This window comes from Hoplias malabaricus, chromosome 16 (genome assembly GCF_029633855.1).
Source record: "Hoplias malabaricus isolate fHopMal1 chromosome 16, fHopMal1.hap1, whole genome shotgun sequence".
NCBI classification, from domain to species: domain Eukaryota; kingdom Metazoa; phylum Chordata; class Actinopteri; order Characiformes; family Erythrinidae; genus Hoplias; species Hoplias malabaricus.
The window spans coordinates 22,108,676-22,169,623 of record NC_089815.1 but is presented as its reverse complement, the minus strand read 5'-3'; the positions used below and the strand labels follow the sequence as shown (position 1 = coordinate 22,169,623).

The 60,948-nt window shown below is 38.1% G+C and overlaps 2 protein-coding genes across 2 annotated transcripts; both read right to left on the bottom strand.

The window, feature by feature from the left end:
• Positions 1 to 231: 231 nt before the first annotated feature.
• LOC136671418 (complement component receptor 1-like protein) lies at positions 232 to 11,618 on the bottom strand. Its single transcript, XM_066647083.1, has 5 exons — positions 11,517 to 11,618; positions 4,671 to 4,844; positions 715 to 909; positions 449 to 622; positions 232 to 355 (listed from the first exon to the last, which is right to left on the bottom strand). Exons 1-5 carry the CDS (start codon positions 11,578 to 11,580, stop codon positions 258 to 260), a joined length of 705 nt encoding a protein of 234 aa, XP_066503180.1. The 5' UTR covers positions 11,581 to 11,618; the 3' UTR covers positions 232 to 257.
• Positions 11,619 to 14,421: 2,803 nt separating this feature from the next.
• LOC136671414 (complement factor H-like) lies at positions 14,422 to 33,052 on the bottom strand. The gene is made up of 17 exons (XM_066647079.1): positions 32,900 to 33,052; positions 32,328 to 32,498; positions 32,129 to 32,234; positions 31,303 to 31,379; positions 29,092 to 29,274; positions 28,529 to 28,696; positions 27,097 to 27,291; positions 26,830 to 27,003; positions 26,560 to 26,736; positions 23,500 to 23,691; positions 23,138 to 23,314; positions 22,305 to 22,472; positions 21,919 to 22,107; positions 19,136 to 19,183; positions 18,435 to 18,512; positions 16,881 to 17,057; positions 14,422 to 15,032 (listed from the first exon to the last, which is right to left on the bottom strand). The coding sequence occupies exons 1-17, from the start codon at positions 32,961 to 32,963 to the stop codon at positions 14,839 to 14,841; spliced, it is 2,538 nt and encodes an 845-aa protein (XP_066503176.1). The 5' UTR covers positions 32,964 to 33,052; the 3' UTR covers positions 14,422 to 14,838.
• Positions 33,053 to 60,948: the final 27,896 nt, after the last annotated feature.

Sequence of the window (60,948 nt, the reverse complement as noted above, 5' to 3'; positions counted from 1 at the left end):
CTACCTGCTGCACCACCTGCTGCCCCCCTTACATTTTTTATTGGATAATATTAATACATTTTAATATCATGCCATTTTTAAGTACTGCATATTAACCAATTTCCTGAATAGCTGTACATTAACAAGTGACTATGTTGAGTGAAAAGTATTCTTTCCATATGATTAACAAATCAGTACTTACCAGTGCAGTATCTCATTGACTGCCATCGACCGTCCCAACCACAGGTGACGGTGAACCTCTCAGGTTCATATCCAGGCTAACACTGGTATTCAATACGTTCACCTGGTTTATAAGGACGTTCTGATTTCCTCAGGATTCTTGCATTTTCAACTATTGGCTCAGGACACCCAGGCTCTGAAAGACAAAGGCAAGATATATTTCACAATTTTCTTCTTTAAAATAAAAGCAGTGTGAATTATCTGCGTGCTCCAAAAGACAGGGACTTACCCTCACACAGTGGATTTGGAGTCCAGCCATTTTTTGTACATGTGGCATATGTAGCTTTTTGCTTATAACCATCTTCACAATAGTATGACACACGAGTCCCGAGTTTTCTATCCCAACTAAAATAATACCGAGGATTCTGCACATGCTGATACATAGGAACATCACATTGAATTTCTGCAAAGATATTTAAGTTTTCATTAGTGTAAGTTATACCTGAAAAACTTAAAAAATATTTTTTGGATTTGAAATGTCTTAACGTTGTTCACCTTCACACACAGGAGGTGTCTCCCATTCTCCACTGTCCAGGCACTTAATCGTTTGTGTGTTTTGTTTTGTTAAAGTCCCCCAGTAGTTTTCTGAGCAGGTGATTGTTAGAGTCTCTCCAATTCTGAAGACGTTTTTCCCTCTTGGACTTGTGCTTTCAACCCCGTAGCTGACGGACTCAAGCCGACAAACCTTTTCTGTCGCAGACAAAAAGAGATAAAATAGAACGGAGCTGACCTTTTCACCTGTTTCAGAGTACAAGGCTCTAATGTCACCCCAGGTATGTCTTTAGTGGTGCCATGTTCTGCTGCTGCCCTGTGTCAGTTTATTCTGTCATGGGCCTGCACCTATTGATGGTCATGTGATACGGCTCACATTTTTTCCCTCTGCTATTTATGTTTAATAGTCTGTTTTATTCATCTTGTTAGTCATTGTATATTTGTAATGGTGGTTTATTGTTAGTGTTGTTTCTACTTTTATATTTTGTAGTTTTTGTGTTTATGGTAGAGCTGGCGATAAACAAAAAGGTAACGAATTAACCTCATAATTTACTACGATTAATCGCAATTAAAAGCACTGTCCCTTGTTAAGCTTTAAATAATTTAGGTGAGATAAAAAAAAATCTATGTAAGATCAACACAATATACATGTTTTTACAGCAGTAGTGTCTATTGATCAAAAAATGTAGTCACAACAATAAAATTACGCTTCTACACTGAGCTGCATGCACCAAAGTAGATTGTTTAAGACTCGCTGACCAGGAGGAAAGATGCATCCTTTCATTGTGAAATGAAGGAATGGACCCTGATTAGTGTTTTTCTGTGCAGCACTGTATCACAAAATTAGAGTTTTCATTTATTTTTCAAGTTATTTCTATTTGAAAAACACAAAATTAAAAACTTAAACGTATAAGAAAAAACAAACTGATTCCAGATTTCTATGATTATTCATTGACCAGGCACATGGATGTTTATTTTCACTTTAAGCTCAAACGTGAGTCTCTTGCAAACATGGGGGCTCCAAAGAGACTGAGACGAATGCTGACAAAATGAGTTTAATATTCCCATGATTCTCATTTTAACAGCCTTCATACCGAAATGAACATACAAGAATATAAAACTGATGAAGAGCTAATAAGCAGCAAATTCTTCTCATTTACATGAGATTTATGGGTTTCAAGACTTAATTCCGTACACATCCATTAAATCACTATGACAATACACACACATATATACATTCTGAAAATGGATTGCCCCCCTCCCTCCTGGGTGTATTCCTGCATTGTGCCCAGTGATTCTGTGTAGGCTCCAGACCCAACGTGACCTAGAAGTGAATCAAGTGATCTCAGAAGGAATATAGTCAAGATTCAACAACTCCCACAACACATGAGAGTTGGGTTGACTTTGGGTGGCTTGGATGTGTGTGTGTGTGTGTGTGTAGGGCCATGTCTACCCTAGGATTTAAGTGGTATAAATAGAATAGGCACAAGGTAATTGGGGCATTGCCCACATGGTAACTTCACAAAACATACAAATATATGAGTGACAATAATTAGACAAGTTTCCTTTTCTCCCTCAAACACAAATCCCTCAGAACATTCATATTCCACTTTATGTTCTTCTGGGTAGTGGTCCATAACATTGTCTGGTTTTTAAATGAAGCCATTGCTTATGTTCATTATAGGTCTTGGACATGAAGACCATAACACTAGTAAGAAAGGCATTGTTATCATTACAATACAAGCGAATGAAATCAAACTGAAAGAGTAGTATACACCAAAGTTGATGGTATGTCTGTATTATTATATATTTCATGTTATATCACAAAGAGAGAATAGCTTTCCCACCCCAACGCCCCGTGTATTACCAGACATTTTAACATCATACATGCACATATATAAACCAGGTTTTTATGGTATTTCTGGTTTTAATTTAATTTTTTTAAAGTCAGCATGACTTTGAAATGGTCTCATATCTCATTGAGAAACCCCACAAAAATAACTTTACAAACTCTTTCTTTCCTTTAGCTTTCCATGTTTAAAGAATGTGAATTAATGTTTACAGTGTACAAAGTGAACTCATGATATTAATATTTACCAGTTCATATTTTTATGCCAAGATTCTATTCAATGTTCAATTGTTTTATATGATAAAGTATACAATTCAAGAACTCTAGTTATAAAAAAAACAAACAATAATAATAATTATAATAATAATAAGGCGGCACAGTGGGACAGCAGGTTGTGTGGCAGACACACAGCTCTAGGGACGTGGAGGTTGTGGGTTCAATGCTCCGGGAGACTGTCTGTGAGGAGTTTGGTGTGTTCTCCCTGCGTCCACATGGGTTTCCTCCGGGTGCTCCGGTTTCCTCCCACAGTCCAAAAACACACTTTGGTAGGTGGATTGGTGACTCAAAAAGTGTCCGCAGGTGTGAGTGTGTGAGTGAATGTGTGTGTGTGTGTGTGTGTGTTACCCTGTGAAGGACTGGTGCCCCCCCAGGGTGTGTTCCCACCTTGTGCCCAATGATTCCAGGTAGGCTCTGGACCCACCGTGACCCTGAACTGGATAAGCAGTTACAGATAATGAATGAATGAATGAATGAACTGATTCCAGATTTCTATGATTATTCATTGGCCAGGCACATGGATGTTTTATCACATTGAGTGCAAACATGCCGAGTCTCTTACAAACATGGGGTCCCCAATGAGACTGAGATGAATGCTAACAAAATTAATTTAATATTTTCATGATCCCCATTTGAACAGCCTTCATACGGACATTAAAATATAAAACTGGTAAAGAGCTCCTAAGTAGCAAAGTTCTTCTTATACATTATTTGTGTTTTTAAAAACAATACCAACTTCCATGAGATTTATTTTCTCATAAATGTGTGACAGGGACCTGGATAAAGAAGTTTCACATTTTTCATTTCCCAACATTATTCACAAAAGGAAAATGCCATTGCTCAACATTCATGGACTGACGTAAAAGTCACATGAATTCCAGCCCCACTGTTCTGACTGAGTCACATACTTTTTTCAAAGATTCAAAGTGAAAGACCACATTAATTGGTGTGTGTGTGTGTGTGTGTGTTTGTTTGTTTGTTTTAAAAAAAACTTGACACCACACCCCCTCTGTCACGCCCTCGTCCTGTCATGTCTGTTTTGTCAGCCATGTGTTCTCTCAGCACATGGCTCTGTTTTGTTGTTGCTCTAGTCCCGCCTTTGTTCCACCTCCTCGTTTGTGTCTCATTTGTTACCCTGCCCCCTCGTTATCAGTCTCAAGTGAGTCTCATCTGTGTTTTGTATTTAAGTCCCCTTCCTTTTGTCTGTCATTTGTCTCTTACGCGTTTCATTCCCCAAGTCAAGTCGTGTTGTTGTTGTGTGTGTTTCCCTGTCCAAGTCTGCCTGTCTTTGTTTTGTTATATTCTTTTGTAAATAAAGTACTGTGTTTTAGCGAGTGCGTCCGCCTCCGTCAGTCCGCTCCGTGATCCCTGACACCCTCGACTATTCACGTGTCATACACAGGCTTCAGCAGTAAAAGGGTGATACCAGATGGTCATCTGTGATTTTAGTTTTAGTGACAGACGACAAAGAACAGACCCTTTGAAGTTCATGAGGGGAGATAGTAACTGTACAGTTGTAAACATCTTACATTTTTCAATTGGCTAATAGTAATAATTAATACATTTTGTTCATTCATTCATTCATTCATTATCTGTAAACGCTTATCCAGTTCAGGGTTGTGGTGGGTCCAGAGCCTATCTGGAATCATGGGGCACAAGGCGGGAATACACCCTGGAGGGGGCGCCAGTCCTTCACAGAGCAATTAATACATTTTAATATCATGCTATTTTTAAGTACTGCATAATGACCAATTTCCGGAATAGCTGTACATTAACAAGTGACTATGTCGAGTAAAAAATAGTCTTTCCATATGATTAACAAATCAGTACTTACCAGTGCAGTATCTCATTGAATGCCATTGACCGTCCCAACCACAGGTGATGGTGAACCTCTCTGGTTCATATCCAGGCAAACACTGGTATTCAATATGTGCACCTGGTTCATAACGACCTTCTGATTTCCTCAGGATTCTTGCATTTTTAACTACTGGCTCAGGACACCCAGGCTCTGAAAGACAAAGGTAAGACATATTTCACAATTTCAAAGCAGTGTGAATTATCTGCATGCTCCAAAAGACAGGGATTTACCCTCACACAGTGGTTTTCCGCACATGCTGATACATAGGAACATCACATTCAATTTCTGCAAAGATATTTAAGGTTTCATTAGTGTAAGTTATACCTGAAAAACCTTTGCATTTGAAATGTCTTAACTTTGTTCACCTTCACGCACAGGAGGTGTCTCCCATTCTCCACTGTCCAGGCACTTAATCGTTTGTGAGTTTAGTTTTGTGAAAATCCCCCAGTATTTTTCTGAGCAGGTGATTGTTACAGTCTCTCCAATTCTGAAGACGTTTTTCCCTCTTGGATTCGTGCTTTCAACCCTGTAGCTAACAGACTCAAGCCGACAAACCTTTTCTGTCGCAGACAAAACAGAGAGGAGCTGACCTTGTCATCCTGTGTTCAAATTACAAGTTCCTAATGTCACCAGATTTTCTCTTGTGAGTGTTGTGTTGAGTGTAATTTAATACTGTGCAGCTCCCAAACATATATACAAGTCAAATATATACCATCTATAATGAAGCTTATGTTGCCTTCTTTTACTCTGAATTATCAATTCCACTTTAAATGGTTCAACCACTACTGGGCACTTGAACATATCTGCCTTTTTTAAAGATTTAGAATCACACTGTTCATAACAGGAACAAAAGCAGGTAAAAAACATGAAGTTATTATATTGTAGACTTCAGAGAAGCTGTATCTGCTGTTGTTCTGAGGTCTTTGCTGTTTTCAATCATTTAGATTCTCCATCCATCCATTATCTGTAACCGCTTATCCAATTTAGGGTCGCGGGGGGTCCAGAGCCTACCTGGAATCATTGGGCGCAAGGCGGGAATACACCCTGGAGGGGACGCCAGTCCTTCACAGGGCTCATTTAGATTCTCAACATGTCAAAATTCATTTGCATAAAGGAAAATTAAGTAGAATTGTCACTAAATTGTGGCTGCAAATCGACAACTCTCAAAGAAAATGAATGTACTAGCAGTAGTGTAAATCCAGGGTCACACAAATAGATAAATGTTAACTGTTAGTTTAAATTAGGCTCATTATATAGATTCAAAAAGTAATGATTAAGATGATCTGACACAAAAAAAACCCTGCAAAAATGGTAGCATCATGTTTCAACTACAAATAAATACCATTTTTTAATCTATTTTTTAATTTTACTGAATTGGGTTCATCTCACAAGTATTTTTCTTAATGGCTATTTTTATTTATTTATTTATTTATTTATTTATTTATTTATTTTTGGTGGAATGTTTAATATCTGTGGTAATGCATTTTGAAGAATTGCTCAGTATACCGTAATAAAGTTTATATTTTATTAAATTTATACTATATTTTAAAAAGATTTCATTATTGATAACACAAATAACTGTTTCAGCTGAATACACTGGGAGATAAAGGGCTGTTTTCACAGACAGTGAGTAAGCCTCGTTCTAGACTATGCCCTCATTTTAATGGAAAATAAAAACTCAAAATACTGCATAGTCACAGACTAGACTCAATCCCTGTCTGGGAAACCACCTTAAACGGTCTTGTTCCACACATTAAATACTTTAGATAGATTCATATTTGCCTGTGCTCTGTTGGCAGCTTTTGCCTGTGCATAGCCATTATTTTCTTTATTTTTCGAAATTTCTTACTGAAACACTTATTGATTCTTAATGAAGATTTCTGTTTTATATTTGATATTGGATCTCATTCACTCTCTACATTACCCAAGTGACACAAATTTTGACCAATCCTCTGTAGAATACTCAGTACTTAGAGTAGAGTTCTCCACAAAAAATTTGTTGGTGCAAAATGCACTTTGTTAAACTCCTCCTAGTGTGTTATAGCTCACATTAACAGAATGATTAACACTTAACCAGAGATGTTAACACTAAATCTTCTATGTTAAGTCATTAAGACAGAAACAAGCACCACAACATTCAAAATGCATTTTAAAAATCTCTACTGACATGAGTTTATAAAACTAAGAACAGTTCTCTTCCACCTCCTGTTCTAAACCTGTGAAAATATTGCAGGCTGAAAACAAGCTCTAAGTTAATTGGCTGTTTGAAAAAAAAACATTGTTTAATCTAAAAACCCTTTTTCATTGTTCTTTTGCACATTTCTTCTTTAGCGATGGTCTAATATTTCCACCTCATCTGATCATAAAACTCAATATTTGTGTGTTTTTGCGATTTTTGGGCCTTTTCCATTCAGGATTTTCTCATGCACATGTCCATAATTCCCAAAAACTTGGTAGATGGAAAACCTGCTATAGAGATAGCGACTGCTGCTATCACACTCTGCCCAAGTTCAAACTCTTTACCTGCTCAAGCAGATAATTTTCCTGAAGAAATCAAAAGTCTCCCTGTCTTCTTATCTCAGTGATACCCATTATTACTCCAAGCTCAACTCATGTAGCTATTTGTTGAAGCATGTGTTTATTTCATTAACTATTTCATAACCACATACATTAATTTGAACAACTCCAACAGCAGCAGTGCTTAGCACCGTTTTAAGCTCTTCATTTTCTCCCTCTGTATCTAGATAGTATCTGCCTGCAGCACTGAAGGACTCCACCAGAGACGTCTCGTATTCTGTTTTGTGGTTTAAACTGAGGAGTTTCACAAGTTGTGTTGCCACAACATTACAAACTGCATCTTGGCTGTTTGTGGAGCTCCATTTACGCTCTGCCATTGTGTGTGTTTACAGACTGAGTGACTGACTGATGGAGCAGCGTTCTACTGCACTTAAGCATTGTGCACTTACCCAGGCGGAAGAAAAAGTAGTTCCCACCAACCGCGTATCATTCAGACAAGATCTCAATAGTTTAGTTACTTTCCACTGTGTTCCTGTTAATGATATACATTACCTCAAATGACTGAAGTATCAAAAGTTTCAATATATTGATTTGCGAATCAATTTTAGAGCATAAAGTTCTGGTGTCGATATTTCAGTATCGATCCGCACATCACTATTTAACATAATATTTGTTATAAATTACAAACCAGATTCCAAAAAAGTTGGGACACTAAACAAATTGTGAATAAAAACTGAATGCAATGATGTGGAGGTGCCAACATCTAATATTTTATTCAGAATAGAACACAAATCACAGATCAAAAGTTTAAACTGAGAGAATGCATCATTTTAAGGGAAAAATATGTTGTTTCAAAATTTCATGGCGTCAACAAATCCCAAAAACGTTGGGACAAGGCCATTTTGTACCACTGTGTGGCATCCCCCCTTCTTCTTACAACACTCAGCAGACGTCTGGGGACAGAGGAGACCAGTTTCTCAAGTTTAGAAATAGGAATGCTCTCCCATTCATGTCTAATACAGACCTCTAACTGTTCAATCGTCTTGGGCCTTCTTTGTCGCACCTTCCTCTTTCTGATGCGCCAAATGTTCCAAAAGATCTGGACTGCAGGCTGGCCATTTCAGTCCCGGATCCTTCTCCTACGTAGCCATGATGTTGTGATTGCTGCAGAATGTGGTCTGGCATTATCTTGTTGAAAAATGCAGGATCTTCCCTGAAAGAGATGACATCTGGATGGGAGCATATGTTGTTCTAGAACCTGAACATAGTTCTCTGCATTAATGGTGCCTTTCCAGACATGCAAGCTGCCCATGCCACAAGCACTCATGCAACCCCATACCATCAGTGATGCAGGCTTCTGAACGGAGCGTTGATAACAACTTGGGTTATCCTTGTCCTCTCTTGTCCGGATGACATGGCGTCCCAGTGTTCCATAAAGAACTTCAAATCGTGACTCATCTGATCACAGAACAGTCTTCCATTTTGCCACACTCCATTTTAAAAGACCCCTGGCCCAGTGCAAACGTATGAGCTTGTGGAGCTTGCTTAGATATGGCTTCCTCTTTGCACTGTAGAGTTTCAGCTGGCAACGGCGAATGGCACGGTGGATTGTGTTCACTGACAATGCTTTCTGGAAGTATTCTTGAGCTCATTCTGTTATTTCCTTGACAGTGGCATTCCTGTTTGAGGTGCAGTGATGTTTAAGGGCCCGGAGATCACGAGTATCCAGTAGAGTTTTACAGCCTTGACCCTTACGCACAGCAATTGTTCCAGATTCTCTGAATCTTTTGATGATGTTATGCACGGCTGATGATGATAACTTAAAAGTCTTTGCTATTTTACGCTGGGTAACACCATTCTGGTATTGCTGCACTCTTTCTGCGCAACAATGGTGGAATTGGTGATCCTCTTACCATCTTGGCTTCAGAGAGACACTGACACTCTGAGAAGCTCCTTTTATACCCAATCATGTGTCAATTGACCTAATTAGTGTTAATTGGTCTTCCAGCTGTTCGTTATATGCTCAATTTCCTTTTTCCAGCCACTTATTGCTACTTGTCCTAACTTTTTTGGGATTTGTTGACGCTGTGAAATTTTGAATCAACATATTTTTCCTTTAAAATGTTACATTTACTCAGATTAAACTTTTGATCTGTCATTTATGTTCTATTACAAATAAAATATTGACATTTGCCATCTCCACATCATTGCATTCAGTTTTTATTCACAATTTGTTTAGTGTCCCAACTTTTTTGGAATCCGGATTGCATTTGAATTACAGCATCTGTTTACACTTAATGTTTTAGTGCATTTTACACACAAGGTGTTGTCTGTGGCAGAATGTAATGTCTTTAAGCAAATGCACGTTAATGTTTGCCATCTACAGACAGGACATGATTTATTGACATGTAGACACATTATATATTTACCTGTCCAGACATGATATTCTACACGGTTTTGGCCCCAAATGCATTCTATATTCTGTGCTCGGGTTTTGAAATGGGTAGGTTTTGACAGTTTGGTGGCAGGATCAGGGCTGTTTCTCTCACACTCTCAGTGAATGCGACTGACAATGTGTCCTGGTTTTGTGACTGCAAACCTCATAGACTGAATATGGCCTGCCTACTAGGAGAAGCCTTTTCCAGAAAAACAAACATGGACACTGACCATTTGTTTTGAAGTGGGTAAACTACCCTTCATACTTCATCCACAAAAAATCCCAAAGAAAATACAAAAGAAAAATACGCTGCCTGTGAGTTTTCTTAGTCTGTGGTTTGGGCGTCTTGAGGCATGTTTACTTTACTCTCATGGTTCACAAAGCTGCTGTTTTCCCCAGGACAGCATTAGAGCCATATAAGTGGATAGGGTCAGGATAAAGCAATGGGTAGCCCACTGTTTACAGCAGGTTCAGATCATAGCAAGATTGTGGAAATGACACTTGCTGCAAGAAGGAGTTGCAAAGTGAGATTGAGTCAACTCCAAGAGTTTCAACTCTCTGGATCATTGGCCAAGAGTTGATCCCCACTTCCAGATGCTCAAAGATTTGATTCGTTGGGAGGCGGCTCTAAAACTTGGACTTTAGTCCACCTGCTTTCATAGTAAACAAAGATGTTGCTCTGCAGGATGACTTCGGAACATAACTTTTCACAGCAGTATCTGCCTCATGTCATAGGACTGTGAGGAAGAAAGAGGATTTTTTAGATAGAATTAGAGAGTCAGAGAATACATGCTGATGATTTTAAAATATGAGATGTGTATGAGAGATGGAATAACATTGCATTGTCACCTTGGTGGTACCTTTTGCTGTCACCGTGATGTTACTCTCAAAAATACATATAGGTTCCTTCAATGAGGGAACATAATTGTACCTTATTCTATTATAATTGTATATTTTAAAATGGTGTTGATTTCATACGCCTCATTTTATCTTCAGAACTTATATTATGTTCTCTACATTTACACAGATCTATAATGAAAGTTTACAAATGTTCACCTCTCCTGGGGAAGAGAAAGTAATGTGCTTTTAGGGAACACAGCTGGACTTTAAAACGTTCTTGTACCTTTAAAGGTACATTTAAATGGTTCGTACTTTAGTCAACAATAATGTACCTCTACCATACATTTTTTCTTAGAGTGTAATGTCAATACAATCAATAGTAAAAATACATTCAGAAAAGAAACAAATGTATAGGTATTCTTAAGATATATTTGTGACCCAACACCATAATATCCTCGATTAACCATTATGACAATGACAATAACTGTATTCAAAACATGTACACCACTAATAGTATATAAAGCAGGAGTATACATATATATATATATATATACACACACACACACAAATAATTATTTACAGAGCATCTGCAAAGGACTATCCGATATTCAGTTAATGTGAGGCAAAATATTATATATTGGATAAGATCAAGCCGACTTATACTCATACGTTATACAGCACTGCATGAGCTTTGTTTAGCCTAAAAAACATTTGTAGCATAGATCTCATCACATGTAAATTAGCTCATAAATTTGCTAATAAATATGGTCAAGAAAAATGTAGCAACATAGGGTGTTAATACAATCTTGAATGATTTTCTATGGATGCTATGCAAAAATACAAATGTAACATATAAGAAATTGTTTTGCTCCATACAATACAGTTTCAAAAATGAGTAAAAAATGTTGTTCCACAAAGGTGAAATTTAATGTCAGCAAGAGTTTGACAGAGTTAAAGAAGTATTTATAATACATAATCAGACATGAATATGATAAAAGTGTAGAGACGTAATAATAATAACATCTTACCTTGTGCAGAGGTCAAGGAACATACCAAAAACGCAAAAATGAAGCTTACAATGACCCCTTGCATTTTAGATCCCAGCCTTTCACTGTCTCAGCTGATCCTTGTGAATTCTTTTTGAATTAGTAACAGCATAGACCACTGTGGATCAATAGATTTTAGTTAATCATTTATCTGAGTTAAAATCTGTTTGTTATAGGTAGCCTAGCAGGATTACTTGTTTGGTTGAACTCTATTAAAACGCAAGCCTAAAATGGCTGATAAGCTGTTCTAATTACCAGATTAAGCACTAAGCAGTGTCTAAGTCTTTGCAGCGTCTTAAGTCTTATTTGACTTTAAGTAAAATAAACAAACATTACTCACTGCTGCCCTCTAATTGCTATAACACCAGGTAGGTGACTGATGATTTGTCACAATGAGATACATGATGAATTTGCAGTCTGTCTGATGACGACTTGTTGATTTAGCATAAATATATGACCATGAGCGGGATACAACAGTGAATATCTCATTATTAGTAATGATTGTGGCGGGCCTAATACAGGATAAAACAACAACTGTTGTAGTGCCTGCCTTCCACAGTCTATGTACTCCAGCGTTTTATATACATATATATATGTAAATATAATTTGTAAAATATAATATATATTTATTATATATTATATATAATATATAAATATAATATGTAAAATTTCTGATCCGGTTACGAATGTTTTTCCCGAGTTACAAAGAGCTGATCTTCAGGATCCAACCGATAGTTGGCGTGGTGTTTGTTCCCAGATTCCTCTCACATGCAGCCACCATGTTCTTCTCATGTGTGACCGTGTAGTATCAAGTCGTATCTCGTTTGTTATAACGTTATAAGTTATAAGTGTTTTTAGTGTTTTTTGCAAACTTTATTGTGCACCATGGCCTCCAAGAAGACTACAAAAGCCGCAAAAAAGACGCAATCAAAAACAGCTAAAACAGCAAAAGGCACAATTTTGAAAAAGTAAAGTCAGTTGTGCACGAAGAAATGGAGAAGCTGATGTTAATTTATGAAGTAATTTAGAAAATGCAATTGTAGTTTTGTTTAAAGTGTAAGAAAGTTCTGTTATCCAGTATCCCTCCCTCCCTCTCTCCTCAGCCGCTCTCCGTTACCTACGCTCATCTGTCACCAAGGTAAGATTACTGTACTGTATTTTATACATGTTTCTTAATATATTTTGTATATGTTCTTTCATCTATTTATTTTGTTGTGTAATTTTACATTTTGTGTGAGTCTTTCATATTGAAAAACATGCATCTTTTCATAATTTAGGACATTTTGAGGACTTGTCAGAGAGTGGGAACCAATTAATCCAATTTCCAATTTTTTAAATGGGGAAAATTCGTTCCAGTTAAAAACTCGATTCTGGAACAAATTAAATTCGTAACTCGAGGTCCCACTATATATATATATATATATATATATATATATATATATATATATATATATATATAAAATGCAAACAAAAAGTTCTTCAAATATATAAAAAGTTCAGCAAATTTAATCTAAGATGGGACAGACATTACCTAATTTGTCTGCAAAATAAAACATGTTTAGTTCAATTACGTTGATTGGTTTTGTGTAATACACACATCTGACTAGTGTTACTAGATTAACAAGCTAGTTATTTTATAAGTGAGAGTCTGAGTGAAGAGACATTGTATGGTTCACTTCAGGAGGGGTATGAAATTGCATTTCAAAATTTTTTGGAATAGTAGTTAGTAACAGTAATAGTTTGGAGTATTGGGAGTCCTGGGGCAATCGGGAATCGGGGAAGCAGCTATATGTGCATTGCTCCAGTTGTTGTAGAGTTGGGACTGTTTGGGGTGTTAATAGCATAAATGTACACTTTTTGTATGTTGTGTGTTGTGTAATGTGTGGGTTCATTGTCAGTATAAAGTGTGTGCTGGCGTATGGTACCTGATGGGACTTGGCATGTCCTAATCCCAAACTAATCTCATTCCTTGTAAGGGTGTAATAAAGAGCACAATTGTGCAGTAATGGCTGTGTCTCCTGACTCTTTCTACTGATAATCATTACAATAGTATTAATAGTATAATATATTAATTTGCTTTTAATTGCATTAGCACTGGTAACTTTTTCAATAAAGGTCAGTACCCTTTTAGTTGCAGAGTTAAATGATTACCCAAATCCGGTAAATAGACCCATGTCATTGTTTATTTAAAAAATATATATATATAAAAAATAATAGGGTGCCACTTTAGTGTGGGTCCTAATAATAGGAAATAATAATGAAACATATTTTATATTTTACAGTAGAGCTATACCCATGTGAACAGATATTTGCATGCAGAGATAAATACAGAGAGTGAGTATAGTGGGAAGATAGGATCAATTCTGTTGAACAAGATTTACATGAATACTAGCTTGCTAACAAAATTTTCTCCCCACTAAACATCCACAGATTAAGTGCCCGTTATCAAGGCACCTCCAACAACCCCCAGCTGCTCCCTGGGTGCCAAGGTGGCTGTTCAGCACTCCAGGTGCATGTATATTAACTGCCTAGAGTAGAGTGACCTCTATTCTCATGAACTATTCTAAATGAAGAAGCGATTGTGTTTAAATAAAGTTAAAGTAAATGTATCAGTTTAGACCTGCCTCTTGAGGGAGCTTGACTGTGCAAGATGTGTATAAACAAATAATGTAATTTGTACAATAAAGCACACATATTTGAGTCAGTAAAAGTCCTTAGTTTAAGGAAGAAATATACACAAGTTGGAGAACAGGGTGAAATGGGGCTATCTAGAGCAACAGATAGATTACAGTCTGTAATTTTAACACTATTAAGTGCACCTCTAATGTAAAAAAATAAAAATAAAACAAACAATGTTTTAGCAGATAGCTGTATTTTTTAATTGCTTGCAAAATTGGGAACTTTAAATGACCGGTTGTTTAAATGAACAATAAATGAAAGAATGAACAACACTCACCCACAGAAAGTGTAGAAGGCTCTTTTTAAATATTAATTTTAAAGAAAATATTTTAAACTTTGCATTTCATTCAGTGTTTCATGTAAATATACGTTGCTTTGATGTTTTATGTGAATACACAACACACAATTTGTGTTTCATAACAATCATTTATTTGATTCATTTGTCCATAAATGTCTGAATAGAACTTTATCTGAATGTGGTTTTGAATGTTCAATAAAAACCTCTTCAAACTTTGAATCAACAGTTACACAAACATCCACTTTATTCAGACAGTATGTAATGACTTCACTGTTACACGTCTTTAAGCAGTGAACAACTTAACCTCCCACAGATCTGTAATTAAAACTATACACAAGTAGGTAACGGAATCAGTCCATCAGTACAGCGCTGACGTAATTCTACTGCACCTGTGTGTGTATATCCTTGTACACAAACAAATGTAATAAAATCATTATGTGGTGAATAGATTTTTCTTCTTCCTCCAACCTTTAGCTCTATATTATGGGCATCCAAAACATGAACATCCACAGTGCACGGTTCTGAAACAAACCCAACATGTCTTTATCAATATATAAATATCCATAAAACAACTGTGAAAATACATAGTACAGGCAAAGACAAGGAAAACATGTCTTTCTCCCATAACATGTCTGCGGTAACATTATAAATCTCAGTGATGAGCAAATACATTCTGTCATGTTTTTTGCGGTCCAAAGCAGGATAAATCACATCATCTAAGGTAAAATAAAATAAAAAGACACAGGCCAGAGCCAGGTAACATGCAATGAGATTAGGAAAAACACAAAGAAAATAAACAACAAAAAAACATCTATTAACACTGTAAATAAAATAAAAACTTTATGTTTAAAATAGGGGAAAGGAAGCCGAATGCAGTCTATTTTCAGGAAGACTGTTAAAGTTATGCAGTATTGGCACATGTTAATGTTGAGACAGATACTGTTTAGATTAATGAGGTTTGAGGCCTGTACAAAACCAGATGAGAACCGACGTTTTGTTGAACACTGAAATCTGAGCAGAGAAACCTATGCTGGTGTAGTTATATCCATTAGATAAACTACACTTGTATTACTATCCATGCACAAGAGGCTTGTGTAAAGTTAGTGAGATGACCAAAACAGTATCTCACATTGCCAGCAATTCAGAATCATGTTCAGCAGATAAAGACTCAAATTTAGCCAAAGGAAATTAAGGGTTTGAGGTGCAGAAAATCTTTTAATTAAGATTATTAGATTATTATAATCAGCTCCACTGTGTTTGTTGTTAAAAATACAGAAGATGTTCTACAGTTTTTATTTCATTATCTGTTGTTTTTTTAAGGTGCGAGGTGTAGCACAGGCCAAGAGTAAGGGGCCTAGGTGACACACTAAGAGAGAGTACATCAGTTCTCTAAACTCCAATTTCCAGACTCCCAACACTAATCACTGCAATCAGTGCTGACTGAACCAACCTGCTTGATCCCCATATAAAAGACAATCCATACAGAGGTTCAGCATCCCGATTATTGAGGGGAGATTAGTATGCTATTTCCAAAAAAAAAAGCATCAGAAGAGAATAGGAAATAATCAGGAAATAAACAATAGAGAAATAGTAAAAGAACAGATCAGAAGAGAAAAGAAAAAGATCATATGTGCCGCCTGGTGTGAATCTGACTTGTGGGAATGTGAGTTAGTGTGGAACAGTCAGAAAGAAAGTGTCTGTGCACATGCACTCGTACACGGGGAAAAGCTCTGTCTGACTGGGTTGGCCTTGGACCTATTTGGGTAGGCCCAGGCCCACCCGTGACCACGCCCCTGAATTTGTGGAACTGTGGGGCGGGAGCAGCCGTTAATGTCTTAGCTGCAGGCCGGAGTGGGACAGATGTTGCTGATATTTGGCTGGAGCAGGCAGGTGCGGACGAACTCGAGCGAAGCTGGCAGCGGTGGGATTAAAAAATCAGTCCCGCAGACCTCTACCTCCAACCACCCATTTCGGTTACAGAGATATGAATTTAATAAAATTGCTGGTTTATTTTCTGATTGTTACTGTTACACTGGAAGCTAAAAAACTTTTTCTCAACTGTGTATTATGTCTAAACTCACTACAAGCTTACATGATAATTCAATTTAAAATACAGTCATTTGAAGGTGAAAATAACCCTTCATCTCCATTTTGTACTGTGTAGGTAACAGTTTTACAGGGACTGCTTTAAACTTCTCTTATAATTAAATATTCCTTATTATTGGAAGCTGCCATTAAACTGAGTTATCAGCCTAGTCTATTGAGGGCAGTACAGACTCGTTACAGACAACATACTACAACTTTTTGATAATAGCAAACATGGGTTAATGTCAGAGTGTGTCAGATTTCTAAAAATGATCTATACTTACTCAAACATCTCCCGTTTCCTGTCCATCTGCCTTGCTTACAGACCATGTGGGCATCACCATCCTGCACGTAGTATGAAGGACAGTCATAAGTAGCTTTTTCATCTTCCTCATATCGTTCTTTAAAATCCTGTACTGCATGAGGAATCAATGGAGGTCGGCCACATCCAGCTCTTCTTACTGTTATCACACACAAAAGCACATGTACATGTTACATAAAGAATTGTAACCTAGGTGTAATGGTTATAGTTTAGCCACACACTGAATTCAGGTCACCTGGATTTCACTGATGTTTAGCTGTCAATGATATTGAGCTGTCCAGAATGAAATTTTAGTTTTAGGGTCGTTAAACATCCTTGCAATTTAGCGACATAAGCATTTCTTTTAATAAAAGAGAGTAACACTTTAAAAGAAGACTTATAAAGGTTTAAATGTCTGTTTAATACATGGTTATTAATCAGGTTGTAAATACTTTAAAAGTCATTAATAATCATCTGTAACACAGAGACAGTAATTGTGACAGTGACCTATTTTTGTCTGATACTCAAAGTGTCAGAGAATGTACTGAAAATAAGCTGAGAACCCTAACACTGAGAATGTGAATTTGGTCATTTCACATGTTTAGGTAAACCACATTATTGTTAATGTATAAAAAGACACTCTGTTGGTGGTTTATTCATTAAATGGTTAAACTTATCAACAAATATGTGATGAAGCCTACAAGCTTAATGCTGGAGTGATGGAGATGACAAAGTGAGATCAGTATCCAGCAAAATCTCAGATTTAACTTTAATTGATCACTATTTGGCAAACATCATGTCACTGTTGCCTTTTCTATTTATGTGTTATAACTGATCATTAATGACTATTAATGTATTAACAAAATAATGAATAACTATTAATAAACAGATTTTAGACCATTTATAAACCTTAAAAAACTTAACCACCAGCTTAAGTGTCAGAACAAATAATAATTTCAGCTAGAATACCTATAGATATATTCGCAAGGTTTTATGTATGTATGTGTATATATATATATAAAAATTGCAAAGTTACTAAATTAAAAATATCTATTTTTATATTGTTACTGCTATATAATTAAGTTGATATGTTTTTTTTTTATTCAACTATATTATATTTTTCCACTTCATGGGATTCCTGCATAACTTAATCTTTCTTGATGATGATGTCTAATCTGGCACTGGATACACTGACTCAGAAATAACTTCTCCACTCTGCACTGGTTATCAAAGCATCATTTCACTTTTCTTTTTTCTCAATCACCTCAACAAGATATAATATATATATATATATATATATATATATATATATATATATATATATATATATGTATCAAACTCATTTAGTCTGACCAATTTTGGTCTTGTGCTCAGCCTAGGTCCGGTTTGGATAGAGTTTTTAAATTACAATGCATTCAGAACAATTTAACATGTGAAAATTACACAAGTTAAAGTCTGTATAAAACGAATGTTTCATTTATGATGGAAATACAATATGGAGAAGAATATTTTAGGCAATTCATGAAAAGTTTCTTACCTTCTGTCTGATCTCGTCCAGCAGAGCTCTCAGTGATTCGTGAGGATTCTGCAGGTTTGCCCGGATTGTCTACTTCATCTAAACAAAAATAATGCTGCTATGAAAACAGCTTATTCTAAACAATCAGTTTATAACGTGTGTGTGTGTGTGTGTGTGTGTTAGTCACGGCACATAATGTAAGAGTGTGGCTGATTCAAATAACATATCCAGTGCCTTTTAATATAAAACCTACCTTACATTTCACCTTGCATTTACTTGCTTAAGTTTCCTGACATTTGAAAATATCAGCTTTGCTTTTCCCTTTCACCTAATAACTCTTAAATCTACTGATAAAATTAACATAAAGGTTTCTTAATCCTTCCAGTAACATCACTTCTGCAAACTTTCACAATAAAAATATTAATTTCTACTTGATTCAACAAACTATTATGTTTTGATTGAGTTTTTAAAGAGCACTCATACACTCAAGAAACTCTCAAGATTCTCTGTGATTTTGAACAAAAATGATTATTTATGTAACATTTTAGGTTTTGGATATCTTCCACAAAACAAAGCATCAGATCCAATATAAAATAAACTACGGTGCATGTTTAAATGTTTATTCTCACACAGGGCATGTATTTCCTACTGATCTGGGCTGATAAACCTGCAGTGAAGCAAAAGTTTTTAAAAAGTTTATCTTTTTTTCTTGTCAGTCTTACCTGGTTGCTCAAGCTCATCTTTTTCTTTTTCTGTTTTTTGTGGAGATGCTACAATTTAAAACAACAATGAATTATATCTAAAATCAATTAATAATAAACTGATAGAGCTAAGGGTGGCACGGTGGCACAGCAGGTAGTGTCACAGTCACACAGCTCTAGGGACCTGGAGGTTGTGGGTTCCGTCCCGCTCCGGGTGACTGTCTGTGAGGAGTTTAGTGTGTTCTCCTAGTGTCCACGTGGGTTTCCTCCGGGTGCTCCGGTTTCCTCCCACAGTCCAAAAACACACGTTGGTAGGTGGACTAGCAACTCAAAAGTGTCCGTAGGTGTGAGTGTGTGTGTTGCCCTGTGAAGGACTGGCGCCCCCTCCAGGGTGTATTCCCGCCTTGCGCCTAATGATTCCAGGTAGGCTCTGAAACCACCACGACCCTGAACTGGATAAGCGCTTACAAATAATGAATGAATGAATGAATGATAGATCTAAGTGAGTGTCAGAGTTCAACTGACCAGAACAAATATAACAATGTTGATAAAATAATTTTTAATACAGGAAAACTGTGTGTTTGTGTGTGTGTTTACACTGCTAAATTAACATGTTTAAAAGTTTATATTGTTGGTCTCTTCCAGTGAAGAGTTTAGGTAGATGAGTGAGAGAGACCAGTGAAGAGTTTAGGTAGATGAGTGAGAGAGACCAGTGAAGAGTTTAGGTAGATGGTATAGTGCAGTGCTAAATGATAATGAGCAAGTGGTGGAACTAAAGGCTGAATTGGTGAAAGCTATTAATTGATATTTCATGTTTGCCAGGGATGTTTTGTCAGGCTTACTGCCTTGTATTAGATGGCTGTTGACAGTTTATGATGTTCCGATCACAGAAGTAGAGAGGATGGAAAGGGTTATGAACAAGGCTATAAGGATGTGGCTAGGGGTGCCATAGTGTTTAAGTAGTGCTACATGGTATGGGAGAGGGGTACTGGAGCTACCACTCACAAGTTTATTTGAGGAATTTTAATGTGCAAATGTGAGTCGAAAGATGAGTTTGTCAGGATCTAATGATGCAGTGGTAAAAGCAGCAGCACCAGTCACAAAAACGGGAAGGAAGTGGAATCCACAAATGGCGGTACAGGTTGCCAGGAGCTCATTAGAGATAATGGATGTGATTGGCCAAGTGCAATGTGGAAGAGCAGGCCTTGGGTCAGGTGAATCGTGGAAAGCCTTTGTTAAGGCCACATCAGTAGAGAGAAGGTGAATGATGGCTAGTTTTATTTGGAAGAGGAGGCACAGTTTGCAACACCAGCGTCACATGCAAAACAAGGCAAGTGACTTCGCTGGGAGAATCCAGAGAAGTGGAAGGTCACTGGGCAAGAGCTGTAGGCAATGGAGGCAAGCCGTATTAATTTTTTACTAGAAGCAACATCCAACGTCCTTCCAACGCTGCAACATCTTGAAAAGTGGGTAGGTGAAGACCCTAGGTGTAGACTATGTACAGATGTTGGCATGCTGAAGCATATTCTATCAGCTTGTAAGGTTAGTTTTTCACAAGCTCAGTGTACATGGAGACATAATCAGGTGAGTAGGGTATTGTGTTTATTGGTTAATAGGTGCATAACGCGGAAGGTGTCCGAGAGCATGCACAGGCTATAAATATTGTTAGATGAGATGAAGCACGATTTGGAAATTGATGGTGGTAAAAAACTGCACTGAGACCAGACATAGTGGTGTATTCTGAAATTAAATGGATAGTTTACTTCATAGAGTTAACAATTTCATTTGAGGATGCAGTAAATGAAGCGTTCAAAAGGAAAAAGCTGAAGTATGCGGACTTGGCAGCTGAGGTGAGGGAATGTGGTTGGCAGGCACATGTAAGACCAGTGGAGATAGGTGTTAGAAGATTTGTAGCCAAGTCTGCCACACCCCTGCTTGTGCAGTTCAGCTGGTGGCACTGATCATTCATTAACAGTGCCAGTGGGGCTAGGTGCGGTCTTTGTCACCGGGGAGGCCAGTGTGGATTTGGTCTGGGATGCCAGACTTCACTGTTGAGCCTTCTGGAGGTGCCTATGTGAGGATGGTACTCATGTGCTGGGCTCAGTTAGTAACCTTAGTTGTTAAGGGTAGCTGGTTTCTGATGGGGTCATAAATGGCTACAGCAACCTTAGTGGGTAGGTGTAGGGACAATGGGTGATAACAGGATTTTTTGTGGCTGCAGGTAAGAAGAGAGTGGGGTGGGCCCTATGTGAAGCTCTAATGGATTGACATAGAATATTATAGACCTTATCTTGTGTATGGTTATAATAACTGCCTGAAGAATATAAAGTTCTTCACTCCTTTATGAATGAACGTATGGTAAAAAAAACAAAAAAAAACAGGGGGAAATGTGTTAATATTCATTCATTCATTCATTGTCAACAACTTATCCAGTTCAGGGTCACGGTGGGTCTGGAGCCTACCCGGAATCACTGGGTGCAAGGCGGGAATACACCCTGGACGGGGCACCAGTGCTTCACAAGGTGAAACACACTCACACATTCACTAACACCTAGGGACACTTTTGAGTTGCCAATACACCTACCAGTGTGTGTTTATGGACAGCGGTAGGAAACTGGAGCATCCAGAGAACACTCCAAACTGCTCACAGACAGTCCCCCAGAGCAGGACTTGAACCCACAACCTCCAGGTCCCTGGAGCTGTGTGACTGCGACACTATTTGATGCGCCACCATGACACCCCATATATTTACTTAAATATATTCAATATTTATTATTAAAATATATATATAAAACAGTACTTACGTATGCAATTTGGGTAAGTCCAATTCTCCCCATTACACTGGGCATATGTTTCTGTTTCAAAACTGAATCCCTCTAAACATTTATATGGCACAGTTTGCATTTTTCCATAGTAATCTTTTAATTTGAGAGGTTCTAAAACAGAGCCATTGATGATCTCCTTTTGAGGTTTTAAACATGTAGATTTTTCAACTATGAAGTAAACGCATAATTAAAATGATGGTTAAGAACAACTTCAATGTGCAGAACAGATGGCAGTTAGCAACATTTGCATGCATTTCAAACATAACAATTGCAGGAAAAATAATCCTAAGATGATGATAATAATAATAATAATAATAATAATAATAATAATAATAATAATAATAATAACAAGAACATGTACTCACTTTCACAAGTGGGTGCTGGATCCCACTTTTTTACGCAGAAAATTGTCGGATTCTTAGGTATTGTAAAATGTTCTCGACACTGAAAGGTCGCAGAAATTGCATAAGTTTCTTCATTGTAGGATGCGACAACAGCATTTTCAACCCGTGGAGGAGGCCCACAAGTGTCACCTATTTTGCATAAAATATATTTTTGTGAAAGCAGAAGAAAGGAATACAATCCGATCAAAGACAAGAACACAACTCTTGTGTAAGCAACTCAGTTATAGCCCAAAACTTTCTGAATTAAATGAAAGAAAAACTCTATTGTTCTCAATTGTGTGAGTCAGTTCATGGAGCAGCCACCACAATATTATTCTACAGATAAAACATCCTTAAAATAAATAAGAAGTAATGTTAGATACACAAGCCAATAAACATTTGGATCAGAGCTTTTAACGAGTGAACATGGCTAGACATGAATGTGATTTAGAATGTCTCAAACTCCGTAACGTCCAGATACAAAATTCTTTAGAGTCTAGTGGAAATATTTTAGAACAAGGGGCAGGGGAAAGCCGACCTGCTTAATTTTTGTGGTTAATAAAGGAATATTAACACCAATTCCCCAGAGAACCATTTTATTGTGATGAAAATGTCCACCAGTTTTGGGAGAAAAGTACTGCACTTTTTAGTAGAATGGCTACAGTCCTGCAATGTGCTGAGGATTGTTCATACGTGCCTGCAGACCTTGCTGCAGTTAAATGTCAAAATGTATTTATCATTAATATTCCATCATCAATTCAGATCTAAAAAACCTTATTTAGTTATTTAGTGGAACATAGGCAAATCTGACTTACGTTTACATTCCCCGGTTGTCCATTGTCCATTTTCACATGTGATGTAGGACTGCACTGCTTTGTAACCCAAATCACATTGTAAAGCAGCCCAGTCCCCATGTCGATAGACTTTATTTGGTGTTAGAGCGTTTAGCTCTCCATGAGGAATAGTGGGAAAATGGCCACAGTCATATTTACCTGTCAATTAGAAGACCAAAAAGACAAAGAGTTAGTAAATTCTTCTTGCAGAGGGCACTTAAAAAAAAAAAAAATATATATATATATATATATATATATATATATATATATATATATATATATATATATATATATATAAAAATATATATATATATATATATAATTGGAAAAGGAAAAAGACTCACTGATACACTGTGGCGTATAAGAAAATACACCCTGGCTGCAGCTTGTTTCTCCCCACCATGTGTCCTCTAAAGTTTTATATTCTGCCTCACACGCATAGTAAATATGCTGAGATTGGCTGGAATCATCTGTGACTTTTTTGTACTGTACGAGTCCATGAGTCAAGCTGAATGCAGCACATTTGTCCTGTTTAGCTGGAATAAAAAAACAAAACAAAACAAAACCGGCTGTCTGCCTTAGAGGAAACTAATACACTAACATGGAAGAAGTCAAGGGACAGCAGTATGTAAATTAAATATGAAGTGGCATTACTTCAAGTGACGACCCACCAGAGTGCATCTGTTAATACTATAATACATGGCACAGCACCTCACTTGGATTCGTGAGGTTACTGACTGGACCCTAGAGAACTGGCAACATGTGGCAGGGTTTGATAAGTCACAGTACCAGGTGCTTTTGGCTAATGTTACTGTTGTGTATGGCACAGACGCCATACAGCCATGGACCCTTCAAACCCACTGGTGAGTCTTCTGCTCCCATATTCCATATCCCATGGAAGTTAAAGAGCCTCCTGCACTGAATGTGGGAGTGATTTCTGCCAGAATCGCTTATCTGTCGGCATGGACATTTCTAGCCTGCAACCACTAGTCATAATATTTAAGCCACTGCAGTGTTCACTGGGGGTGATAATGCCTTTTATGGCCTATTTTTGGTATATACTTTTCACTGAGGAATGTTAAATGCTTGCACAACTTCGGAAATGGGATGTACCATCTCTCTGGCACCCCATCATGCCTTGTTCAAACTCTGAACATTCATGTCGCCTTCTCATGAGCACGCTGCCTAGTGTTCAACATTACTCAACTTATATAGGTGTGGGCATTCCCAAGCCTTCTCCGGAAGTAACAGCACTTCATAATCAATTTGCTATCTGACTTTGGCACGTCAGTGACAGCACAAAACATACAAAATATAAGAGCACAATATTCTATCTCAGATTTATGTATGCTTTTTGTGTAGACAGGAGACTGTTTTTTCTCCCTCAAACTTCAATGCCTTTGAACATTCATTTTCAACTTTATACCCATCTGGGTAATGGTCTGCAACATTTTCTGGTTCTTTAATGAAGCCGTTGCTTATGTCCGTTCTAGGTTTTGGACATGAAGACCTTAATACTAGGAAGAAAAAGGCCTTTTATATTACAATAAAATAACTTAACAAAATCAAATGGAATGAGTAATATACACCACATTGGGTGGTATCTAAGATTTTTAATTGTTTTCTTTACAGTCTCTTAAGCGAGGGGATTTAACTGATTTTACCACTTCAAAAATATATAGATGCCGCACTGGCTGCTTGATCATGCATTAATGTCGCTGCCATATAGGACCAGGCAATTTCTCATAATGCACCATCTCCAAGGACTGTACTGGAAAGATGCCTCCTTCATGTAAACTTGGTGTCTGTATACTTTCACTGCTGTAAAACCCAAAAAAGCACATTAACTGCCAGTGTTTCACTATTTGATTTGTATTTGTAGATTTTTCACATTCATTCATTCATTCATTCATTCATTCATTCTTTATCTGGGTCCAGAGCCTACCTGGAATCATTGAGCGTGAGGCGGGAATACACCCTGGAGGGTGCGCCAGTCCTTTACAGGGCAACACACACACTCACACGTTCACTCACACACTCACACCTATGGACAATTTTGAGTTGCCAATCCACCTACCAACTTGTGTTTTGGGACTGCGGGAGGAAACCGGAGCACCCGGAGGAAACCCACGTGGACACAGGGAGAACACACCAACTCCTCATAGACAGTCACCCGGAGCGGGAATCGAACCCACAACCTCCAGGTCCCTGGAGCTGTGTGACTGCGACACTACCTGCTGCCACCCAGATTTTTCACATTCATTCATTCATTCATTATCTGTAACCGCTTATCCAATTCAGGGTCGCGATGGGTCCAGAGCCCACCTGGAATCATTGGGCGCAAGGCGGGGAAATACACCCTGGAGGGGGCGCCAGTCCTTCACAGGGCAACACAGACACACACACACATTCACTCACACCTACGGACACTTTGGAGTCACCAATCCACCTACCAACGTGTGTTTTTGGACTGTGGGAGGAAACCGGAGCACCCGGAGGAAACCCACGCGGACACGGGGAGAACAGATTTTTCACAATAATGTTCAAATATGTAAAATGAAAAATGTATTATTTGCATTATATTTTCATTATTACAATGTGAACAACCAGGAGTATAAAAGCTAAAATGATACGGACATAGAAAGAAAAAGCAATTCCTACATTATAAAAATAATCTTCTACACATTCCATGTACATATAATTATAAATGGGCATTTCCACATGTATTAACCAAGGAAAGTAAACAAAAATCATGCTCGACAAACATGAGTTTTACAATACTTAAAGACGATTAATTATTTTCCACATTGGCTTAAGCTTAATGCCAATAGACACACCTCTTTGAAGTATCTAGAGTCAAAATTTTTTGTACGCCTCACAGGTAAAAAAACATTGAATATAAAAATAACTCATTAAAATGCAAATGTTATTGTGGATTTACACCAGAATATACACAGCTCCATTTTTGCTTTTATTTTTTTATAGACAGCGGACACATTGACTTTGCAACAAAAGGCTGAAGCGGCCAATTCAGCACCGATGTCTATGGACTGCACACATGCAGGTTATGGACTGCACACATGCAGGAGTCGGAGTGTTCAAATTGACTTTCAATTAATAATCTGTCCTTCTCCCCTTCTGTTGTCCATCATCTTAAAATGTGCATTAAATTTTACAGTGTTAAAGTGAACACATATGAGTTTTGTCATTACAAAAGTAACACTAGTTTGACATTATTTTAAAGACAGAATATTCACATGACACATAAGTGCATTCATAAGGCATAAAATTTCTTTAAATTTATTTTTTACATATTTACCAATCTTCTGAAATTTTGTACATTAACAAGTGGCTCTGCCAAGTGGAAAATATTATCTCCAAATTATTAACAAATCAGTATTTACCAGTGCAGGATTTCACTGACTGCCATTCACTGTCCCAACCACAGGTGATGGTGAACTTCTTCTCAGGTTCATATCCAGGCAAACACTGGTATTCAATACGTGCACCTGGTTTATAAGGACGTTCTGATTTCCTCAGGATTCTTGCATTTTCAACTGTTAGCTCAGGACACCCAGGTTCTGAAAGACAAAGGCAAGACATATTCCACAATTCTCTTCTTTAAAATAAAAGCAGTGTGAATTTTCTGCGTGCTCCAAAAGACAGGGACTTACCCTCACACAGTGGATTTGGAGTCCAGCCGTTTTTTGTACATGTGGCATATGTAGCTTTTTGCTTATAACCATCTTCACAATAGTATGACACACGAGTCCCGAGTTTTCTATCCCTACTAAAATAATACCGAGGATTCCGCACATGCTGATCCATAGGAATATCACATTGAATTTCTGCAAATATATTTAAGTTTTCATTAGTGTAAGTTTTACCTGAAAAACCTAAAAAATATATTTTGCATTTTAAATGTCTTAACTTTCACACACCTTCACACACAGGAGGGGTCTCCCATTCTCCACTGTCCAGGCACTTAATCATTTGTGTGTTTTGTTTTGTGAAAATCCCCCAGTATTTTTCTGAGCAGGTGATTGTTACAGTCTCTCCAATTCTGAAGACGTTTTTTCCTGTTGGACTTGTGCTTTCAACCCCGTATCTGACGGACTCAAGCAAACAAACCTTTTCTGTTGCAGACAAAAAGAGACAAAACAGAGAATAAAAGAGACAAAACAGAGTGGAGCTGGCCTTCTCATCCTGTCTTCACATTACAAGTCACTAAAAGCAGAGCTTGTCTCTAGTGGACATGCTGCAGTTTTCAGTTATTTAGCATCATACTTTTACAATAGGAACAAAAGCAGGCAGAAAAAATATATTGTGTCATAATTAGTTTGCAAAAGGTTAATCCCAAGGCTTCTTTCCATTATTATGCTTCTAAACTGTGGAAATGTGGTTCCTCTTTAAATTAGGCAGTCAAGCAGGATTGATTAATATGTCTTAATCTTACCAATTATTTATCTATACCATCAATATATATTTCAGCCAAACACACTGGGAGCCAATTTATCTGGGTCCACACATTAAAAACCTTTAAAAAAGGATTTTTTTCACCTGTGTCCAGCTGGCAGCTTTTGACTCCAATGTCCAATATTGTCCTTTTACTTCTATATCGCTTACTGAAACACTTATGTATAAGTACAGAAAATCCATTTTGTTTTTAGCTTCTTCTACTTACTGTACTTGGCTGGATGATATAATCTGAAGCATTCTTTCAATTTATAGCTGTTAAATGTTTAATTTGCTTCCCCAATGAGACACGTTATTCATTCATTCATTCATTATCTGTAACCGCTTATCCAATTCATGGTTGCGGTGGGTCCAGAGCCTACCTGGAATCATTGGGCGCAAGGCGGGAAATACACCCTGGAGGGGGCGCAGTCCTTCACAGGGCAACACACACACACATTCACACCTACGGACACTTTGGAGTCACCAATCCACCTACCAATGTGTGTTTTTGGACTGTGGGAGTCCAAAAAGCACCCAGAGGAAACCCACGCGGACACGGGGAGAACACACCAACTCCTCACAGACAGTCACCCAGAGCGGGAATTGAACCCACAACCTCCAGGTTCCTGGAGCTGTGTGACTGCAACACTACCTGCTGCACCACCGTGCCGCCCGAGACACACTATGTGTTATGTATGGTCTGAGTCAGATGCTGTCAGACTTGACAGAAAAATCTGTCTCACAAATGGATCATTGATCGCCTCTCTGCATTAGCCAAATCACAGAAGAACTGATCAGTCCTCTGTAGTATAATTGGAACAAAAATCATCTCATTTTCGTCTATAGTCAATTGACCTTAGTTTCACCACACTGTAAAGTAACAGTAAGAAGCATATTTAACAAGAGAGAATTTACCTTCACAGTCTGGTGTTATGCTCCAGCCAGTTTTAAGGCATTTCGGGGTTCCACGTCTGGTCTTGTAGCCTTCGTCACATTCATATTTTAACATCTCATTCTCCTTGTATTCAGGCTTACCATCAGTAACTTTACCATGTGCTATTTTAGGTGGAGAACATTTTATTTCTGCAAGAAATGTTTGCACGAATTTGATTATAAACCAGTGAAAGCATTCAACATTTTATTAGTATATGCTAAACAAGTAGAACAAGTAAATAAAAGAATGTCAGGGGACATGTTGATTTTAAAATCAAGTGTATCTCGGGTGGAATAAGATTTTATGTGCTAAAATGTAGTTTATACACCCAATTCTGTATAAATGCATGTAGAAAATAAATTAATTTATAGGTATTCCATAGAATACAACTATAATATTCCAAACCGATTGATGGCAACAAATAAAACTGTAGCCTACACATCCAATATTTAATTAATGTGAGGAAAAATATTATATATCAGCAACTATACTGAAACAGAGCAACTGATTCTGATACCATACACAGCAATATTAGACCATCAACCTGTGCATTTTGGAAATTCTGCACTCCAAGTCCCACTTGAGGTACAAAATATGTCTGCCTTTCCATCCAACATCAACTGAGGCGAGGTGCACTCAAAGTGAATAACATCATCAAAGCTTGGGTCCTCTGTGTTGCCAGTTGCAATCAAATCTCCAGAAGTCTGAATTGCTGGGCACTTTACCACTACAAAAACAGAACAAATGAATGAGATTGTGTTATAGAATAGATTTAAATTATTTAAGATTACACAGATTATAAAATACATATACAGTCTCTAAAACTACAAATATATATAGGTTGGTTCTCTGAGTAACTGTTCTCAGGATCAGATTGAGAGGATTCATAGAAACTTCAAAGAGCTTTTCAAGAGACATCCCCATAAAATTAAATGATATAAAATGTTTATGCTCTGATATAGATTTTGTATGCTCTGAATATAAAAGATGTGTATATGACCTTCCAGTTTTAGCTGTAAGTCCTTTTGCACAAAAACATACTAACTTACCTGTAAGATATGGGTTAGGGCCATCACTAGAAATTTGATGATTGGGGGGAAAAGCTTTAACCAGGGGGGTCTAGGGGTAGTTGCCTCATAGCAGCAAACTTTTATTTACAAAAAAATGTTGAATATTCATTTACAGGCAGAAAAACCAAACTGGGTTGTGAACAACTATTTGCTTATTATATACAGGTATCTGTAGAATATACAGTCATAATGTCATACAGTCATAATGAAAGAACATAAACATCAATTCAGTCTGCCCTAAATACTGCAGTGTTTAAAGCATGAACATTTTAACTGGCTTTTTCAGCAGACTTACTTTACACTCATCAATAATCAGATTTCCTGTGCTACTATAATACTATTCCACTAGTGCATCAGTGGGCTGTCTATTTGCATCAGGTGCATCAGTGATGTCTATTTGCTGTCTATACATCAGGCTGTCTATTTGGTTAATTACAGATTGTAACTGGTATTAAATGAATGTTTTTTCCTTTATTTTTTTCTTGAAATGACACTCGCCATTAGGAAACGTATTACAATTTCTCCCGCATACACGGGTGCATATTCTGTCAAGAAAGCAATACTGATATATAGCCAGTGGCATCAAAGAGACATGCAGTAAGCAGCAGCTCACCCAGGTCCTAGTGCACCTATGTTTCATTACAGACAGACATGAAAGAATTTGGGGTTGGGGCAGGGAGCTAAAGAACATTTAGAGGAGGCTTACAGCCCCACAACGTCCATGAATAAGTTAAATGAACATTACAGAAGAGAGTCTTATAAATGAAACTCACCAAACCTTTACATTATACAGTGGTGTAAAAAAGTGTTTATCCCCAAGACTTTAGGGAAAAAACTCTTTAGACTGACGAGACAACAGTGAAACTTTTTGGAAGGTGTGTCTCATTACACCTGGCATAAAAGTAACAGCGCATTTCAGAAAAAGAACATCGTACCTACAGTAAAATACGGTGGGCGTAGTGTGATATCTGGGGCTGTTATGCTGCTTCAGGACGTGGAAGACTTGCTGTGATAAATGGAACCATGAATTCCGCTGTCTACCAAAAAATCCTGAAGGAGAATGTCCGGCCGTCTGTTCGCGACCTCAAGCTGAAACGAACTTGAGTCCACCTCTGAATGGCTGAAGAAAAATAAAGTGAGATGCTGTGGCATGACCTTAAAAAGGCGGTTCATGCTCCTCCAATGCAGCTGAATTACAACAATTCTGCAAAGATGAGTGGGCCAGAATTCCTCCACAGCACTGTGAACGACTCATTGCAAGGTACTGCAAACACTTGATTGCAGTTGTTGCTGCTAAGGATGGTCCAACCAGTTATTAGGTTTAGGAGGCAAACACTTTTTCACACAGGGCCATGTTAGTTTGGATTTGTTTTCTCCCTTAATAATAGAAACCTTCATTTAAAAACTGCATTGTGTTTACTTGTGTTGTCTTTGACTAATATTTAAATTTGTTTGAGATTTATTTAAAAGTGACAAACACGCAAAAAAATTTGAAATCATGAAGGGGGCAAACACTTTTTCACACCGCTCTATATCAGTAAGTATCACTCAATTTAGACAGATTTAATATCCTAATTAAATATAATACACTAAGTGTTAGAACATTACCTTAAATACTTTAACATTATGAAATTAATATGTTCATGATCAATGCCAATGAAAAAAGAGATTAACCTGTTCTTTACCTTCGCAGATAGGGACAGAGTTGTCCCACCCTTGGCTACGACAGTGACGAGTATTTTCCCTGCTGACCATTAAATACCTTGGAAAAAAATGATCGGAAAATGTAAACACACTCAAGTATATTTTACAAGGACATTTTCACTGTAGATATAATAAAGACAACTCTGATTCTGTCAGCACACCATCCTGTTCTGTACTGTGCCGGAGAACACTACTATACTTTTGATATTGTTGTGACATAATTTGTAGGATTTTCAGTCTCGCTAAAGCACTGATAAAGTGCAGGAATATAATATTTATCCCACAACTGTTAAATGTTTTTATGTCAGTGTAACTACATTTCATTATTATTGAATATTATCATAAATATAATTATTTGAACATATTAGATTAAGGACTATTTGTTTATAATATAATTAGAGCCAGGTACTGATGCTGAATGACTACCATCAAAATATTCATTCCCTGTCAGCCTAATCAGACGTTGGCTGGTTAATAGCATGATATTACAACATTGCAGTTATTGCGACAGCCCTAGAGTCAGGAGCTAATAGTAATGTTGAAGAATGGCTCACATGAGGATATATTTATGTGCATACACTTTTTTACAAATAAATATCAAATAATGCATTTAGTTTCACTGTAGCTGACACTGGCTATGTTAAATTACTTTTTTCTCTTGGACAGGGTTTGGTTGTATAATTCACTGCTGCATTGTTAATATACTGAGTAAACAAATCAGTCAGATCTATTACTGGAAAAAAAAGCAAAGTAAAGAACGTAAATTAGGAAAGAATATGACCAGCTTTCCTGCACAACATTTCTTACCCTGTCCTGCATTTGTATTCCACTTTAGCTCCATACACAAACTCCGTCTCCCCCAGTAGTGTAAAGTCTCCATTTGGTGTGTCTCCGGGGTGACCACACGGCCTTTCTGGGGGAATTCATTTCAAAAACAGCATGAAATCTCCAGTTTAAGTATATCACGCAGCTTGTCATAAATATCTCCTTACCATGGTACACTTACTTTTGCAACCTCTGTCTGCCTCCCTTGACCAAACGCCATTGTCACAAGAAAGTTTAATGAATCCAGTGTGACCTGTGGCACAGTTCAATCTCAGTTTTTCCCCAGATGTATACGTTCCCTTGAGACCTGTTTTCAGAGCATTTTCAATCTTGATATCACCTGGGAGACAGTCTGAAAAACATAATGGAAGGATACTTAATTTTGACAGAAAAATAATACATAACATAATATTCACATTCAGATTTGTTTAGCCTAAAAAATATATTTTTGAAATGAAGCTCATGTCTAAAAATGTGCTAATTAATATGGTCAAGAAAACAACGTGCAAAGATAGTGGTTATATGAGATCAAAAGAGTAAAAAAGATTACACAGCACAACTTGTAACACTGCATAGGATTGCTTCCCTTCCTTAGCTCTTATGTAAAAAAAAACAAACAAAAAAGAAACACTCAAACGCATAGAACATTCAAGAAATATGTCTGTGGTGATAAAAATAGTTAAACAGTGCTGTCATTGCACAAAGTGGCGTATACTGTCATAATAATGAACACAATATGTATAAACACATTACCTTGTGCAGAAGTAAAGGAACATACCAAAAGGGAAAAAATTAAGCTTTGAAAGACCCCTTGCATTTTAGCTCCCAGCCTTTCTCAGTCTCGGCTTAGGGATCCTTGTGAATTCTTTCTGATTTAGTAATAGCATAGACCACTGTGGATCAATAAGAATCCTTAGTTAATCAGTTATCGAGTTGGAACAGCCCACTTGCACACAACTGTATGCGAAACTTGATATGAACAGAACCTCAGTACTTCACCCAATGTTAGAGGTGTTTGTTATTGTTAACATAGTGTAGCAGGATTGCAGCAAGACTAAATCTAAGTGATGCAACACTTCTCGGGCTGTTATTTTTGCAAAATGTAATGAGTCATGTCTGCGTTCGCAAGATAGATATGTTAAAAGCAAAGGGCAATTTGACCAACTAATTTTGACATTAAAACCTAAAAGGTTTGGTTTATTTAGTATAGAAATACCAAAACTTTTTTTTGTATAAACATTATTATTCTTATACTCTAAGCATACCTTTTCCCCCACAAACTGCTGGACACAAAAAAAGTAGACCTAGATCTCTTTCTTTTATACACTCAGTAAATATAGATGGAAATTTATAGTAGGTCTGGAACTTGAAATTGAAATGGTATTTGTCATAAATAACAATTGTTTGATTGAACTGTGTACAAGCCAAAAATGGCTGCATATGGCTTTAGTTTACAGTACGGGTCCATAAGCCCTAACACAATATGGGTGTGGGAACTTCCTCCGGATGGATCATTTTCATGATCATTCTAATTGTGAAACTACAGGCCCTATTCTGAATAAACAGGTTCTTGCACAACTGATTCAGCATTCAAATACTAATAACAATCTGGTCCTGATGTGCCAGAGGACTGAGTATATATTGCCTAAAATCTATAGGATTGTATGACTTCAGCAACACACTCCACTTCTCAGTTACACTGCAAATCGTTGTCTGGCTCCTTATACCTGACTTATTTCTCAGAATTTTTAATTTAATCACATAATGTTTCTGACAGTTATAGAAAAATGACAATGCTGTTAATAGCAAGGTTTGCAAAATGAGTGATACCTTATTAGCCTGAGAAACTAGATGTTAAAGCCTAAGTAACTAAAATGAACATGAAAAAACATGCTGGATGATTTATCCGTTTTTCTTTTTTTTAATATGCCCGTATTTAAATAGCCTGCAGATGTCAAAATAGGTTATGGATGTATGCTTTGAATGTTTAATATCTGTTGTAATAGTTTTTGCAACTTTTTTTCAGCTGCAAAAGCGCAAGTAATTATTTCATTAAAGGTCAATATCCATACGGTTGCACAGCTAAATGATTAGCCAAATCCAGTAAACAGACCCATGTCACTTACGAAAAAACATTGTGTATTTAGTGATAGATAAGAAAATTCGGTCCAAATCTTTGGAAGTCTGTGGAGCTGCGCTACTCATTGCTACTCCATTATTTTTGTCAGCAGTGACGTGATTAATTCACAACACAGAGATCTAAAAAGAAAAGAGGGCCTATTAAAAAATTGTCTTACAAAAAGCCATATGGTGAGTTTTAAAATATCAATGCACCTGATGAGCTTAACCTGCGACACCTCTGCATTACTCCAAAGACATTTTGAGTGGTCACAGAAAATGGGACAAGCTGTGGGCTTCTGGTCACTTTAGTACAAAGTTCACACTTGTGGCAAAGTACAAATAAAACAAACAAGGTCAGTACACTTAACAACCCCAGCACTGCACCCAGCTGTTAGCTTTAAAACTTAAAAAATGTTTGGGAAATGATATTTTTCCCAAAATTCAGTTATCACTATTAAAATCTCCTTGCTTTCTCCTGTTAATTGCAAAGATGTATTTTATGAATGTGTAAAGAATTAATTCATGTGGGGTTCTTTTTTCAGATTCTGCTGAAATTTAGAGTTTAGAGTTCAAACAGAATTATGCTACATTTTTACATATAACTATATAATTCGGGCATATAAAAAATCTATTGTATGAATAAATATTTTTTAAATAAAAATAACATAAATGTTTATTTAAATGTAACATAAATAACATAACAATAAACATATGTAGAATTTGACGCCTGCAACACATTCTAAAAAAAGGTTGAGACAGAGGCATTTATACCTGTGTTACTCACCTTCCCTTTAAATTACACTTTACTCATTTGGGAAGTGAAAATACTAATTGCTAAAGTTCTGCAAGCAGAGTTTTTTTCGCCTGTTCTTGATTGATACATCACTTCCGCTACTCAACAGCTTGTGGCTGCCAGTGCCTGAGTCTCCTCTTTATGAGGTGCCATAGAAAACAGATCTGAACTGCAAGCAGGTCAGTCAAGCACATATTCTGCGTCTACAAATGCATGTTGTACAGAACTTATGTTTGAACAATTAGACAAGTCATGAGAGAAGTTTTTGTTATAAAATGATTAGCAACATTTATATTTACATAACATAATTAGCAATTTATTTTTGTTTTCAAACCTGAGATTTAGGTTTAGGCTACTTCTTTAACTTTTAAATACTTCCGCTTATAATGTAACGCTTCCAAACCATGTGACATAAAATGTCTATTAAACCTTTCATTCTTCTTTTGTTTTAATGTTTTGGTGTGTTTTGCAGTCATCCGATTCTAAATTTGTTCATATTTACAAAACACATGTTATAATTTGTCAATATTTACAAACACAAATGTTGGTCAGTGAAAATTGTGGAAATAATCTTTGTTCCTTTTTTCAGTTAATAAAAGAATAATAATAAAAAGAAAAAAAAAATCTGATTCTGGTTTTTATTGCATTTTTCAAAAAGCCACAATTTTTCTGGAAATGTACATTACCAGATGCAACATATACAATGACTGTACTTGAAAATGAAGGATTGTTTAAAGAATAATGTGAATAATTTTACGTTTTATCAAGATTGCAGTATTATTTATTGCAGTATTTTTACCACTATCTCAATATGTGAACCATTTGATATAATTTGTGTGTGGGTGTGTGTGTGTGTGTGTGTGTGTGTGTGTGTGTGTGTGTGTGTGTTCTGTATCACTAAACCCACCCCTGTTGACCCCAAATTACTGGATGGTGCTGCATTACACCAAGTATAAATAGCTAGATTTTCTCTGTCTGGTACAAACTCCTCCACAGCCCAGTACCAGTCTTTCCATATGGTTGGTTTGAGCAAACCTGTGCCCAATTCCTAAAAAAATAAAAAAGAAAGAGTAAACGGTACATTTTAATGTTAGCTAATTAACAAATATGGTTAACTTGGTTAAAGTTAACGTCAACTAATTTATTATCATTTTCATTTTATTACGTCAGTGTTTTTGCATGAGGACGTTTAAAAACAATTTTTATCTTCATTTTATCTTATCGTATTTCACATTACCAGGACAGTTTAATCGCTACAAACAAATGCAAAATAGTTAAATTCCTGTCTGCCCTTTTTAGTGGCCGTTTGTTTTTAACGGTTTCAAGGGGCTACGACTCAATCCCTAGCCCAGGCTTCCTGCTTCCTTGTACCCTACCTCCTACAAAGGTAGCGGTGTAGGTCGGATGCATTAAAAAAAAATTCAAACCTTGATAATCAGCTTACTGAGTGACTCTAGTAAGACAGTGAAGGAATATGAAATATACCTCCTGTAAAATTGATCAGAATGTTCAACAGGTGGATATTTACGAATAAAATCTGAAGTAAAGTCAGGCGGCATGATAACGAGCATTAACAAAAACACTATCATTAGATCTGCTGAAAAAAATAAATAGGTGCTGCCAAATACTACTACATCTATTCCAAAATATGTTTTTTGAATTTGGTGACGGCTGAACTGAAATTGCTTTGAGTTAGAGCTATTGGACGTTTAATATATTTTCGGATGGGAATCTATTATTTCAAGGTAGTACACTACTTAGGGAGAGACCTGACTTTTAAAATCAAATCGCGTACTGCTCATGTCAGCCACTAGAGGGCAGCAATGACTTTGACATAATGCAGTTTCGGCTTCAGAGACACATTCACAACGGAAGGTGACTCCCGAGGCTTTAATTTTATACACCAAAAAAGAACACTGCTCAATATTTGTTATATAAATATAAACATAAAAATAACGTATATAAACATATAAAACACAAGGAGAAGAAACTACAATGAAGATTCAACCACTGCACACTTAATGACTAAATAAGCAACATTATAAAGAGTGAATTCAGCATTTATTTATTTATTTATAAATAAATAAATAAATAAATATTTATTTATTTATAATTATTTATAAATAAAATTTATTTATATTTATTTATATTTATATAAATAATTTATTTATATGGAACTGTGATCTCTGAAGTGAAGGAATTTCAGTACTATTGGGGATGAGCTGGAGTGACTTTTGTGCTGCAGAAACAAACCAACATCCAACTTAGTGCAGTTTCTGCAGTGCTGTGCCCAGTGTAACAAAGACAGAGGCGTTGTTTTCCCTATTACAGGTGAGTAAAGCATCACAGTGATTTGCCTATTAATGTAAAACAAAAATAATAATAAAAAAGACATAGTGTTTATTTTGCAGTCTAAGTGTGGGCTATATCCTAGTTGATGTATTGGATGTGAGGAAACATTGTTAGGCATGAATACCTTCCAGCCTTGCATGACTTTGACAAGGCTCAAATCACAGTTTAGCCTTGAGCAGCAATGTTGGTGGGTTGTGATCGGTAGTAGTAGGTAGCTTCCAACAATGGTCCGAGGAGGGCCAGACCACCAGCTGGTGATAGGTTCTTGCCTGAGGCTCTTAGATACATGAGGGCAATGAAGGCTGAAACCATTCTGTCTGAGCCCACAGAAGAACTAGTGAGGTACTAGTAATAGGAGTTTTAAATTATAGTTATGGTTATGTATATTGTGCTTCACAAAAACTCTCAAGAAGCAGAGATAAAGGGGGCACCAGTCCATCATGACGGCTGTGACATCACAGCTTTTCCCCACACACAGTTCGATGTGTGTGGCTCAGCACCCATAGCAAGAGGCACAACAACCTTGAACATGGAGACATTTGCATGTTTTGCTTTACCACAATCCGCAATGTTAAAGAGTAAATGCAAATGCAACATGTGTGAGACAGCAGTGGCAGAGAGTAATGGCTCCATCAGGGTGCGGTGGCAGTGAACATGGGAAAAAATATGCAAAATGTTTTGACCCGACAAGTCATGTATATTTAGCCCCATGTGGGGCTGGGGCAGCTACTCTTTGCTCTCCTGCCACTGAGGGAAGGGATAATAAGGAGTGGGTGGTTGAATGATGACCTGCCTTATGTGGATGAGGGCAGTAGAGGAGAAATAAAAGAGAGAGAGAGAGAGAGAGTGAAAAAGAGAGGAGAAGGCAATGGAGAAAATATTCATGAAATAGTCACGCTAAAGGGCTTTAACGAACCTTTGTCATACTAGGCCACATTCGTCAACTGTTAATGAACATCAAAGAGGGGGCAGCGATGCAAAAGCCGAGTGCTTGATGCACCTCGATTTGTGAAGATGAACAAAAAAACATTGCACTGGCTCCAGCCTCCGGGCCAGCTCTCTGTCACAGTGACACCCTAGTGTTCTCCACCTCTCTGGCTTTGGAAGCATCCAATTACTGTTCTTAGTATCAGTATTCCTAAGATTGCATTCAGCCAGGAGAGCATTAGTGAGGTCAGGTGCTGCTGTTCTGTAGTTGGTTGATTAGTTTTGGATCACAAACCCCACTCCAACTCATTCTAAATGTATTGGGTGGAGCGCCATCATTCCAGCTGCTGGTATTTATACCCCTTTAAGGGACATTTCCTCTTTATGCTTTTCTCTAAGGATAATAGAAAGTGAGCGAGAACCTTTGTGTCAGCAATGGGCACACCTTAGGTGTCACTTCATTAGAAATAGGGTGTCATTTCATTGAGGGTCACTAGTATTGGAAACAATATGAGAATAAATAAAAGCTATTGTATATACACATGTGAACAGATAGTTGCATGCTGAGAAAATACAGAGAATGAGTGGCGAGAGAAGACAGAATCACCTCTTTGTTTGATGACCAAGGTGCAAGTCACATGACTACTAGACAGATCAGTGTCTGCACCAGCAGGTAGGATTAGCTCACACTACACGGATTCATAATGGTTCTGTGATGTTTTTGCATGAACGTTGAATTTTTATAGTTAGATATCTTGATTGTTGGAGAGTAATTTCCATTTGGCAGCTTCACAAGCAGCACAAAAAAAGAAAATTTGATACCCCTTTTTCACAAGTGAACACCGTTTTGGGACTTCTTGATATGCTTTGGTCAAAATACCACAAGGAACAAACACCACATCATTACTGTCCCCCTGTCTTAACAGCCCTGTTTCAAGCTATAAATTTCATCACCCGTTCCTTTAAGTGAGAAAGTGCCACAGCACATTTCAACCCGAGAACCCAGACGTGAGGAGTGAGTGACAGAATCTGTTGTTTTTTAGTCATTTTTGCTTGTTTCTCTTACGTCTACATTCTTGTTTTTGTCATATATATATATATATATATATATATATATATATATATATATATATATATATATATATATATATATATATCGATACACTGACTTCTCCATGGGTGGCGTGGTGGTGCAGCAGGTTGTGGGTTCAAGTCCCGTTCCGGGTGACTGTCTGTGAGGAGTTTGGTGTGTTCTCCCCTATTCGCGTAGGTTTCCTCCGGGTGCTCCATTTTCCTCCCACGGTCCAAAAACACACGTTGGTAGGTGGTTTGGCTGCTCAAAAGTGTCCGTAGGTGTGAGCGTGTGAGTTAATGTGTGAGTGTATGTCGCCTTGTGAAGGACTGGCGCCCCCTCCATGGTGTGTTCCCGCCTTGTGCCCAATAATTCCAGGTAGGCTCCGGACCCACCGTGTCCCTGAACGAGTGAACAGTGGTTTCAGACAAAGAATGAATGAATGAATGATTTCTCAATGCTGGTTGCGTTTGTTTTGCCCTGATTAACTTTATCTCTGCACTCTCACACATGCTCTGACTGGAGAGACTCAGACCAGGAGGCAGGACATAGTGTCTGATCGTATTAGCCCATGTTTTCTGACTTGTGAAGACCATAAAAACGGAATTGTTTGTTTCATTTCACATTTTGTATGCTGGTAGGAGATCCAGATCCTCAAATGAATGTGCAAATGCAGTATTTTTACTGTGAATATAAACTGGCTACTGCTGTGTCTGCTCCACTAGCACCAGCACAACACACGGCAGCACACCACCACCACGTCAGCGTCACTGGAGCTCTGAAAATGATCTATGACCCAAACCATACCTGCACTGCGCTGGTCATGTGGGGGTGCTGACCACTGAAGAACAGGGTGAAAGGGGACATCAAAGTATGCAGTGCAACAGACGAATTACACTCTGTGGTTGTATGGTAGATCTACAAATTCTCCCGTGTGATCAGTGGAACTGAGAGGAAGCACAGTGAGTGTACAAACAAGGAGGTGGTGATAATATTCTGACTGTGGATAGAACCTGTTTTTACAGGATTCATATGTGCAACGGGAGGCTTTTTTTCATTAAATATAAAGCCATATCTGGAAAGAGTCATACAGCTTGCAAGGTGGGATGGAAGTGCACAGTTGGTTTTTATTTTTTATGTATTTATTTATTTTTTTATCAATGGCAAACGTGGTCCAAACCAAAGGACACAAAAGATGATAACGGACAAGATACAAGGAACAGATAAGGGGAAGATGACCAGATATCTAAGAACATTGCCTATATACACACACACACACACAGGGAAGATGCAGATAACGAGGCACAGGAGCTCAGAGTCAAGAGGAGGGTGAATGGGGTGGAGCCTCAGGGGCCGTGGTCATGGCAACCATGACACCTGCCTCTGCCTCCTTACATCCTACATGCTACGGAGCCAGCATTATTCCTGCAGTCTGTGGCCACCTGGTACTACATTGCAAACATCACACCAGTGGGTCCTTTAAGAGCTCTTTAATGAAAAAGAAACATTAAAACAAGCACTAATTGTGGCTTAAGTGGTTTACTGCATTTCAGACAAATGTTCATTTTGTGCATGCCATTCTCTACTGGATCGATTCATATTATTACTTTCATTAGCCTCGCCGCTATTCCCATTGTGTATAATACTCCAGACGCAGAAACAGGAGTTTGTTTGTTTTTTTCTTTTGCTAAGATTGTAGGTTTGATTATCAACCAAATGTACAGTCTATAAGTCTATGGAAGTGTTTTTATTTATTTATTTATTATTATTTAACCACAGTCAGCAGTGGGGAGTGAAAGGTTAGAGATCATAAAGAAAGAAAAGTGTTTACATGCAATGACAATTGTTAAATTCCTGATATTATAAATAATGTACATTTCTATTATAAATCATTTGTTAATTAATTCTTTCATTCACTCATACATTCTATTAATTCATTTTCTGTAACTGCTTCATCTTGTTCAGGGTCATGGTGGGTCCAGAACCCATTCAGAATCATTGGTTGCAAGGCAGGAACTTGCCGCGTATGGGGCGTCACATAGTCACCATCATTTAGCCAAAATATGCTTCAAAAATATTTTTCGATTTTCATGACCAGTTTAAAGGAACACTAGGCAGTATTTTTTACCTTAAATACAGCTTTAGAATCATTGTGATACTTTTTACAGATTTTTACCTGTAGTAGGGAGACCAGAGCCTCTGTTGTGAAACTGCATAATGTCAGTTTTGGAGTTCCTTGATTTCAGGACTGTGTTGTAAAAATGAATTAAACTCTACAACTGTAGAGGGAGCCCAGGAGCAAAAATACCAAAGCTTACCTAGTATGTCTTTAAGAATCTTTTATTATTATTATTTAAGAATTGTGTGTGTGTGTGTGTGTGTTGGGAGAAAGGAATGGGGCGATTTCTTCTTCTTTTTTCTTTTTTTTTTTTTTTTTTGCTTATGGGAACTTTATGGTAAGTTTTACAACTTTTTGTAACTTACATAAAAATGTTATTGGTGCTAAAGACTGATACGATGTGTCTAATGTGTTTCTTTGTAACACACGGCTCCAAACCACCCGACCCAGCCCCGCTCTTTAGAATTCACCTCTGGACATGACCTTAAGTAATCCTCAACCGAAATCCAATGTGCCTGGGAGGTTACAGACCATGAGAGAGCTATCAAATCACACTCTGAACAAAGTGCAAATCACAAGCGCAGCAGCAGCCACATGAGCAGAATAGTGATAGAGGGGAAGTCACATTCAGAGCACACTGTGCTCTGGCTGATAAGTCCAAGTCCATTTGGAAATGACTGCATCCGCTCCCATTATCACCGGCACAATTTAGAACGTGCCAACATCAGATGAACGGCCGTGAATAGCCTGGCGGACTCTCCTTTAAATATCAAATATAGGGACGCTCCTTATCTGCAGAATGCAGAGATAAGGTCAATAACTTTTGTATTTTTTGGCACCCGTTGCACCCAGGCATCTGTAAAAGGCTCATGCAGTTTAAGGCTTCATAGGACTGAATGTGAAGGTGTTGAACCAAACTGGCATGGCAATTTGAAAAAGAAGATGCACTATGCAAGTTAAAGAGGAGTAGAATAAGTTCTTGATATGTTTTTTTTTTATTGTGTACATATTTCACTTCAAATGACATTTTATTAATAATGTGAAAAGTGTACCTTTTATAAAAGTAAACAATATGTATTTGTAGAAATCACTAATAGTTCATTAATACATAAATTCTGATTACTGATTACGAAACAAAAATATAGAAATCATGAAATGCTTTGTTTGATGGAGGGCTACAAACCCACCCAAGCTTTTGGCTATGGAGGAAAAAATTAAGACTGAATCCTGACATTTTTTTAATGGTCCAAACAATATAGAAAAGCAGAGTCACTGGTGTAGAGCAAAACAAAGGTCATTTTACAGCTAATCAGCACTTGTAGAGATAAACTATTAAGAACTGTTACATTTTTAACAGTGTGTTTGTTTTAAATGGTGTGACTATTCTAGTAATTACGGTTCAGGTTTATCGCTCCAGGAAATTACTAGACTAATCGCATCTGTGCATTATGAGGAGCGCTGTGACTCAAATGAGTGTCATACACAGGGCAGTAACACCGCTGTCCAGTAAAAATAGCCCAAGGGATGTGATAAAAGCTCTTTTGGGACACTTTAAGGACGACAGTGTTGTGTGAGTTAAAACCAGAAACTTAAAAATAAGGGAACAATTAAGAAATTTTCATAACACTGAACATGGATTCCCATCCTTCAGCATAAAGAGCCTATCAGCTTGCTGTTAACAGATAAAGTCCCACCCTGAAGCAATAAAAAACAATCAGATTGCTGGTTATGTAAAGCTGTAAGTCTACTGCAACTACAAGTCATTAAGGAGTTGAAATGTAATTGAATGGGTAATAGGATTTGAAATTCCATTGTTAACTACATAACATGTTGCTATAACTACAAGGCTACTTCAGTACGCAGGATATGGCACTGATCATAATGCAGGGTATATATTATGTTGAACTGGTTTAGACAATGTAAAGATGGCGATCATGAACATAGTGCATTAATAATTCATATTACACAATGGTGTTACTATAAAATGACAAAAGAGCAAGAAAATAATAATATAATAATCATCACCATCTTTTCCGCTCATCTATTTCAGGGTCGTGGTGATAATATAATAAGATTAAGAGAATTGTAGATTTAATTGAATCTTTTTTGCACTAAAATATCCAGAAAATGGTCTTATTAAATTGTGTTCCCCGCAGAGGACTAATGCTCACTTAGAAAAATCAGCTACACCTGAGTACATCAGAGTGTAGGTGGCTTTTATTTAAACTCATTTGGATGTACAATGACATCCACGGTTCTCATCTGGATTCTGGGAGGGTTCTGTCTCAACAGGATTCAACAGGAGCTGTTGCTCCACACGCCTCTGTGCTGAGCAAACGCTTGTGTTTTTGGTGGACTCATATTTGAGTGGCATCTGTTGCCTCTCTATAGACGACTCATGGCATTCTTGGTGAAGAAATAATTGCAACTCCTCTGTGTCACCGAGGAGTTTACCCCTGGGTTCAAGGGTGGCCAGTTAATTATCCAGCTTTACAGAGGATTTCTAATTTGCCCGCAGCCTGCAGCTCACTCCGCCATCACCTCCAAACAAGCAAAAGCAGCAGCGTGACATAAACACTGTGCGTCTGCAGGGCTCCAGAGGGGTTTCCGCAGCTGTTGATTACGGGACACGCATGGGAGCAGCATGGGAAGGTCAGAGAAATGAAATTTAAAAGCACTAAAGGAGAAAATGCTGATGTTTCCCAAACTATAATTAGCATAATGCTGTAGGTGAAAATAAAAGCAGTGTAGCTACAGTAAGATTAATTTCCTTATTAAGGAGGCAGAATTCTAATTCTTAACACAGCTACGCAAAAGCCTGAGGCCAACATTCATTCATTTAATTTCCAGTCAATACAAACAAACTATATACATTACAAACTGTTCATTTTCAGGAGATATTTGAATGCGATGTTTAAAGATGACTATACTTGGCCACATAGCTCTGGGGTCTCAGGTCCCTAGATTCAATCCTTCTTTTTTTCCTATGAGTGCTTTGCTATCCTCCCACAGGGATAACTTGGCCAATCACAAGGATCAAACATCACAGTGCAATTTACCCCGTCTAAACAGCTCTGTGCCTCAGTTACTGTGTCTGACCCTTTAAAAGAGATTGAGCCACACACAGTTCACCACTGCCCTGAGCATGCAGTGGTGAGAAACAAAGCACAGAATCTTTCTCTTTAGTTCATTAAAACAAAAAAAAATCTCCCTAATTATTAGCCGTCTCCAATCCCACCCTCCCACTGAATCTCTCCCGACTGCAGGCAGTGGCACAAAGACAGTGGGCTTAAACACATGCTTCCTTTAAGACATGTGATGCCAGTTTACTTCTTCTTTTCAAACCGCTGCTGACACCATGCCACTAAAAAGGATCGGAGCATCGGAGGAGAACCCAAACTGCCCAGATCTGTCACAGCACTTCAATGCCTCAATAATTTCCAGAAAAAGTTGGGAGAGTGACAAAATGAGCAAGGCTGTATTGAGGCTCAGCCAAAAATTCATAACAATGTTTAAAAGCATTGAGGGGTAAATTCACCAGATACCGCACATAACATCATCATGAGACTCAGGGACATGTCAAGGACAAGTTGCAGGACATGACATGAAAGCCCAGTACATTTTTGCAGATGAAGACTGGTATAATGAAGGAACAGAAAATGAAAAAAAAAAAAACACAGGTGATGCAACACAGTGGTAAACATGCTCCTGTCTCAGATCTTTTGGGACATGTTACAGGCCCAAAATTTGGAATGAGAAATTTCAGACACACACACACACACACACACACACACATGATTTATTACTGTTTTCTGATTTCATTAGCATTTCAAATAATTTCTCCACTTTTCTGGAACTGGGTGTTGAACATTCCCTAATTTGGAAATGCATGTAACAAACCTATAACTGGTTTGGGACTGCATATAATTTATTCACGTAAGAGTTTCCTGGAAAAAGTAATATAGTGTGCACACCAATTCCACATGAGGGAACTTCACAGGAGCATGTGTTTCATACTAATATAGCGTCTGCAGAATAAAAGCCCTCCAGCTCTTCCAGTCAAACTCACCGCCTCAAAACTTCACCTTCACCTTGCACCGAAACAGTGATCCAAAACACACCACTAAAGAACGAGAGAGAATTCCAGGGACAAACACTGCAATGTTTTTGACTGACAAGCTCGAGCCCCCAAAGTGATGCTCACTGACCATAACTTTCACTTACAGAAGACGAGACTGAAAGCCTATATACTCTGGCCCGGAACATCAAACACAACACCAGGAATGTCAGGATCAACGTCAAAAAATAAATAAATAAAGTAGTATTATATTGATGCATGTTGTGTTGGTGTTTTATATTGAGGACTTCTCCTTTAAAGTATTTCCTAACTTTTATATAAGTTTGTATTCTGCCTTAATGCTGTTGTGTCCTCATCTTTTATTTCTTCTTCAATGCTACATTTTTCCCCTCTCTGAGCCATCATAAAAAAAAAACATTTTTCTTCGAAACAAGCCTTTATGTGTTCTAATTTCATATATTTATTTCCTCCTATAAAACTGGTGTAGGTTTTTAATTTTGAAAGCCTTTTTGTTCTATTGTTTAAAGTCATTATAGATATCTGTGCTATTTTCAGAGCTGTTAAAAGCTCATCCACTCATTTAATTCTGACTGATTGGACACCACTTTATTCATTTGCGGATTGCTGATGTCCAATTGAAAACATGTATCTCCATTTTTGTGGAATTTTAGCTTACTACATCATTTGGACACAGCAGCTGTCCTTCACACTGTGTGAAAATTTCATGATCAGCTTCCACTGAAAGTTAAGAAGGTTTTTTTCCTTCTCCTTTAAAGTTACACTTTTGGAGATATATGTTTTATATTAGACAGTGACAATATGAGTCCTTCATAAGGCACTACACATACAGAAATAGAAAAACAGAAGTAGAAAGTGTGGTATTGAACTCCTCTCTCCAGGGCTCTATGTTGTGGACTCCTCCAGCTGTAGTCAGGCAGTGCATGGTTATATGGTTTGGAAGGAGAGCTGAAAGTAGGAGGAAGTAGGAGGTTTTTTGGTTTAAACTAATTTATACTTGCTACTTTTTAATTTTTAGTTATTTTTGGTTTTATCTTTTGTTTGCTTCCTAAACCATGATGTGTTATAAGATTCTGGCCCATCATACAAAAACTCGCAAACAAACAGGGCCTGAAAATGTCTGTACAAATATCAACAAGAAAGATACCAATATCTCAAGCCATATTTATGTCATAAAAGTAATGTTTTAAAGAAATTCATAATCAAATATTAATCATTAACATTCTATTTACAGTTATGGTAAACAGTCTAATTATTTAATTGTGTATGGAGACCCCAAAGATTAAGACTTTTATTTTAAAATTTCTTTCATTTCAAATTTAAAGTCTTGTTGGACCCGAAGTGTTGGGTATTTTACAGCTTTAAGGGTTACCGCAGCATTTATTCTTTGTAATGTTTTGCAACATTTTGAAATATTACTTTTCCATTGATGTATCTTTGGTCTAAAATGGAGAATAGGGTCATCCTTCTGTTTACATTTGAGGGATGCCACAAACCCCTTATAAGTGAATTCCAAACTTGGGCGTGCTTCTCTCTATTTTGTGTGACGCCGATAACAGCACCTTCAGAGCACAAAGCTCTTACATGGTTACGTTAGAGAATAATTTGGCTGGAACTAATTTATTTATTGAAATGACACAATGATATACTGCAGCTCCAGCAGAAGGGAGCTGAGGCAGGTAAAGATCAGGCAACTGGAACGTTCTAGAATAAATGACGAGGAGAAACTCGGCAAAGAAAAATAGTGTCCTCCGTTCTTAAACTGAGGCATGTGTCTTTTATTGATAGCAAAATGGAAGCCAAATATAGTTTGTGTGCAAAAGCTGATACAGGGCCTAGACCTAAAAAAAAAAAACACTGCCTGTAGTGCTGCATATATAAATTTACATGGAGGTAGTTAATACATTTATAAAACTCATTGCTAGGAAAATCTCTGCAAATTCAGTGTAACCGAAATGGGGTGATTTGTATAAAACAGGCCTATCAATCATGTCAGAGATTTCAAAGGTTGGTAGTGGTCATTTTATGGCTCATTTCATCCCACAGGATACATTTTATGGAGTTGTGTGGGGGGTCTTGATCCCAATTTTGGCCCCCTGGTCCAATCCTAGTGCTTCAGTGTTGGTTATTGGCAATTTCATAAATAATATTGCCACAGAATGTAGATAAATCAACAATTTAAATGAATGAATAATGAAAGGAATTGACTATGTGGTTATAGTGGCAGTAGTGGGATTTATTAGGCAGCAGATTATTAGATTGTGTGTGTGTTTACACGTGTACACACACACACACACACACATTATATATATATATATATATATATATATATAAACACACACACAGGTGCATCTCAATAAATTAGAATATCATAAAAATATTAATTCATGTTAGTAATTCAATTAAAAAACTGAATCTCATATAGATTCATTACAATCAGAGTGATCTATTTCAAAGTTTATTTCTTTTAATTTCTATGATTATGGTTTACAGCCAGTGAAAACCCAAAAGACATTCTCAGAAAATTTGAATAATCAACACAAAACACCTGCAAAGCTTTCCCAAACCTTTAAAATGGTCCCTTAGTCTGGTTCAGTAGGCTACACCATCGTGGGGAAGACTTCTGACTTGACAGATGTCCAGAAGGCAGTCATTGACACCCTCCTGCTGTATCCAAACATATTAATGGAAAGTTGAGCAGAAGGAAAAAGTGTGGTAGAAAAAGGTGCACAAGCAACAGAGAAAACCACAGCTTTGAATGGATTGTTAAGAAAAGGCTATTCAAAATTTGGGTGAGACTCACAAGGAGTGGACTGCTGCTGGAGTCAGTGCTTCAAGAGCCACCACACATTGAGCCACCACACACTTTCCTTGTGTCAAACCTCTCATGACACAGAGACAACGCCAGAGCAGAGGCAGAGGCAGAGGGCAGAGGAGAAAAAGGACAGGACTGTTGCTCAGTGTCCAATGTCCTGTTTTCAGGTGAAAGTAAATTTTTCATTTCATTTGTAAATCAAGTTCCCAAAATCTGGAGGAAGAGTGGATCCAAGCTGCTTGAGTCTAGTGTGAAGTTTCCACAATCAGTGATGGTTTGTGGAGCCGTGTCATCTGTTGGTGATGGACCACTGTGTTATATCAAGTCCAAAGTCAGTGCAGCCGTCTACCAGGAAATTTTAGAGCACTTCATGCTTCCCTCTGCTGACAAGCTTTATGGAGATGCAGATTACATTTTCCAAGAAGACTTGGCATCTGTTCACACTGCCAAAAGTACCAATACCTGGTTTGAATGACCAGCAAACTCACCTGACCTAAAGCCTATAGAGAATCTGGGGTATTGTCAAGAGGAAAATGAGAGACTACAGACATTTGTTGAAATGCAGATGAGCTAAAAGCCAGTATCAAAGCAACCTGGGCTTCCATAACACCTCAGCAGTGCCACAGGCTGATCGCCTCCATGCCACGCAGCATTGATTCAGTAATTCATCCAAAAGGAGCCCTGACCAAGTATTGAGTGCATATACTGTACATACTTTTCAGCAGGCTAATTTTCTGAGATGACTTTTGGGTTTTCATTGGCTGTAAGCCATAATCATCAATATTAAAAGAAATATATATATATATATATATATATATATATATATATATATATATATATATATATATATATATATATATATATCCTCTGAGCACCCCTTATAATGAGCAATAATAATACTAATAATATGAGAAATAATATAATTCATTCATTCATTATCAGTAACTGCTTATCCAGTTCAGGGTCATGGTGGGTCCAGAGCCTACCTGGAATCATTGGGCGCAAGGCAGGAATACACCCTGGAGGGGGCGCCAGTCCTTCACAGGGCAACACAGACACACACATTCACTCACTTTTGAGTCGCCAATCCACCTACCAACGTGTGTTTTTGGACTGTGGGAGGAAACCCACGTGGACACGGGGAGAACACATCAACTCCTCACAGACAGTCACCTGGAGCGGGAATCGAACCCACAACCTCCAGGTCCCTGGAGCTGTGTGACTGCGACACTACCTGCTGTGCCACCGTGCCGCCAGAAATAATATAATATGAGAAATAATTAAATAAACTGGGGCACTTGAGCAGCTGCACATGAGTGTAGCTTCCATATTCACCCCCTGCATGTCAGATCAGATTTACTCCGCTGCTTATATCAGAGTCATGGTCCAGTGTCATACGTTTGGCGATGAAGCATAAATGAAGGCAGTGAAATATTTAGCCGGACCACCTGCATGGTGTCCTGTTCAAACAATTAACAACCCTGGGAGCTTCATGCATATGCATACAAACTCCACAATATGGGGCACATTGGTGTAGGATACGTACGCCGTGTCAGACGATGCCCTTCTCAAGCAGTTAAGTTTGGTTGTGCAATTCCTTTACATGAAGGGCATGTTTAATGAGGCTGACCTTTACGCTAGAGCAGAAGGCCAGTCCTCGGCTGCATGCTTATAAATAGCAGCGGCGCTGCTCTCCAGAGCCGGCTCCTCAAAACATCCAAGGCATGTCAGCCACTGTAAAGGACAGGTTCATTTCACAACACCCAACCATGACTCACCCTTCCTCAACACATCTGTAATTTTTCTGGCATGGTGACAACACACTCTCTTGCTGAGTGTACAGACAGACAGAGAGAGAGAGAGAGAGAGAGAGAGAGAGAGAGAGAGAGAGAGAGAGAGAGAGAACGTCCCCAGAGTTCAGGGCCTGCTTTTAGCAGTCCCTGTGCTTAAGAGACAGCTCAGACATGCTGGGAAGGTGCAACAGTGTGCACAATAATCGCTGCCGTTTTTGTGCCATGGGCCTCTTGACCAAAAAGGCCACAAGAAGCTAAGATATTTTTTTCCGTCTGAGAGCTCTCTCTCTCTCTCTCTAAAAAAACCATCCAACCCATTTAATACCACAAGATTTGCCAGTAGCATTTTCTGAAATACATTTGAGATGCACTGCCATTTTTAACCAGGGGAAAAGGTAAAAAGCTGCATTTCAGGTCCCCGCCACAAGAGGGCTCCCCAAGCATATCTGCAAATACCTACAACAGTAGAAAACTGCAAAAAATATATATACTTTCTCTGTTCTTCCATTCATTTGATAGCAGCTGGTATGGTGTAGTGGGTAACAGTGTTAAACTCCACATGGCAGACTCTACAAAAGCTAGACTTTAATGCCCTTTGGCTAGACACCTAACTCTGCATTAGCCCAACACTGTTACATCATTGAAATTATTGTTCTAAGAGCATCTGCTAAATGCCATAGATGTAGACATAAAGAATTAGGTAAGTGATCTCAAGTAGACTTGCTCATGCAGTTTAAGACACCGCATTACTATTTGTGGCTGATGATTTGGCGCTACACATACTGTACTTTTCTGGAGCGGTAATAAGCCGAGGAAGAAGGTATATCTTCAGCCCGGGAGGCAGAGCTCTAAGCAAAGCCGTCAGCCTCATAGGACAGGAGGCCACATAACTGCTCTAGCTCCTTTTGGGAATGCCATCCCCCACTTTTTTCCAGGATGGGAACACAAAACTTCAGTATTATGTGAACTACTAAAACATAAATTTGACATCTCTTCTTATGTTTATATCTTTGATAAGACTTAATACTAATTTCCACAAATTTTAATATTTTTTCATATACAATACTGTGCAAAAGTTTTGAGGTTTTTTTGTATTTACTGTGATTATATATAACTTTATAAAAGCACCACACTTACTGAGAAGGCATTAGTTTAAATATATATAATTATCTTAGGTGCCTAAGACTTCTGCACAATACTGTGTGTGTATATATATATATGAGCAGAGCCGTCACCAGAGATTAATGATTAGGGGCCAAAGCTATAACCAGGGGGTCTGGGGTAATTGCCTCATAGCAGCAAATTTCTTTGATGAGGTACAGATTAAGCAAAGCCAGAAGGAGCTGCTGCCTTTATAAAATAAAAAATGCAGAAAATCCATCAAGAGGCAGAAAAATGAACTCATTATATACAGGTATCTGTAAAGTATACAGTCATAACGTCAGGAAAAAACATGAACATCAGTTCAGTCTGCCCTAAATACTGCAGTGTTTAAACCATGAACATTTTAACTGGCTTTCTCAGCAGACTTACTTTACACTCATCAATAATCAGGTTTAGTATAACACTGCTCAACTAGTGCATCAGTGGCTTTTCAGTTTGGTTCATTAAAAATTGCAACAGGCATTCGATTTATGTTTTTTCTTTATATGTATCTTGAAATGCCACTCACTGTCAGGAAACTCACTACACCTTCTCGTGTGCGTAGGGTTGCCTTCTGAAATCAAAATAAGGAACGCAGAGGCCGGGGACCAGTACGCACTCGTAAACCCTTTTATTTTAAATTGTTCATTAATTACAATAAGGTCTGAAGTGAAAGAATCTTATTGGTCTAAAAGTCTAAAAGAGTCTCATCCTTATTGCGTTATCAGACGTACTGTCAGAATGCCATTGCTTATTTAGGACTCATATTTGTCTTACACTCTAATTGATGTTAATCTAAATGAAAATATCTAATGTGATTTTGATTTATAAATAATTACCTTGATTCAAAAATGTATCAGTGATATGCTGAGGGAGAATGAAATGTAGATTATCCAGGACACAGTGCTAACACTGTTTCTATTTAAAAGCAGCGGTGTAGGTCCCAGTGTTTTAGCACTGACCTGCAAAACAGCCCCCTATAGGAGGGACTGTGACTTCATTGGCTGCAGAACTGATTGATGGACAGATAACTCTGGCTGATGATTGATCAGAATCATCTCACAATAATTGAGTAAGAAGGTCAGTATATAATAATAAATAATAATAAAGTCAGAATATTTAGAGAAACACTGTTTTCGGTTATAATTTATTATAATATATAGACAGACAGACACACAGTCTGCGCCATGAGTGAGTTGTGAAAGAAGCAGTCAGTGGAGTGAACAGAGTTATTTATTAAAGCATCCACACGACATGGCGACTAAACCCCGTCAGTGCAGGCCCTGACTGCGATGCATACGGCTTTAGTTTATTGTACGAGTCCATGAGCCGTAACGCGATGGAGCCTCGTGGGCACGCTGGAGCTCCACTCGCTCTGAATCCACAAAAAACTCTGAAGTATTTTCAGAGTATTTTGTCTATTTACAACTGCCTTCCTCTCTCTTTTAACTCAAATTCAGCGCTAAACTCACAGTTGCGGTGGGCTACTGAGCTTGTGTTTTTCTCCAGCCTTTTTCAGACCGTGACATCAGCAGTCATTGAGCTCCCACAGAGCCCCCTCTCTGTGGCTCTCTTAAATGCACATGAACATTTTAACTGACTTTTAAAGACACAGAACAGAAATTTGACACACCACACACACACACACCATAAATACCGCTCCCTCATTTTGAGATAAAGTCCACATTTGTAAATACCGCGGTATACAATATTATCGTCATACCGCCCGACCCTAATCTGGAGACAGAGAAACGTCGAAAGAACTGGGGGGCCTAAAAGATAGGCCCACCCATTACTTGGTGGGGTTTTCAGATAAAAGTGTGTCCTGCGACTTTTTGTGTCTGCAATTAGTCAAATTTCATGTAAAAATGCAAAAATTCGAGCAGGTTTGTGCCTTATGTCACTGTACGTGTGATGTCCTCCTTTTTGGGGTCAGGAAGTGGCCGCCCTCTCCTCAGGTCGTTCCCAACTGTGGTCAATGCCACAGTATTATATGTAACAATGGAGGGAAAAAATGAACACCATATTGCTGGAAACAGCAGTGTCAGCCATCTTGTTTGAAGATTTGTCCATTCCGCATGCCACTGTATATACATTATGAGGCTATAAGCTTAGTAACCAAACATACAACACCATATTTAGATTAGGCAGAGAATGGGGTTTTGGAGGAACAATTGCTTTAACATGGTGCTGAGTGATAGACTGGTTTTATCTGAATGTGGGACAAAAGTCTTGATATGTTTTGTGAGGTTTCTTACTCTCTCTTTTTCTCTATCTCTTTTTCTCTATTTGTAGAGTGCAGTGATGTAAAAAGCTGTATCCCAGGAGAAAACAACTCTCGCTGTGTCAAACACCGTTCTAATGCATAGAAGCAGCCACATGCTCAGCACCACCCAAACAGCTCCTACCCTTACCCTTTCCAGCTAATGGAAATTTAACATGATCTCATTACTGTGTAATGGGCCTATTGTATTTTTAATAAGAAGCACATTTCTGAACAAGCCCTAAAAAGGAACTAGTGGCAAGATTGGCGTTGGTTTGTGTCTAAAGCAGTTTCCACGTGTGAAGTCTGGAAAATGTCTACAGAGTCAGGTCTGGAAATTTTCGGAGTTGTTCTTTCACACGTAGCATGTAGATGGAGATGTTTTGTGTCAGATGGATGATCACTACAGGACATGCTCCCTGTGGTTTAGGCATTGGGCGTGCAGGAGGCTCGGCATGAATTCACTATGAATTCTCTGGAACATTACCTGCTCTGTTCACACAAGGGTTCATTCGGACATTACCTGGACATTGCACTAGGGGGCTGGCAGAAATACAGCTTCTCTGGGAAGTGTCTGGAATATATCTGGTTTAGTGTGCATGTCTGAAAGGGGCTTAAGAGTGATATACATGGAAGGTTCCTGACCCTGTGTTTTGGTGGACAGACAGGGCAGTGTGGGTTCCGGCTTAATTTTTAGAGAGATGCTGAAATTTGAATTTGACTTTACTGTGATGACTCTTCAAGACCTGTTTAATCGACTGCCCTCTCCTTCTCCAATCAGCTCACACACACTGCCCAAGCTCCGCTCATCTGTGCTGGAATATTTCTGTGGATTAAGAATATGAATGGAGTTTTCAAGAGCCATTTCTGGCCATTTTCTCTCTGATGGATCCATCTATTTTACCTTTCAAATCTCAGAGAAAATGACAACCTCTTATTATTTAATATAATTCAGCTGCGTTTATTTTATAAGAGACAAATTTCAAGGCATACATCTGACTCCTTCACAAATAAATGCATAAGCCACAAGAGACAGAAATCTAAATACACATTAGAGTGAGAGAGAGAGAGAGAGAGAGAGAGAGAGAGAGAGAGAGAGAGAGAACTAAAGTGCTAAAGTGAAGTCTAATGTCGAGGTCTGTGTTCATTGTATTTCTACAACTCTTGCTAGCGCCCCTATGGGTTTCTTATAGTAACGTAGCATTGAGCTAATTACAGTACCTGTTAGTTTTGTTGTTGCGCAGCAGTATAGTATTTCGCCCATTCACAGCAGTAAACACACTTTCTCTCTTTCTCACACACACACACACACACACACACACACACACACACACACACACACACGTGATAAGGGGCAGTAAATATACATTCACCCGGAGTGGTGGGTAGCCACTTTGACAGCACTCATAGTCATGTGGTGCTTTTCCACTGCTTGACTCTACATTTTTTTTGTTTGGTACCTGGTTGGTTTTCCACTACTACACTGGGGTTTTATAAATGGCTAGTTTGTGTTGGATGTCTGATTTGAGGCACAAGTCTCTCTGGCCAATCAGTGCTCTGCTAAGGTAACATATCATAGTCTAGTCCCTATTTGGCTGATTTGGAAACAGGAGTGTGCAGGTACTAAAAATGACCCAGTTCTAGATGTCAGGTATATAATTTGCCTGATATAAAAGCAATCAAAGCAGAGTGGAATCAAGTAAAATAGTCAGGTTAGTAACATGGACTTCCAGAAGGCATAGACTGACCTCTTTTCACACTAAATTGGTCCCATGCCTTCTAAATCAAGACTTTATTACATTGTTTCCTATAGTGGTTAATAGGATATGCTATCTGTTCTGCTCCTTGTGTCCTAACTACTGAGCCAGCACCCTGGGCTAGATACCATACTTAGATACCTAGAACAGACACAATCCAAGACAAGACTCAAATGGTTCTGTTGATTATTTTGAGATTTTAAGCCTTTGTTTCCAACCAAACATTAACAAGAAAACAAAGGCGCACAGAATATCTCCAGTAAAACTCTTCTTGACAGAGAAGAGTCCTGACACACTTGTGTCCCTGGGTGGAACAAGAGAACAGGTGAGGAAGTGAAGAAAGCTTCCGTCAACATGGTTTATGCATAGACCTCAACCACATCCTTCTTCACTGGAGTCAAGCTTCCTCTAGCTACAAAACACCATCTGCACCAAGCCCAGGTATTTACTCCAGTCACCCCGAATCACATCCTTTAACTCGTTCACTGTCAGATCTGCGGTGATCTGATGAGGTTTAACAGGGTAAGTGTTGTCGTCTGAATAAAGCCTTGTGTCTTTGAAGTAGAAGAAGACACGGTAGAAAAAAATAAATAAATATGTATAATTCTTTGTCATGTGTTGACTATTTCTATTAATACTTTTAGCAAAAATATTAGTTTAGTTATCAAATATAATGTTTATTATCTGTACCTATATTATACACACTTATTTTAATGGTCCTCATTGTATGTAAGTCAGACAGTAGCTCATCTGCTGCTGCACAGTTAGAATTTACTTTTAGAATTAGATTCACTTTATCGACCACTGTGCTTGCACAAAGAGGAATTTGTTCCCCACATTTAACCCAATTCGTGCACTGAAACACATTTACACACACACTAGTGAACACTAGGGGGCAATGAGCGGTGTCTGGAGTGGTGGGCAGCTCTAGAAATGGCACACAGGAAGCAGTTGGTGGGGTTTAAGTGCCTTGGCCAGAGCATGGGATCCCAATGTCTGGATAGTTTACGGTGGTCCTCATGATGTTGATACTGGTGACTAGTATCTGTAAAAGAGAAATAGAAATAATATATTAATAAGAAGAAACTGAAAGTAAAGTGTGGCAGCACGGTGGTGCAGCAGGTAGTGTCGCAGTCACACAGCTCCAGGGACCTGGAGGTTGTGGGTTTGATTCCCGCTCCAGGTGACTGTCTGTGAGGAGTTTGGTGTGTTCTCCCTGTGTCTGTGTGGGTTTCCTCTGGGTGCTCCGGTTTCCTCCCACAGTCCAAAAACACATGTTAGTAGGTGGATTGGTGATTCAAAAGTGTCTGTATATGTGAGTGTGTGTTTTGCCCTGTGAAGGACTGGCGCCCCCTCCAGGGTGTATTCTCGCCTTGTGCCCAATGATTCCAGGTAGGCTCTGGACCCACCACGACACTGAACTGGATAAGAGGTTACAGATAATGAATGAATGAAAGTAAAGTAATGATTGTAGGTTTTTGGTTTTGTTATTTATATGTCTCTCTGACCTTTCTGTTCTTGCATTTGTTAGCCATGACCTAGAGAGGAGGAAGTACCTGTGTAAGAGGATGAGCTAGACCCAGGAAAGAGGGAGGGAGAGAGAGGGGCTAGCCTTGTGTGTTGTGGCTGATTGGTGTTTATAGTATTATATCAGAATATATACTGTAGATACATGTAACAGGGTCTAACACCTAAAAATAAAGAGATACCCTATGATCACAACAGTAACACACACTCATCTTGGCCTTTCCCAGTGTAGTGCAATGGAATAAACCATGACTGCTCTCATCTCCCTCAGCTTCGTTTCCATGAGACCTGAGCTGACACCAGTAGGCAGAGGCACATTGTAATTGAGCCAACTGGTGAAAAAAATCAATCCAGTTCTTTTGAAGTCTCAACCAAGAGCCTAATCAACTCTCTGTCTGTCAGGAGGGCTTTCATCATCGCCACCGTTTCATAGTTATTATCACACACATCACTACCTGAGCAGAACCTTTCTCATCTGTCTACTCATTTATGCACAGTGGTGCTAGCAAAAGAAAACACTTTAGTGTGTGTTCATCTATTTTTTATATTTATTTATTTTTTTTGGTAGTACTATTATTTACGGTGTCCCAGAGAGCTAATATATAACAGCATGGCCATACTATCAAGGAACACATAAACATTAGTGTAAGAAACGAGTGGAGTCTCAAAACTGCTGGTTGAAAAATAAAATCAATTATAAAGGAAGCAATTTCCAATATGTATACATATCTTCTTAATTTGTATCCATTACCGAAAGAGCATTTACTCATTCCCTTTAAATCACGTGAATATTTAAAAAATATATAGACACCAGTTTAGACACGTTGTAAAGACACGTTGTCCACACAAAAATAATTCATTTATTAAAACATACAAACAAAAAACAAGGGTGATTTGTAAATATTGGGAACAAAATGTGTACAATTTAGAAAAAAATTACAATTATTTTTAAACTGTGGGAACATATTCAGAAATTGTATCTTCTTAATAATAAAATGTACAATTTTCCCCTCAGAATTTATTTACTTCTCATCGTCTGCCTCCTGGCTTCCATAATTAAAAAAGAACACAACAACTTTAAGGTAGAATGTATTAATTTGCTGCTGTAAATTTGTTATGTTCTCGCTACGTTTCCTTCCTAAGCTCTGCTGTGTTTGGACTCTCTGGGCCACTGTCGTGATTACTTTAGGCAACTGTAACTGCAGAAGAGACACCACCAATAAGAATGACCTTGGCACACAGACAGGACAGTGATGTTTGACAGAAAAAAACAACCAGAAGCTATCGATGGATGTAGATACAAGGGCATGTGTGTGTACGTGTGTATGTGTGAGTTCAGGATGAAAATACACACAAAACAAAATGTTTGCATAGAAGTCTGAGCAGAGGCAAAGCTAAAGGGCAATTAATCTCTTGAGACCAGATGTGATTACATAATGAGAACGCATCAGTGGACACGTCAACATTTTAGTGATGGGTTTGTTACAAATGCATCTGAAACACTTCTAGTCCATGTTCTTTAAACATTTGGAAGATATTTGGTGACAGAAGCCATCCAAACATTTTTAGACAGCTCTTATTATTAGTGACTTCAGATACTTCATGGTGACACCATCCAGGACTCAGACGTTGACTTGTTCACACACAGGTTTTATCTGAAAACTATTAAAACAAAGCTTTAAATGAAACAAGGTCAATGCCAAATGTCAGCAGGAGGAGTATAAAACCACTCCTGACTGAAATCTACTCTCTGATTGATTATTTCAGTCCTGCATTCTGCTTGGCTAGGGAAAAACTAAATCAGAGTGGCTACTTCAATCCTGCAGTCTGATTGGTTAGTAAAAGCCAAATATATGAGTGTCAGGTTCAATGCTGCAATTTGATTGGCTAGTGTAAACCTGAAATCTGAGTGGCTTGTTCTGATTGGCTAATAATAATCTGATTGATTATTTCAGTCCTGAATTCTAATTGCCTACGAAAAACCTAAATCTGAGTGGTTACTTCAATCTTGCAGTCTGATTGGCTAATGTAAACATAAAATCATTGTGGCAGGTTCAATCCAGCAGTCTGATTGGTTAGTGGAAACCAAATATCTGAATATCAGATGTAATGCTGCTATTTGATTGGCTAGTGGAAACCTAACATCTGAGTGGCTAGTTCAGTGCTGCAGTGTGCCTGACTAGTGTAATACTTCTTTTTAAATTACAGTGCCAGAGCTGTTATAGATTACAATATCAGTGCAAGAAAGGCATCCTCATTCAAGACCACACGGCTGATAAGAAGAGTCCCCATGCATTAGGTCATGGCAATTAGAAGCTGGTGCCGAATTCAATTTGAGTTTGCCTTGCTCAGTATGTGACACTTGTCCAGGAGATAAAACTGACTGCAGAGGTCTTTTGTGCATTTCCCTGCTTTCACTAATTGTGCCCAGCATCTCATCCAGGAGACGACTATGCAATTAAAACTTTATCGCTGAATAATGATTTTGCCGTGACTCAGCTTTAATGACATTGGTAGTTAAAGAGGCAGTCAAAGAGGCCGACGCAAAGTTACTCAAAGCAAGCCGTCCTGCTAATTATTTCTTCCTCTGAAACATGTCACATCTGCAGACGCTCGTGACCTGCTACACTTTCAGTGCTTTCATCTGACACATCCTCTCAGCTTCTAGCAAGTCTGCTACAAAGGCAATGGGATTTGATTTGAAGCACAACAAAGGTGTGGGTCATTGCACACCACACTTTGTTTATAATATATTTTTCCATTTCCACTTGACAGAAAGCCAGTTTTGCACAGACAAAATCCCCCATGCAGCGATGACAGTTAGCAACTGACATATTTACTCAAGGAAAACAAGGGAGAAAGTAGCATAATTTCAATAGACAAAATAAACACTTTCCATTAGTCAATAATCAACATATCATAGGCTCCTCGAATCCACAGGGAATGTAGCAAGCCTCCAAATGACACACCCAGTATATGATTAGTTATATTTATCATATTGGGCGCAACCATGGCCTAAAGGTTAGAGTAGAAAGCTTGTGTCTTTTCAACATTCATGTTTAAGGTGAATGTGTGAGTGTGTGGTGCACTGTGATGGACTGGCACCTTGTCCAGGGGGTGATACGGTCTTACACCCAACCTCTGTGTCCTGCTGATAAATGAACTGCATGTCCATTGGCTTGTAGACACCTGCTCACGTAGCCTTTCTTCTGAAATAAAGGGTTTTAATTAAGGAATACAAAACATTTTCAGGATTTCTGTAATTAAATGCACTGATTTGACCTAGAGAACTGAAACAGAGGCCCCTAACCCTACTCACCAAACCCTAACCCTCCTAACCAAAACCTAACCCCAAAACAATTAATTACAGAAATTAAGTTGAAATATTAACTGTATCAAAATGGATTTGTTGCTGTCAGTAATTCAGGAGATGTTGGAACAAACATATCCAAGACACGTATTGGGTCCTTTATAGTGCAACACATATAAGCTATTAAGGAATACTGTTCCCTTTGATTCCCTTTAGACTCAAGACTGCACCCCAATATTAAATGATAGTTTGCTGTGGTAACAGCCTTTATTCTACCTATAAGTCACTATACTTGTCACTGCAAAATTGCTTTGAGGATTTGAATGCATTCAGTTACAAGAGCCTTACTGAGGTCAGCATGATGTATGTTTTGTTTTGACTAATTCACAGTTCCACTATCCTACTCCCTATTGCTGGGGGTGGTGTGTGTGTGTGTGTGTGTGTGTGGGGGGGGGGCTTTTATACTCTTCCAGCTGATGCCTGGCATTGGGCATGATGAGGTTACAGCATCCCATTTTGTTAGGAATGCAGAATGCAGGGTTGAACCTTAAACTGACAAAACCATTAAACAACAACAACAACTACAACAACAATATATATCACTATTTTTTCCTAGTGAAGTGTCAGTAGCTTGTCTTTAAATCTTTGATAGTCCTCTCAGCTCTGCAATCTTATAAACTCAGGCCCTATATTTAGTTAATTTACATATGAAAA

Bases quoted from the DNA above. Each gene is read 5' to 3' on its own strand.
- LOC136671418 (XM_066647083.1), bottom strand. From the start codon at position 11,580: ATGCAAGGGGTCATTGTAAGCTTCATTTTTGCGTTTTTGGTATGTTCC. The intron at 623-714 runs GTGAACAACGTT...ATATCTTTGCAG, and splicing joins GACACCTCCTGTGTGTGAAG to AAATTCAATGTGATGTTCCT. The intron at 356-448 runs GTAAGTCCCTGT...TTTGTCTTTCAG, and splicing joins TCCAAATCCACTGTGTGAGG to AGCCTGGGTGTCCTGAGCCA.
- LOC136671414 (XM_066647079.1), bottom strand. From the start codon at position 32,963: ATGCAAGGGGTCTTTCAAAGCTTAATTTTTTCCCTTTTGGTATGTTCC. The intron at 32,235-32,327 runs GTAAGTGTACCA...GAATTCCCCCAG, and splicing joins GGCAGACAGAGGTTGCAAAA to AAAGGCCGTGTGGTCACCCC. The intron at 31,380-32,128 runs GTAAGAAATGTT...TTTTTTTCCAAG, and splicing joins GAATACAAATGCAGGACAGG to GTATTTAATGGTCAGCAGGG.